Here is a 71,171-nt window from a genome sequence, read left to right as displayed (position 1 = left end):
AGGAGCACTACATGGTGAGTCAGTAGACTTGTGACTCCAACCATGTGACCCAGGCATATTTTGTCTCCCTTGCAGACCAGGGTATCTCCACGTCTGTTGCAGAGATCCAGGCTGACCCACAGTCCTGAGGAGATGACTGTGACAGACAGAAATGCATTTGGCTGCAAGTAACTGGAAAAGCAGTGGACTGTGGCTCAAACAGTCAAGGGTTTACTTTCCCCACATAATAACAAGTTCAGAGGGAGATGGTTGTCGGTCTTGATTTAGTGGCTCAGGAAAATGAGGGCTCTTGCTAGCACCTCTGCAATTTCCATGGCTTCTCCTCCAGGCTGCAGGACAGATGCTTCAGTCCTTCTCCAGGTAGGAAGAAGCCACAAGTGCAACACCAGCCATATCTGCCTGCTGATTCCCACAGTAAAAACTTTCCCAGAACCCTCAGAAGAGCTCCTCTCACATTTCATTGGGCAGAGCTGGTCACATGACCGGTCACATGCCTGCCTCAGCTGCAAGGGAAGCTGGGAAAGGGAGGATGTGGGTACCACCCGGAAAGGAATGAGTGACGAGGTAGTGGCTCTTAGGCTGTTGACCAGGGGGTTTCAGGGTAGCAAACCCTAAATTCTGCCCCCTACTCTCAAGAGTAGCCATCATTGTCCACCTGTGGGCCTGCTGGTTACAGTATAAGACGTGAGAACAAGACCCAAGTTTGAATCCTGACTCCCAACATGGGCTCTCTGTGGGACGGAGGGAGAGTCACTTTGTGTTTCGGAGACTTCCTGTTTCACTTGTACAGAAAGTAAAATCCGACTCTTTACTATAGCTGTAGGACCGACTTCAGGGGTGAGCGGCTTGTGTAGTGAAAAGGCACTGCCCCCCACGCTCCCGGGCCCTGTGCTTGGGTTAATGTTCGACTCTCGCCGTCTTGGAAATCTTAATTTCAGAGCACGGGGCCCTGCGTTTTCATCTCACGCTGGGGCCTGCTAATCCTGCAGCGGGATCTGCGTGGTTTGTCAAGCCTTGCCCCAGCCACGTCTTTGCTCCTCTCTGGCCTCATTTCCTGATATCTCCTCTCTCTTCCTCACTCTGTTCCCATTAGACACCCTTCTCCTCCCAAATGCTTCAAGCTCACTCCCCTCCAAAGGGCAGGACCCGAGGTGAGGTGGCTCTTCGCAGCCGAGGGAGACCGTGAAGCAGCTGGGAGCTGTCTGCAGACCACTGTCTCCATGGCTGAGCCCCAAGTCCTTCCTGGAAAGGGTCTGTGGGTGCTCGTCTCCATGCTTGCTTTATTTTTGCCTTCAGATACCTGTTTACCATCCTTGGTAACACATTTTGGGGCAAAACTTTAGAATGTTGGCAAGAAGAAAATGAGGCAGTGCAGCAGAGAGGTGAAAAGCTTGGGTTTTGTAGTCAGTGCTTCATCATCTTGCTGTGTGGCTTTGAGCAAGTCACTTCACCTCTCTGAGCCTCTGTCTTGTTTTATGTAAAATAAGGACGATAGTGTTTACTTCATGGTGCTGTGTGCAGATGAACAGGCTGGGGAAAGGCTCTGCAGAGGGCCTGATGCCTGGTAATTCATTCAGCAAATGGTCAAATAAAGTTTGTGTGGGAAGAAAACAAAAGGCCATCTTTTCCGTGAAGCCAGTTCTAGTTTTCTCTCCTCTTAACTCCCCAGAGCACTTTACGTGGATTTCTCATGGTCTGTTTTTGCTATAGCTATTTGTTTTCTGGTCTGGAAATAGCTCTTTACCCACCTGTATTGTCTGGATGTTTTGGTTGAAAGTGACAGAAACAAGCCCAACTCAAAGTGGCTTAAGAAAAAAAGTGTGTATATGAGTGCATTGGTTTACATAAATGAAAAGTTTTGAGATGGGTTCAGCTTCAGGAATGGCTGGATCCAGATGTATACCTTTGTTTAGGAATCATGCTCTCCAGATCTCAGCTCTGTTTTCTTTTGTGTCAGTTAGGGTCAGCCTATAGGAGGGCGAAGACAGTCCCCAACAGTCCCTAGGCTTCCAATCTGCCAGGTCAGCCAGCCAAGTGGATAGAAGTATACTTTTCTGTGTAGCCCCAGCACATGTCTAGGGTTTGGCTCTGGTTAGCCTGACTTGGGTCACATGCCCATCCCAGAACCAGTCTCTGAGGCTGGGGAATGGGATATGCTCATTGCCCAGGCCTGGTCCATTTACAGCTCTTGTTGGGAAGATAACCTACTTCCTCTTGAGCCACATGGAGTGATGGCAGGGGAGGAGTGGTTCTCCAAAGGAAAACCAAGGCTCTGCTACCAGAAGCTTGGGGGCTGGGGGGGCGGGGGGATGGACAGTGGTCAGGTACAAACAACATTTGGCTGTTGAATAGCCCCCTCAATTGTCCTATTATCTCTACTCCCAGGCCTCCTTTGGACATCCTTGGTGCTTAGTGTTTGTTAAATGAATGAGTGATTGTACAAGTACACTACTAAAAAAAAAAAAAAGTCCATCTAATTTATCAGGAAGGGCATGCTCCTAGAGATAAGTTCCTAGGAGGAGCAAGCCATCTACTGATTTCCCATGTCCTGCCCATTTTTATTCTAAACGCACAGGCTGGCATCCTTCCAAACCGCAAAGCCTTGACTCGGCCTGCCTGGGCCGAGCGCTGCGGCTTCACAGCCCGTCCCACGGTGGGTCCCCACCCGCCGCAGGCCCGGACAGAGGACGGTGAATCAGGAGCAGCTCACTCTGCCCCAACAAAAAGGGCTCCAGAGGTTCTAGCCCAGGGAGACGAGCAGGGTCTGAGCGAGGCCACTGTCACCGGGTCTCTTTCCTCCTCATTTTCCTCCTCACGCTTCCCCCAGGTTCTCTTCCACACCAAGGACTTCTGAAGAACCCTCTTCATGCCTGAGTCATGCGCGGGGATCAGGCAGGTAGCCCCAGAGGGGGGCAGGCGCAGGGGCCTGGGGGACGGAAGCATGCACGCTCAGTGGAAGGGGAGCCCGGGGGCTCGGTGGCCGCCCATGGTGGCCCCGTGAAAATGTGGGAGCAGGGTAGCCAGACCTTCTGGTTGTTTTAAATAGACTTCATTTTTTAGAGAGTTTTATGTTCATAGAGAATTTGAGTGGAAAGTACAGAGTTCCCACGTACCCCCCCAACTATCAGCAGCCCCCATCAAGGGTACCTTTGTTACAAGAGGGACCCATTGGTATCGCCCAGAGTCCCTCGTTCACGTTGGGGGCTCGCTCTTGCTGTTATCCACTCTGCGGGTTTGGACAAACATACAATGTCTCTATCCATCTAGAACCATAAAGAGCAGTTTCACTGCTCTACAAATCTCCGTGCTCTGCCTGTTCATCCCCCTCTCCCTTTAACCCCCTAGGAACCATTGATCTTTTTATTGTCCCCATAGTTTTACCTTTCCTAGACCTTTGGGTTTTCTAATTGCTTTTCCTTGCAACATCCACGGCTGCTGCGGACTGCCAACACCTGCTCTGCGCGGCTGATGCTCAGGCCAGTCTGGTTAAATATTTTGAAAACTATTCCTGGAAATATCCCTTTCTTTAAATGCTGATGACAAATCCTAATTCTATGAAAACACCACGGAGGCAAATCAGATAGTCTGCAGTTGGCTCATGGGCCTGCAGTTTGAGATAGCGGACGTGGGGCTTAAGAAGGGAGAAGCTAGAGTCTGGTAGATCTAGTCCACCTCTGCCACTTCCTCACTGTGTGACCTTGGACCAGTCCCCTGATCTCCCTAATCCCATCTGCCAGGTGAAGGCCTGCAGCATGTGACTATGGAGCAGGACCCACCCAGTGCCAGTGTCTGGGGTCAGATGTCCTGGCATTTCCACAAGTTCCCCCGGATTACAGGATGCCCGACAAACCAGAACATAGATGTATTGCTCTTGCAAAATCTGAAAACCATAAAAATATCAAAAATACCCAGAACTATACAAACTTTGGGGGGAGAGGGTAAAGAAAGGCGAATGAAGACTTGACACCTGCCTGGCTGGGCAAAGGGAAAACCTGTTTCTGCATCCCAGAAACCCACCATGACAATCACCATCTTGACTAGGGCTCATGTTGTAGATTCAGGATGGGAGCCAGGTTCTGGAATCCCGGCTGTGCTGTGTATCAGCTGTGTGACCTTGAGCAAGGAACTCAACCTCTCCGTGCGCCAGAGCATCGGGGGTGCTGTTTTTATCATGGTCTGTGACTGGTGCCCTCTGAGCTGGGCAGTGCATGGTTATCCCTGGCAACCCTGAGGTCCTTGTCTCTGGAAAATGAGGGTAGTATTTCCAAGGGTTAAGTGAGTTAACACAACATGCTTGAAGTGCTGTCTGGTGCCAGGCAGTGGCTTCCGACGTGTCGGCCAGGAGAAGGGTTAGTTTCTATGCTCTGTGCCACCTGCTTTACCTACGCTGAACGCAACTGTGCTGTGATCACCCCATTTTAAAGAAGGGCAAACCGAGGCTCAGAGAGGGCAGGGTCTTGCCTAGTGTCACCCTGCTAGTAAGTAGCAACGAGGACACTGAAAGCACTCGGAAAGGCGGGGGACATCTAACCCCAACTGAGCGTCCAGGCTGTCACCCTCGCTGGGTCCTCGGCTTCAAGTGTGTTATCTCCAGCCTGCCTCCAACATCCATGCACCGCTCCCCCAGGGCCCCTGCCCTAGGAGAACGTATTTCCTACTGCGCCCCAAATCCACGTAGGAACTGAGAGAGGGTCAGCTCTAGGTGGGCCAAGACAGCGTGAGTCTGGTTCTCAGAGTTGAGTTTGGGTTCCCAGCAGGCGCCCTGGCCCTTGTGACCAGAGTTTCACCCTTCGTCCCTTTTATCCTCAGATTTCAAAGCACTTTAGGCTCACACTCTAATTAGAGAAGACACCTTCCTGCCCTCCCGAGGGGCAGGCATTTGTAATTAACTGCTCTGCAAGGCTGCAGGGCATGGGGCTACAAACGCTACTAATTCTAGGATATACTCACAGGATGTAGCCGGGACAGCCTTGACCGCCACCTACTCAGAGGCCCTCCCAGACTACCTGATTCAAAGGCGTTCCCTCCTCTCCCTCCGTCTCTCTCTCCCTCTCACACCTGCTCTGCTTCTGTGTACTACTTAGCAGGTTTTTAAAAATCATGTATTTATTTAATAGCATATGGACTTCAAATAGCTTAGAATGGCAGCTCATAGAACCGCCCCTCTGGGCTAGTCCTGCACTTTGCTCCCGCCAGCCTCCTGGGGGTACAGAGAGGTTCACTAACCTCACGGAAGGTCACACAGCCAGGGGGGAAGCTCTATCTGATTTCTTATTTGTTCCTTTATTTGTCTGAGTGTTTTACTATTGTCTCCTCCACTCCCACACCCACTCACCCATCCCACCTTCCCTCTATCCATTGAATCGATACACGAATTGAACAAAAGCTATATACCCAGCTGGCTTTTGGGCCCCAAGGACACAGAGCGAGCCTGCTCACCGCTGCATCCCCAGTGCCCAGAACAAGGTCCGCATGTAGTAGGTGCTGGATGAATATTTGTGGGCTGAATGAATTTGAGATCCTGTGCTCAGCCTGTGTGAGAGCCCCATCTTTTTCTGTGCCTGAGGGACAAGGAAAACCACATCCACTCTTCCCTAATTCTCCACCCTCCTTCATATCTCCACACCTTTGCTCAAGCTGTTCCCTCTGGTGGCCTTCCCTTTCCCATCATTTAGACCAGGGGTTGGCATACTACAGCCTGGGGGCCCAATGTGGCCCATCGCCTGTTTCCGTAAATAAAGTTTGCCTGGAACATGGCCACATCTGTTTGTCTAAGGATTATCTATGGCTGCTTTTGACCTATAACAGAATTGAGTAGTGTGAAGCCTGAATATTTACTCTCTGGCCCTATCCGGACAAGTTTGGTTAACTCCTGATTTAGCTGATTTTCCCATATCTTTTAAGAATGAGTTGAGGGGCACTTGGTGGCTCAGTGTGTTAAGTGCCGCCTCTTGATTTCGGCTCAGGTCATGATCGTAGGGTTGTGAGATCGAGCCCCAGGTGGGGTCTGAATGAGATGCCCTCTCCCTCTCACTCTGGCCCTCCTGCTGATGCTTTCTCTCTCTCTCAAATAAATAAATCTTTTTTTTTTTTTTTTTTTAAATGAGTTGAAATGCTTCCTCGTCCAGGAAACCTTCTGGTGATTTCTCAGGCTGGATTAAGAATCCCTACTATGTGCTCCCATAGCCTCATGCTTCTTTCTAAAATAGTGTTTCTCAATCTACCCCCATTCTAGGAGCCCTTTAATATATTTTTTTCCTAATTGCCGACTCCTCTCCACCAATGAAATTTTAATATACAGATAAATGGTGTATCTGTTTATGTACTGTGGCCCTTTGGAAGGCCACAAACCATTGTAATATCCAAAATTTTTTTGGCCCGTTGAGAATACATGCTAACCTAACTCTAATTGCCCTGTGTTCACTGAGTCATACAGACTGCACTGTCCATGTACTACGTGCTGGCTCTGTTCTAGGCCCAGAGGACACGTGGTAAACATACCAGACACAGCCCCCAGGTCTAATCACTTACTCATCGGAATCATCCCTTGCTCTGAGCAACATGGTGGCAGGGACTAAGCTAATTTGACTTTGTATCAGAATCATTTCCCAGGGCCTGGCGCATAGTAGGTCTTTAACTAGTTCAATGACTGATTAATGCAAGGAGTTGTGGAAATGTAAAGGCACATGATTTAGGGGATGATCGGGAAAAGTAAAGTTGCATTGGAATAGAAACATGTACTGTCGGATGGATGGTACCATTTTGGAGATTTTCAACGAGCCCACAGCATAATGTCATCTGGTCAGCCATGGTGGGGTGCCCTTCTTCCCTAGGCTGTGCTACGGATGTCACAAACTGTCAGCTCCAACTGTGGACGCGTATTTTGGTTTGTTCTTCACAGTGTTTAAAGACGAACACACACAGAAACTAGATTGATTGCCCATCTTTAGAAATTGGGAGACTTCATATAAAAATCTGAATTTCTGTCTTGAAAGGGAATGATCTGGCAGCCTGGGACCTGCATTCCTCATTGGCGGGAGTCAGATGCAGATGCCCCCTCAGATGGGACACACACTCACCAGCTTACCCCCGTCCCTACCGTCCCTGCTGTCTGCTCAACCTGGAGCCAAGAGTCAGTTGCCTCCCTTACACCCGGCCCCCTTCACTCTTGCCAGGCTCCTAAAGGCTTTTGAGTTTTCGATCCCCAGGGTCTGCAGGTAGGAAGGTCCCAGTTAGAGACCCAAGTGGCGCATCTATGGCAGGCCCTGCCCTCTGGCTTGCTCAGGGGTCTGGTCTGGGGGAGGTGGTCGTGGAAGGGGGATGGGAAGGAAGCCAGGGTATTTCTCCATCCTCCACCCCATGCCTCAGGCATTAGAAGTGCCCCTAGGTGGCTGCAAACTGTTGCTGGCCTGGCCCTCACTGGCCAGCTGCACTGTGGGGTTCAGTCCCACCTTCTGTCTCTATAGCCCCGGAGCCAGCAGCGTCTCCCCTCTCCGGACTCCCTCAACCCTCCACCACATGTAACCAGACCCTGTATTAAATTCCCTCTGCTGAAGAACCTGAGTGTGTGGAGGCAAGTGAACCCTCCTCTCTGGGAGACAAAAGAACATCAGGCTCAATAGTCTCAGGGGCCTCTGGTCACTCCCGCTGCTGAGCTCCCTGTGGAAGAGATGGCTTGTTTGATCTCCACACCCCTCCCCATCCTCCCAAGCTGGAGAATTCTACATGGGGCCCTGTGAGGCAGCAGGCCAAGACCCTTCTGGAGTTGCTGGTCCTGGACACTTGGAGGAAATGGGGCCACGGAGTGAGGTCAGTACTGTGGTGGCCACAAGGGGAGGGGAGGCTTGGATGTGCCCCTGACCGCCAGGAGGGGCAAGACAGGGGCTTCGAGGTGGGAAGCCGGGAGACAGAAACTGGCACCTTCCCAGCTCTCCTTAGGTGACTGGGCCTGGCCTTGCCAAGCTGGAGGGTGGAGTCAGGGAGAATCTCTCTGCGCATGTCTGCTGTAATATAAAAGGTGTAGCCCTGTTTCCTTTTTTTCTTGAACTTGGGAAATTGCAACCCTGTGCTCGTGGTGATCACATTGGTGGGAGGATGATGAAAAACAGAAAGGAACTATACCAAATGCTCTTTTTGCTTCCTTTTTGATGGGGGAGCTCAGGGAGTTCTTCATTTGGGGTGTGTGTGTGTGTGTGTGTGTTTACGCATGCACACGTATGTGTTATGTGTACTTCTAGACCGCATCTAGCTGGGTCTTTTAGAAAACGGGAGTCTACATGTGATGTCACTCTACAACTTGATCTTTGGGAATAAACATCTTCCTAGGTCTTTGGCTGCTGTCTGTCCTCCCCACCATATTGGTACCCCCAAGGGCAGAGCAACAGGCCTCCTTTGCTCCCCATGTCCTCATAAGTGTGAAAGTATTAAGAAAAGTCTTGGTACACCATACACAAAAATTGACTCCAACAGATCAAAGACTTGAATGTTAAGACCCAAACCATAACACTAGAAAGGAACACAGGCAGGAAGCTTCTTGACATCAGTCTAGGCAATGATGCTTTAGATTTGACAACAAAAGTAAAAATAAGCAAATGGGACTCCATCTAACTGAAAAGCTTCAGCACAGCAAAGGAAGCCATCAGTAAGATGAAAAGGCAGCCTACTGGACGGGAGAAAATATTTGCAAATCATATATTTGAAAAGGAGTTAATATCCCAGATAAGTAAAGAACTTCTGTAACTCAATAACAAAAAAAACCCCCAATCTGATTAAAATTGGGCAGAAGACCTAAATAGATATTTTTCCCAAAAATATGTACAGATGGCCAACAGGTACTTTAAAATATGCTCAACATCACTAACCATCAGCAAATCAAAACCACAATGAGATATCGCCTTGCACCTGTCAGAATGGCGATTATCCCAAAGATTAGAAACAACAAGTGTTGGTGAGGATGTGGAGAAAGAGGAACACTGGTGCACTGTTTGTGGGGAGGGGGGTGTAAATTGGTGCAGCCACTGTGGTGAAGAGTGTGAAGGTTCCTCAAGAAATTAAAAGTAGAACTAAGATATGAACCAGCAATCCCACGTCTGGGTATTTCTCCAAAGAAAATAAAAACACTAATTCAAAAAAGATATCTGTACTCCCATGTGCATTGCAGCATTATTTATAATAGCCGTGACATGGAAGCAACCTGAGAACCTACCAACAGATAAGTGGATAAAGATGTGATGTAATATATATGTAATACATGTTCTGATATATAGATCAGAATAGTACTCAGCCATAGAAAGAAGGAAATCTTGCCATGACCACATGGAGGGACCTTGAGGACATAATGTTAAGTGAAATAAGTCAGATGGAGAGAGGTACATGTGGTATGATCTCACTTACATGCGGAATTTAAAAAAAAAGAGTTATAGATACAGAGAACAGAGTGGTGGTTGCCAGCAGCAGGGGATGGGTGAAGGGGCAAAGGGAGTCAAAGGTATAAATTTCCAGTTATAAAATAAGTCAGACATGGATGGGGCTGTAAGGCGCAGCACAGTAACTATAGGTAATAATACTGTGTTGCATTTCGTACAGTTGCTGAGAGTAGATCTTAAAGGTTCTCATGGCAAGAAAAAAAATCTGTGACTATGCGTGGTGATGGATGTGAAACAAGACTTACATGGTGATCATTTTGCAGGATATACTAATATCGAATCATTATGCTATATAAGTGAAACTAATATGTTATATGCCAATTATACCTTTGTAAAAAAAGAGAAGAAAAGTCTTGGGTTACAGTTGGTTTGGTGCCCTGCTCGGTTCTGATGTCACCTCTGAGATCTGCCTCTGGGCATTTGCACACACTGCTTCCTCTGCCTGGGAGCCTTTCCAGCAGTTTTGGTTAAGTTAATACCACATCCCTGTTCATATCTCCACTCCAGTGTCACCTCCTCAGGAGACCCTTCCCCAGTTTTCCAGACAAGACTCAGTCTCTTTGTCAAATATCCTACACCATCCATTCATTGTTTCTTTCCATCACTTAACCAGTCAACCACATATCCAACAAACAGGACCTACTCTGTTCTAGGAATTGTTTCAGGCACTGGGGCCACAACCTTTGCCCTCATGGAGTTCACACACAGGGATTATTCAATAAACAGGCAAAAGACATGTGCTATGAAGGAAACAAATTTGGGTGATGCTGTGACTGATGGGAGGGGGTGGAGGCCTCCCTAAGGACATGATGTTTGGATCAAGATTAGTCAAGAAGCAGAAGCGGGCCATAGGAAGACCTGGAGAAAGCATACTAGTGAGAGAACAGCGAGTGCAAAGGCCCTGTGGCAGGAACATGCCCACCACATTGAGAAACAGGTAGGAGGTCACTGCCTAGAGAGGAAAGGTGGTAGCAGGTTGTGCAGGGCCTTGAGGCCCTGAGGAGAACTCTGGATTTTGACCTGGGGGAGAGGGCAGCTATCGGACAGTTTTCACAATAAGATCTTATGCTTCTTCACAATTCCAACTTTCATATCATCTGTAATTCTACTTCTGCATGACTATGGGGGTGTTATCTGGCTCTCCTTCTGAGTTTCCAGAGGGGACAGCCATGTCCCTTCTGATTCCCAAATATATCTGTGTGTCTGACTCACCACACATACAGGTCTCAGGCTGGGTGCCCCCCAGAAAGAGACACCGAGACAAGGATTCAAGTTGTTTGGGAAGTGATCCCAGGAAGTAAGGGACAGGGGAGAGGGAAAGGAGAGCAGCCAGTACAGGGTACCTTTTCAGCAGGTTACTGCTGGGAACCTCTATCCTACTGGGGAGCCCTGGGACCAGTGTGAACACGTCTCCATGGTATTCCCACCAAGAGGGGTGGAAACAAGGGTTTATATCCACCACCTCCCATCAGTCATTGGTTGCTGCCAGGGGCATGAACCCTTGGGCACTTCTGGCTCATCCCGCAGGGGCTCGACGGGTTCTGGTGGCCAGAGAGAGCCCTCGGCAAAGAGACGCAGGCACTAGCGACTGGGAACCACTGGGTCGGGAGCAGAGGGGTGCAGTCTATATTTAAGTAAATAAATGACTGCTTACCGGTAGAAGAGCCAAGAGAAAAGGGCCTCTGAGCACATTAGCGTGGGCACCACTTCCTCTTCAGCTTTCAGCGAATCCTCAGAATTCCTTGGGGGTTCGTTTTTGCTCCAGCCTCTTGGTTTTTGTGCGGTTGGGTTGGAAGTTTCTGGAAGCCTGCCCTGCCATCCCAGGAGGCTGGGCTTACCACATCCTGGGAAACTGGGGAGAGGAAATCTGGATTTTTCTCTAGGAAGCAGTTCCCTCAACAGTCCCCAAGACTTTATCAGCATCCGGCCCGTTCTTACTCCGGTGGGCAGTCTTGCTGGTGACGGGCCCTCCATTCCAGGAGCAAAGCCCTCCTCTCCTTCCCCTGCCTGGGAACGCTGGACTGCACTCGGATGGCGCCATGGCCCCCTGCCCACCCCCCAGAAACTGGCCTGGCTGGCAACAGGCAGGTGGGGAGGAAGGCAGGGGTTTGAACATGCCCCTCACCACCTTGGGAGAGGTGGGGGATGGCAGGGGTGGGCTGTGAAACAGGGTGAGGTCACAGTCCCTTGGGATGTTGCCCTGGTCTTGTGGTGCAAGATGCCTGGACCTCACATTCCACATTCCAGCCAGTGGGAAATGGAAAGGGGGAAAGGCACTTCCCTCCCCTTTAAAATACAACCTGGAAGTTATCCCCAGAGAGTAGGATCACATCCCATAGGTTACGTATAACTACAAGGGAAGCTGGGAAATGTAGTCTTTCTGGAGGCAGCCTCAGGATCAGCTCTAAGTTTCCGGCTAGGCAACTGGAGGAGGATGGATACTAAGCGACAACTACAAGTCTTGACCATATCCCATTTCACAGATGAGGAAACCAAGGCAGAGAGTGGTTAGGTGGCTTCTACAAGGTCACACAGAGAATAAGGAAATAAAGTAAGAAAATGTATATAAAGTGAAGGGGCCCAGAGCAAGCCTTATTCCTTAAACCTCTTCCCATACATCCTTTTAGTAATGTCCACTGCAATTTATCTGTTTTGAGGGTCTCCTTCAGAAAAGGATCCTAGAAATTTCCCCACACCTCCCAGACTGATGAGTTTTCTAAAGCCCCTGAAACCCACACCCTTTAGGTCATCCAGGTACGATCTTGAAATAACCCAAAGGTTTTCAGGATCATTTCTCAAGCAGAGCAAAGGACCGATGGCCCTTGTTTTCCTCCACGCCCTAGTAGGAGATATGATGAGGCAAGTTCCCAGCCAGAAAGAGTCCCCTGAACTTCATGGAAACCGAAGCTCAGAAAGGGGAAGTATCTTTCCCAGTGCTGCTCAGCTTGCTCCTGGCAGAGACAGGATTAAGACCCCAGATGAGGAGCCCTGGAGAAATACCGTCCTCCAGCTTCTAAAACCTGGGCCACATCATTCCTCCTTGACCTTCTCATTGCCCATTGTCTATCCTGGTGTGTTTAAGTCCATTTCTGTTTTGTTTTGTTTTTTAAGATTTTATTTATTTATTTACCTGAGAGAGAGAGAGAGAGAGTGAGTGCGAGCAGGGGGAGGAGCCAAGGGAGAGAGAGAGAATCTCAAGCAAACTCCCCACTTGAGCCCTACAAGGAACCCAGAGTCAGCCACTCAATCTCTGGAACCACCCAGGTGCCCCTGTTTACGCTCTTTTCTGTTTTAATCTCCTTACTGCTGTGTTAGCGAGATTTCTGGAAGAAGCGGAGGTTTACATTCAGACTTAATACCTTCCAAAGCAGAACCCTGATTTGTTTAGGGATGGAAGGTGATACCTGGGCTCAGTCCATTAAGCATCTGCCTTCAGCTCAGGTCGTGATCTAAGGGTCCTGGGATCGAGTGCTGGGTTGGGCTCCCTGCCTGGCGGGGAGTCTGCTTCTCCCTCTCCCTCTGCCCCTCCCTCCGGCTCGTGCAAGTGCACTCACTCTCTCTCAAATGAATAGTCTTTTTTTTTTAAAGAAAAATATTGAGCCCAAACAGTCATATTATCTCTGCTATAATATCTCCCTTTTGCTAAAAGGCACTTCCCAGCCCCCTTTGCAGTGTGGAGCAGACACGTGACCAGTTCTGGTCAATTAGATGTGAGGAGAATCCCTCCAAGAAGATTGTGGGAAAGATTTCCTTTCCAGATTGAAAGAGCTCAAGGAGAAATGACATTCCACCCTTCCCCAACACTTTTCTTCCTGTCTTGAACTTTATTAAGAATGTGATGCTTGTGACTGTGACAACTATCTTGTGACCGTGAGACAACAAGACTAAAGACAAAGCCAAAACACAGGATGGCCAAGCAGAAGGGTAGCTAGTGGCCGGATACTGGATGACATAGAGAGATGACTGATATCGATGCTGCCTTGACCCTGAAGCCATCTCCTTCCAGACTTTTTGTTCTCTGAAAAAATTAAATGCCTTTACTACTTAAACCACTGTTAGTGAAATATTCTGAAACTTCCAGCTGAAGGCAGTCTTACTGGTACAAGTATGCTTAGTCCACCCTATTTCAGCCCTGGAGTTTCTACCCAAATCCCGGATGGCAGAACAGTCCCTGATTTCCCTGAGCAGCCACAACCCTGCCCTCTTGCTCCCTTGGAAGCCGGTTGAGAGCAGCCTGATGAACCTACTTGAATCCCTGAGGAACGCGTGAAGAAACCCACATAGTACTCCCTGCGAGAACTTTCGACATTGATTCAACTTAAAAGGGTACAACATTTGCTTATATTTTGAAGCTTGGATTCTCTGAGGAATTATCAGCACAGACTTGCACAGCATTTGGAGAATTTCTGACTTCATAAATGTGTCTGTAGGCACTAGAATGCTTGGGTGCAGATAAGAGAATCACGATGACTAAGTAATAAGTTCAGTATAGCCTGCTGGCTGCTTTAATAAGCACTTCACTCACACTAACTCATTGAATCTTTACAACAACCCCATTAAGTTGATACTTATCTTTCCTCCATTCTTCAGATAGGGAAATCGAGGCACAGAGCTAGTAAGTGACATAATGGGGATGCACTCCCAGGTACCAGGAACCCCGAAGTTCATGCTCTTAGCTGTCACTCTATAGCGCCGATTAGCAGTGGCTTCAGCCAAAGGGAGATCTATCATTGATTTTGAAAGAAGTTTGATGTGGTCAGCTTTGGAGTCCTCCAACATTGCCCTTGGCCATCCTCATCACACCAGCCTTGTGCCATGTCACTGGCACAAGATGGCAGCTGGGGCCAAGCATTCCCTTCTCCTACAGCTGTGTCCAACACAGGAAGGGAGGGGCAGGGGTGGCACGGGCAACCCTGCTTAGGGGAGAACATCTCCCTGGAGCGCCCATGCAGCGGACTCCCCTGGTGTGTCCTGCTGGTCAGAACCACGTCACATGCTCATCTTGGACCAATCACTGGCAGACTGGAATGGGTGTATTGTGATTGGCTGGACCAATCACATTCGTTGCCTGGGGCAGGGCACAGTGTGGTTGGCACAAATCAGGGTTCAGTTAGCCAAGAAGAAGGGGGTATGGCTGTTTTGTAGACACCAGTGATGTCCAAGAGAGACTGACATTTACTGAGCATGTACAGAGAGCCAGGCTCTGTTTTAAGCGCTTTGCATATACTATCTTAAGTCTTCATGGTGTTATTTATGATGAACAATTGGAAGCCTGAAGAATTGGGCGCCTGGGTGGCTCAGTGGGTTGAGCCGCTGCCTTCGGCTCAGGTCATGATCTCAAGGTCCTGGGATCGAGTCCCGCATCGGGCTCTCTGCTCGGCAGGGAGCCTGCTTCCCTTCCTCTCTCTCTGCCTGCCTCTCTGCCTACTTGTGATCTCTGTCTGTCAAATGAATAAATAAAATCTTTAAAAAAAAAAAAAAGAAGCCTGAAGAATTTAAATGATCTGCCCCCATCACCTAAACAGGACAGGAGGAACCTGGATTCAAACGCAAGCCCCCTAGATACCCACTGTCAACCCCAGTAGGTAGGCTTACCAGATAAAGCACAAGATCCTCAGTTAAATTAGAATTTCAGATAAAGAAAGACAACTATTTTAGTATAAGTATGTTCTAAGTGTACATGGGGCATACTTATACTAAGAAAAATTTTTGTTGTTATTGATCTGAAGCTCCAATCTAACTGAGAATTCTATATTTTTATTATTTGCTAAATTTGACAATCCTACTAGAGTAACCATGCCCCAGGGGCGTGGGGGACTTAGCCACATTTTGCTTGTATCGTAAACACCAAGGAATATTCCTCAGTTCCACAAAGAGATATGTGTTTTTCTATTTTTCAAGACACCCGACCCCCTCTTGGATTATTGTTTTCCTCCTTTTGAAAGAAATGTAGGTACAGAGAAAAGATCCCTGCTCTCAGCAAAACAACTGTATATGCATTGTGATAAATGGCAATTGGAATTTGGCCTGAAGACCAGGGAAGAGGTAGGGAGAGGGGGGGAGTGTGGAAAACTGGAACATCCCTTTCAAACACTCCCACCCTCTGTTGAATGTGGGCCCAGCACAGTCAAATCTTCCAGTGTTTTAGGGAGGTAGAAATCGGGGTTTTTATGTAAAAATCCCTTGATTTGTGAACATTGGCTCAAATTTTATTAAAATGCCATGTAGGCCAAAGGAAACATATCTGCAGGCTGTGGACAGCCAGGAAAAAAAATCTCTGCTGTTTAGCCTTGAAAGAGGAGGCTGCAACCCTGTGAGGAGGGGAACAGAGGAGAGGCAGCTCTGGCAACTGGACAGTGCTTGGGACTAGGAACCACAGCCAGACCTAGGTTCGAATCTCTTCCCTTCCAGATAACTGCTGTGGGACAGTAGTTGGGTTGCATAGCCTCTCTGTTTTCTAAACCATTTAGAGGAAGTGATCATATGCATCCTACTTACTGTGTAGCTGTGAGGCGTCCACTGATAGGTAGAGTGCCTGGCAACTAGGGACTGTATGCTAATTCCTTTCCCTTCCCTGGGAAGCGCTCACGCGAAGTTCAATTTAAAGATTACTTGTTCCAGTTCTTTCTCCCTTCTTCCTTCCCTTCCTCCCTCCCTTCCTTCTGTTCCTCCTTCCCTTCTACTTCTACCCCTTTTTCTCCTCCACCTTTTTCTTCTTTTTAAACTAAACAGTGTGAAGGTTTAAGGTGACGTTTCAGGAGACCTGGGACCAGGCTGTGGCTCTAATCCAACCTCGGAGTGAGACGTTAGGGCCTCTTGCTTTGGGGGCCTCAGTTTCTCCCTCTGTGAAATGGGCAGGTTTGACTGGAGATGCAGAGGCTTTTCTGGGTGCCAGGGTCATGCTGGTCTGTGGAGCCTTAGCAGGGAGGTGTGAGGGGTGGGACGGTGGCCTCGGTGGTCATGGGAGGGGTTGCAGTGGCAGGAGGCTGAGTCAGAAGCCCTCTCCGTGCTGGGAGCAAGTGAAAAGACCAGCATATAGTGCTCGGTGACTCGCAAGGCACAGAAAGGCAGCAGCATGTGTCATCAGGGAGCCCATAAACACCCTCCAAGGAGATCAAGGTCCCTGCTTGTCTTGGATCCGACCACAGGCCCTTCCCAGGGATTTAGGGTCAGAGCTCTTAATAAATCATCCTGCCCAGAACATGGAAACCCGGAGCCATCCTCCCAGCTTTCTGAGATCTGACCTCCTCTGACCTCTCCCGCCCACCTCCCTCTGCCAGGCCCCAGACTGGTGAGTTTCTCGAACACACAATTCTCTTCCTGCCCCTTCAGGACTTTGCACCCACTGTTCCTTCTACCTGGAATGTTCCATCCCCTTCTCCAGGCTTCACCAAGATAACGCTTCCTCATGGTTCTAATTTCAGCTCAAAGATCACCTCCTTCTCTGTTCTGCCAGCAAACGCAGGCCCTCCTGTGGTCTCGTTCATCTTCTCCTCAAAGCACTCACCCGCATCTGAGAACTGTGTTGAAGTGCTTGTCTGTTTGATGTCTGCCCTTCTTCTCAGGGTGGGGACTTGGAGGGCGGTTTCCGCTACTCCAGCCCATTCACCCAATGAATGAGTGAACGAACGAATGAATGAAGGTCTCTGGAGGGTGCCAGGTAAATTTCACAGGCCTGGGGAGCTCAGCATCCTTTCAAAGGGATATCATATCAGGTCTGTTTCCTCAGCCTCAACCCTCCAGTATCTCTCCATTGTACTTAGAAAAAAATACCAGCCTCCATCCTGGGCCTCACAGCTGCCCCCCAGGAGCCAGCCCGGATCAGCTCTCTGACCTCCACCCTCCGTCAGCTCCAGGCTGTACTGTATCCCCATTCCAGCTCCGGCCACATTGGCCTCCTTTTGTTTCCTGCCTCAGGGCACGCACTTTCTGTTCCTCCACCTGTAATGCTCGCCCCCGGGCCCTCCTGTCCCTCAGGTCTGAGACCACCTCACCTCAGGGAGACCTTCTCCCGCTTCTGTTCTCCCTCCCTTGCCCTGCTGTGTTCCTTCATGGCATGTATCACCCTGTGAAATTATCTCATTTATTTACAAATGTTTGATCAACCTTTAGTTGAGTTCATGGACATGCAGAATAAAAATGGCTTTCCCCAGCTTACCTAGAAGCTAGATGCAGCCATGTAACTGAGTTCTAGCCAATGGCTCATGATAGGGAGTGTGTTTGTCAGTTTCCGGAATATTTTCTAGAGGTTTAGCTGCGACCTACCCTTTCCCCATCCTCTATCCTTCCTGCCACCTGGAAGGCAGATGAGAAGGCTGGCACTGTGGCTTCCACCTTGGATCATGAGAAGGAGGGCCACACCCTAGGGATGGCAGAGTCATGAACAGGAAGGAGCCTGGGACACTGAGAGCTTTGTGGAGTCTCCAAACCAGCCCTGAACTGCCCACATCTGGACTTCATTCACACGAGAGAAAAAGAAACTCTTTTGTTTGTTGTTGATTTTTTTTTTCAAATTAAGTTTATTATATTTTCTTGTGACTACATTTGTATATCCTAGCGTTACACTCTAATGCAAAATGTCAGCTAGAACACATGCTGTGTCTTTTTATTTTAAAATGTGCTTAATATGTTTTTATCTACTTTGTCAAGAATTTTAGCTGGAGTTACAGGAGGAACTCTAGGCCAGAGAGGGGAAGCCACTTTCCTGAGGTCACACAGCAGAGGAAGGACAGAGCTGGAGTTTGATGACAGGGCCCCAGATCCTAACCCGCAGCCCTCATTTCTCAGAAGCTCCCAGCTTGAGGTGTTGCCGGGCTTCCTCTGGGCTTGGTTGGGACCATGGGCGGTGTGGGCTATGCCTACTCTGCCTTATTTCCCAGGGGTCCAGAGCATACTGGGAATGTGAGAGGAGACCCCAGTTGAGGGATTGGTGGGGGCTGCAACCCAGCTCTGCCAATGGCAAGCTGTGTATCTCAGGGAAGACCTCAGCCCCTTTGAGCCTCAGTTTTCCTATCTAGTAACTGCCCTGGGCCAGGTCGGGGCCCTGTAGGTTCTCTGAGGAGTTATACCGATAACATTTGCTTCCTCAGTGAGGATAGAGCACTAGACCCCACAAGTGGAAATACCTGGATCGCAGGCAGTGTCACTGGTATTAGGAGGTAGGCTACTCGGTGCAAACTTTGCAGTCAGTTCTGGGTTCAAATCGTGACCCCGCACCTAGCAGCTGTGTGACCCTGAGAGTCGCTTCCCTTGTGCTAGCTTTCTTTAGTGTCCTCATTGGAGAATGGGGGTTTGTTCATTCATTCATCCCACATATGAGGGAAGACCCCGCAAGTCTTCCCTGGCCTTGCCCAGCTGAGTCCTTCCCTAGAATGGGAGCCACGCATCGGTCAGCTCTGTGTCCCAGTGGGAGCCCAGGGACGATGGAATGAAGCCAGGGACCCTCGGTCTCTCCTGCCTGCCCCATAAGCCTCCAGTCCATCAGCAAGGCTACACGTTCCCACTGAATCTGTCACTTCCTCGGGTCCCTGCTCATTTCCCGCCTGGACTGTGGCAGGAGCCCCCCCCCCCATCCCCCTGCTTCCACCTGCCCCACCCCACCCCAGCCTGTCCCACCCACAGCATCTGCATTAGTTTCCTGTGGCTCCTGTAACAAGTCATGACAGATGTCGTGGGTGAAAACTACACAGATGTATCCGCTTACCCTGTGTTGCTCAGGGGTCCACAGTCTTGGGATAAAGTCAAGGTGCTGGGAGGCTGGTTCCGGGGGATCCTGCTCCGTTGTCTTGTCTGCCTCCAGGGGTCACCCGCACTTCTTGGCTGGTGGTCCCTTCCCTTCCACTGCTAAGCGTGGCCTCTCAGGCCTCTGCTTCTCTCTGTCTCTTCTCACTGCCTTCTCCTTCTGTAATCAACCACCCTCCCGCGGCTTCCCACCTATAAGTATCCTGTGATTCTACTGAGTGCGCTCCGGTAATCTAGGATCACCTCCCTTCTCCAGCTCCTGAAATAAGTCATAGCTGCAAAGTTCCTTTTGCCATAGAAAGTAACATTCATAGGTTTGGGGGATTCCTAGGCAGACATCTCTGCGAAGCGCTATTCAGCCGACCATAGCATTAGAACCCAAGTCAGATCCTGCGCCCCTTGGGCTCAAAGCCCTCCCCTGGCTCCCGCCCCCTCAGAGTCCCAGTAAAGCCCTTACATCTCCCATCTCTGCTTCTCCTCTCCTCCTGTCTCTTCTGGCTCCAGCCACAGGGCCGCCCTGCTGGGCCTCACAGCCCACAAGATCTCCTGCCTCAGGGCCTTTTCATACACTGTTCCCTCTGCCTAGAACCTTTCACCTGGCCTCTTCCCAAGGCTTGTCATCTTTCAGGCCTTGCCTCCTCAAAAAGGCCCTCTCGGACACCACCCGCTCTAGAACAGTCCTTCCCTCTCCTCACAGTCACAACACAGTCTGAAATGACCCTGATTGTCTTCTTAGGTACTGTCCCTTCCCTCACTAGAGTGTTCTCGCCTAAAGGCCCAAGAGGGGCTGGATGTGTCTGGTTCTCGGCTGTGTCTCTGCTGTACCAAGGACAGGGCCTGGCACATGGTAGGTGCTCAAAAAATACTTGCTCCAGGAATCCCTGTGTGGCCAATTTCAAACGTTTCTCAGTGCTGCTGCGAATAAAATACACATTCATTTAAAGGCATTCTGACCTTCCCAGGGACTTTTGGCTTCATTTATTTTCTTCGCTGACGATTAAAACACTGCCTTCAGATGTAAAAAGTCGGTGAGGCATCATTTATGCTAGGCAAGTGGGACTCAGACAGGCCCGGCCTGGAGCCAGGGGTCTTCTGAGGACAGGAGTCACAGGAGAGGCAGAGGGGGCTCTTCCGGTGAAGAGAAAGAGTGTGGCGCATGACCACCTGGGCAAGCGGCAATTTCTTTCTGTGCCTCAGTTTCTGCATCTGTAAAATGGGGAGCATAACGGGGCTTACCTTGTAGTAGGGGACCTCACTGCTATCAACCTCTGGGACTGGGTAATTCTGTGTTGTTGAAATCGAGCAACATCCCTAGTCTCTACCCAGCAGATGTCAGTAGCAGTTGCCCCGTTGTATGATGCCAGATGTCCCCAGATAGAGCCCCATGCCTCGCAGGGTGGGGAAGGGGGGCAGGACTGCCCTTGGCCGCCTCATAGGGCCATCCTGGGGGCTGAGAGGTGATGTGAGCACAGCTTCTGGCACTGAACCTGGCGCCCAGCTGCTGCTTGGGGAACGGGGTGCTGCTGTCTGGTTAAGCGGGCGGCTGGGCTGGAATCCTGGCTCTGCCACTCGCTAGCAGGTGGCCTTGGGCAAGGGACTGTAACCCTCTGAACTCAGTTTCTTCATCTGAAAAATGGGATAATGATGTGCTTCCTGTCTTGGGGCCATCAGGAGGATTGGAGACCATGCCCCACACACAGTACATGCTCAATAAATGGGGGCCCTAATGAAGAGGGTGAGGGATGAGGAAAATGAAAGATCCCAGAAACGCAGGAGCAAGAGAAAGGACACTTTGCAAGCTCTCCCTGGGGTCTCTAGAGTGTGTGCCCCTGCATTAGTGGGGGACACAGAGGCACAACTGCCCACACCTAGGAGACTAGTGGTTCAGCCCCTCAGCCCTACTGGGCCAATTAATAATTAAGCTGGAAAAGGGGTGATGCGGCTGGAAGGTCCGCAGTGACCAGGGCCTGGCCTTGTTTGGCTTTGGTGACGTGATGGCCCTGGGATCATGGCCTTCTTGAGCCCATAAACAGGGGGTTGGGCCCCGAGACAGGCAAGGCCAGGCCAAGGTCTGTGCTGGTGGCCTCCTGCCCGAGTCATGGAGGGGGTGGGAAGGGAGGCGTCAGGCATCGGCCCCGGGGAGGGGGTCGCTGTGGAACTGGGGCTGTTGCTCACAGGGTCACTCCCCCTCCCTCCACCATTTCTCTCTCCTCCCCGGCCCAACCACTACTGTCACTCCAACTTATTGTGCACCTACTATATGCAGGGCCCTGCCAAAGTAATATCTACAGATCGACTCCCCTCCACCTCCACTGAGGACGAAGGGGTGCTCTGGCCCCACTGCAAGGGAGTGAGGCTCCCGCGGCCCAGGTAAGCAATCAGAGGCTCCCAGTGCTGGAGTCACCACATCCCAGCCTGGGGCCGGAGTCTCCCAACTAACCCCACAGCCCCTGTTGTTCCCTCTTGCCTCCTTCTCTCTGTGTCTCTGGCCGTGTGTGTGTGTGTGTGTGTGTGTGTGTGTGTGTGTGTTTCCTTCTGTTTCTGTATTTCTCCTCTTCACTTCTCTGTCTCGGTCTCTCTCTCTCACTGTGTTGCTCTCTCTCCTCTTCTCTCCCCGCCTAGCCTGTCTCTCTCTGACCGCCCCGCCTCGCGGCCCTGTCTCCCTGCAGCCAGCCCTTGTCCCGACGCCAGCACATTATGTCCCTGGTCAGACCCTGACGTCAGGCAGGGCCTGGCGGGCAGCCACGGGCTGCTGCCGGGCAGGCGGAGGGAATGTACGCCTTCCCGGTCCCCACTGTAGTGGCCGCCTGCCCAGCTCACAGCCCCGGGCTCTGGCCCTCCCGGCCTGGCCTCGGCTGGCCCGAGAGCAGATGGCCCTTGGTGGCCGCCTGGCCTGTGAGTCTGGGGCTGCCGGCCTCTCATGTCTCCCTTGCTTCACCCAGCCCCCATGGCCACACGGGACGGTTCTTGGCCCTGCTCAGTCCCAAGAAGCATTCCTCTATGGAGGGGCCGGGGGAGGTTCGGCGAGGTGTGAGGGGGCAGTTCTGGGTGACAGATGCTGGGGTGGCCCAGCTGGGATTTAGGGGCAAGGACTTGCCACGGGGGTACGGCCAGGCATGATGAAGGAGCGCCCCACCTGAGTACAAACACTGCCCCTTGCCGAGCTGGTCTTGGGCCCCATCAGAGCTTAAGTTAAGTGGTTAAAAAAATGTAATCTTTCTTGTTTGGTTTGTTTGGTTTTCCCCCTCGGATTTTCAAAGCAATGCAATTTCCTTGAAGGACATTTTGAAGGGCACCTGCGCATCCTGGTTTAAAAACAGACTTTGGGGTTGGACAGACCTAGCTCAGATCCAGCTGGGGGATGCCGGATCCACGGCTTCACCCTGAGACTCAGTGTCCTCATCTGTCAAATGGGGATAAGAAACGTACACGCCTTGGACGGCTGTGGTAGGGATGAAGCAAAAATCACGTTTCCAGAGCACAGTCATCTTTTCTCTTGTTTCTTTTATTCTTCTCATGTTAAATCGAGGAATGCAGGAAAAAAAACAAGGTTGCCCTGAGAGAACCACTTGAAGATTTTCATGGCGATTCAGCTCAGTTACCGTTTTTATATTGAGATCCTACTGTTGCCGGCTTTGACACTTTTCACAAAACTGAAACCTGACTTGAAGTTTCATTTCAAAAGATCTTGGCTTATTTTATGGTCGTTTTGTGAGTACACGCACATTCGAAATGTTCAAAGCAGGTCTAGCGAGAAACGAGGCTCTTCCCCACCCCGGCCCCTGGCTTCCCTTCCCGGAAGCAAACACAGCTGGCGATGTCTTATGTGTCCTTCCTTCCTTTCCTGGTGTTAAATCATTTTCAGACACATGATTTCTAACCCCTCTATTCATTTGGGCTTTGGTTGTGTTTTTTAATTTACTCCAGTGTAAAAGCATGACATTACAAAAAAAAAAAAAAAATGAGAACATACAGACACTCAAAAGGAAGGGGAACATAAGGAAAGCGAGTCACCTGAAATCTTCTGACCTCTTCAACATTCTGGAGCATACCCCCATGGGCTTTTTCCATCCCTTGATGTCAGGGCACATTCTTATAGCTCTGGTGTGTTTTCTTTTTAGCACTGACCCGAGTTTGTGATGATGTATTTGTGTACTGATCTGATCGTTATCTGCCCTTCCCCCTCCCCCGGGGAGAGGAACAGTCATGACTCTGTTGTCCCCCCGGCCACGCCCCTCATAGCTGGACGCTGGCATACCGTAGGCCTGTAATGGATATTTTCCAAATGAGTGAAGGAGGGAGTGAATTTACGAAAAGGATTGTACGATATATTATGCTACCCTGTGATATATTTATGTATATATATATAAATTTATATTTCTATATATATTTTTTTCAGCTTAACATAACGGGTACATCTTTCCACATCTCCAGCTAGACAGCAAATCTTCATTTTTCATGTCTACACGGAGGTACCACAATAAACATCTTTTTGATGCTGGCCAGAAGCTTCTGCCTCTAACTGGGAAGTTCTTTTTCAAACACAGATTTGTTAACAAATTCCATATGATCTATCTGTGCCCCAGCCCTTTGGCGTTTACTTTCAGCCTGACACTTTACTGGTTTTTGTGGGCCCATTGTTTTCTGGGACAAGTCAAGATTTACTGTCTGTCCCTGACATCATGTTTTTCCAGAGAAGCTTAAGAGTAAAGAACTCATCCCACCCCCACCCCACTGTTTCCGACAGTTAAGGGTTCTGTGGATTTGCTAAAGTTGGGAAACCCTGTGTAACCCTTGCCTCTCTGGCTGCCTCGTTGCAAAGAGCACACACCAAGCTCAGCCCTACCTCAGGGCCTTTGCACTGCCTATTCCCCCTGCTTCTCACGGATATTTACTCGGCCAACCTATGTCAGGTCTCTCATGAAAGGTCACCTTCTCAGAGAGCAGAAGTCTGCAACCATTTTTTTTCTAAATTAGCATCTCTCAGTCACTTACCCAGTTTTGCACTTCTTCATAAAACATGATATGTTATATCATATTATCATATGTCATATCATATATCATATTATAGTATATCAATATTTTGGGGTTTTCTTATTTACTGTCCATCTCCCCCACTGTGAGGGCAGGAAGTTAGTCTGTCTTCTTTCCTACAGTATCCCCAGCACCTAAAACAGGGCCTGGAGCATGGTAAGTGCTAAGGAAATATTGGCTGCATCGATAAATGCTCATTTCAGGATTCTAAGCTTCCTTCCAGGGCTAAGAACTGACTGTTATCATTCATTCATTTGTTCATTCATCCAAGATTTATGCATTGAGCACCTAGCATGCACTAGGGCCCAACTGGGTGCTGGGAGTACTATAGTGGGTAAGGCGGACATGTCCTCCTCTCAAAGGATGCGGCCCGGGAGACACACCTGCATCAGATAATGACATCCAGGCTGACTTTCACCAGGGAGACATGCCTCCCAGAGACATGTGATTAGAAGAGAAGGACAGGATGCATGGGAGGCATCCTCAGCGACAAAACAGGTTCCCTGGGACAGCTTATACACAAAACCCGAGCCTCCTGGAGGTGTAGCCTCTTACTCTGACTCTGTGGCCCCCCTGGGATGATGGCTATTAAAAGGCATGAAGATGGTTCATGTTCTTTGACCAGCCCCCACCAAATCCCTATTCTGGAATTGCATACTGAAGAAATAACCACAAATAGTGAAAGTGCACAGAGATGTCCACGACAGAATTATTCAGAGGAGTGGGGAGTCTGAAACTACCTAATCATCCAATCACCAGGGAACAGTTGAGCTAATTAGGTGGTAATTCCTAAAAGAATGTTAGAGACAATTCCTCCGGCAAAATATTAGTGCAATACTCAGGATTAGGTTCATCTTTGAGTGGCTAACAGCCCCAAATGCCAGGGGCTTAAATGAAACAGAAATTCGTTTCTCTCTTATCTAAAAGAAGTGTGCAGCTGGCTCTCCAGGGTGTTTTTATAAATTCATCCAGACTCAGGTATCTTTTCTCTTACTGCTCCACTGTGCCCCAAAATTGCCACTCTGATTCTGGCCATCACGCCTGCATTCCAGCCAGCAAGGAGGATAGGAAGAAGAGCAGGCACCCTTTCTCTGAGGACACTTGGAAATTACTTATGTCTCATTGGCCAGAACTTAGTCACATGGACACATCTGGGAAATGTAGTTTTTTTTCTGGGTGCCCACGTGCCCAACTAAAACGAGATTTCTATCATGAAAGAAGAGGGAGAAGTCAGAGAATGGAGGAGAAACTGGGGTCTTGGCCACAATAGGCAACAATTACAAATAGTGTCCAAGAGGATTTTGTAATAAGATGAAAAAAAAATGGTTTTGTAGTTTGGGGAATTTGTAGATATAGCGTGATTGCAACTGGGTAACAAAATTTCAAAGCAGAGAGAGTTTCTCAGAGGACAAGGCTGCTGGAAAGTGGGTTTTTGTGGGAAGTCCAATTTTTTTTAAATTTTTTCTTTTTATTCTGTATTTTCCAAATTGTCAATAATTGAGCAAATTTAACTTCCTGAAAGAAAGAATCCTGTGCAGATTACGGAATCTTCTTGAGCTATAATTCATACCCTACAAGTCTGTTCTCAAACACGCCAAGGCAGCCAGATGGGAAAAGCAGAAATGAGATTACATCTAGTCACAGACAACATGATTGTGACTGCGGAAAGGTCCAAGGGACCCACAAAAACCAACTGAGACTTATCACAGGTTCAAACCACAGCGTGGCTGAAATGTCAGCTCCACGACCTCGGGCAAGTGGCTAACCAGGCCATCTCTGCGTCTATCACCAGGTGTAAGGGGCTCCAGGAGGAGGTGGCTTCTGTAGAGTGTGTGCACCTGTGCCTTGCACAGAGCAAGCTCTAGACTACCAGTTCTCTGCCGGGGGACAAAGGCCATGTCTGAAAACATTCTTAGTTGTTCCAAGCGGGATGGAGGGAAGGCTGCGGACACCAGGGAAGCTGCTAGTTCTCTACCTGGCACAGGTCAGCCTCCCACTACAAAGACTGATCCAGCCCCAAATGTCCATAATTCCCAGTATAGAAAGCCTGCCCTACACACACACTTTGGCCAGTTTCCTGGCTCCTTCTTCTGGAACTGAGCACATGGTAGTGGTTGGCTGGGCACACACGTGTGTGTGGGAGGATGGGCACAGGATGGGGTTCCGGGCAGGAGAGACGACAGCACTGCTGCTCTGCATTCACACGCTGAAGACTCCTGGCTGCCCCTGCGGGGTCTTCTGTCGCATGTCTCCAGCTCCCTGCCAGGAAGCCGGGAACATGTTTGTACCTGGGGAGCCGGGAGAAGGAGCAGGGGGGCCACTGGTCCCCAGTCCCGGGACTAGCAAAGCGGCTGCTGCTGGGCCCAGCAGGATCTGCAGGTCATGTCCCCAGTGTATACCATCCAGCGGGCACTCTGCTCAGCTCCTTCCGGCCTCCAGAGACCCCAGGGGGTGGGCAGGCACTGCCTCCCGCTCTGTGTCAGAGAAGAGGAGGCAGGCTGCCCAACGGTGCAGGAGTCAGCTGACCCCAAAGCCAGCCCCCTTCCCAGAACCCGGCCCTACTCAGGGGTTTGCCACCTGGCTGCTTATCAGAATCACCTGTGGAGTGCTAGGACCCCAAACTCCCGGGGATCCCCACGGACCCAGTGAGCGAGCTTGGCTCTGGAATCAAACAGATCTTGACTTGAATCTCGGTTCCTCTACCTCATAGCTGTGTCACCTGGCGTCAGTGACTAGCTCTCTGAGCCTCAGGTTTCTCCTCTTAAAAAAAGAAAAGATTAGTGGGACACCTCAGGGGCTCAGTCGGGTAAGCGTCTGCCTTCAGCTCAGGTCATGATCTCGGGGTCCAGGGACTCCCTGCTCAGTGGGGAGTCTGCTTCTCCCTCTCCCTCTGCCACTCCCCCCGGCTTGTGCTCTCTCTCAAATAAATTTTAAAAATCTTTTTAAAAAAAAATTAGTATTAGTTACTAGCTCAGAGGGTGGCCATGAGTTCAACGAAATGTCCTACCTCATAGGCTGCACATGGGGCCTGGTATACAGTAAATACTCATTAAGTGTTGGCTTTTATTTTTATTTTTAGAGCAGGGCTTGGGCGTGTGTGTGAGTGTGTGTGTGTGTGTGTGTGTGTGTGTGCTGTCTAAGCTCTTAAATTATTTCTGATATGCCCAGCTAGTCATTTATCCAACCCTCCAACCACCCATCCATCCACCCAATCATCCATCCATCATTCACCTATGCTTCCACCATCCATCCATCTCACCATCTATCCATTCATTCATCCATCACCATTCATTCATCCATTCATTCATCATCCATTCATCCATCCATCATCCACCCATCCAGTCCTCCAACCATCCATCATCCATCCATCCATCCATCCATCTATCCATCCGTCCATCCATCCATCCATCCATCCACCTAATCATCCATCCATCATTCACCTATGCATCCACCATCCAACCATCCATCCATCCACCTAATCATCCATCCATCATTCACCTATGCATCCACCATCCAACCATCCATCCATCCATCATCCATCCATCCACTCATCATCTACCCAACCAACTATCCACTGAATCATCCATCTATCCACCCATCTACCCAATCCTCTATCCATCATTCACCTATGCATCCACCATCCATCCATCCCATCATCTATCCATCCCTTCATCATCTACCCATCCACCCATCCATCTGTCCATCCAATCATCTATCCATTTATTTATCCAACCATTTATTTAACACAAACTATGTGCCTGGATGGGCTTTAGGCCCTGAGGACATAGAAATGATCAAGATAAAGACTCGCCCCTCATGATGTGGACAATATCAGTGTTGGGAGAATAGATTAGAAAGTAAGGGAACAAATAAGTTAGTAAAGTCATGTGGTATAAACTGCTGGACATATAAACAGGTGGGATACTGGAATAGCAAGGGTTGAGCTTCTTTTCCAGATGGGGTGAGAAGCAGATACCCTCTATTTGCTCTTCCAGACACCCCTTCTGTGTCTCAGAGCAAAGCTGGGTAGAAGGAAACCAAACTTAGGAGCCCATGCCTCCCCAAGGTAGATGCCAGAAAACTTACTTTCTTAGCCTCTCTTGCAGCCTGGGTGTAGGCATGACAGCTGTGTCTGAGAAACAGCAAGGGGTCCTGGGAGGTAGACGTGGGAACTGAGGTTCAGACAGGCCATGGGGTTGGTATGGAACCAGGCAGCTGAGGAGGGGAGGAGACCGGCTTTGAACCCAGGTGTACTAGATCTCTCAATCTGAGCCCCTCACAGGTTCATGGCCCTCACTGTGGGTGGTTGCAATGAGTTGACAGAAAGAGAAGGAAGAGTTGAGAAGGTCAGCTGGCGTCATGCCCTGAGGCCCCACTTCTCATTTACCAGCCACCTGCTGTAACTCAGACCTGGCTCCGCCCTTCATCAGCATGGGCTCACAACAACCCTACAAGCAAGATGAGCGAATCAGAATCCAGAGAAGTCAAGCAGATTGCTTGAAGTCACACAGGAAAGGAGTCTGTATACCACGCTTCCAACAAGAAGATCAACGGAAGATGTGTGAGCCTATGTCTGACTCTCTGACCACATCCTGAGCAACCTGGGGTCAGTGAGGTCCACATCTGAAATTTGTTTCCATTTCCAGACTGAACCCAGGGCACTCCAGAGGATAGGCCCACAATAAATAACACAAACGATGCAAGAAAGCATGACCAATATACAGGGTTTTGCTTGAAAATTTTAGAGGCTCAGAGGTTCTTCCTTTTTATACATTTTTTTCTCCTAAATATCTTCCACTTGAAAACTCAACCCAAGTTGAGTCATTCTTTGGATTTACTTTAGTTCTAAAATGGTGGTTTTGTGTGTGGGGGTGGGGCAGGGTATAGAAAGCAATATTTCCCACATTCTCATCCCAGACTGTAGTATGGACCTACTCAGGCTTCCATTTCTCCATTTATCTACCTGCCCTTCAACCTACCCACACCATTCCATGCACCCATTCTATTCACTCACTCCATGGAACTTTCCATTCATTCTTCCATTGATTGATAAATTCAATTATCATCTATCTGTCCATCCCTTTATCCACCAATCCATCCATCCATCCATCCTTCCATCCCCCAACTATCCAACCATCTCTCCCTCCCTCCATCCACAAACACCTACTTCATTCACCAGTCCATCTATCCATCCTTCTGTCCCCCATCTATCCAACCATCTCTCCTTCCCTCCATCCACAAACACCTACCAAGCATCTCCTTTGTGCCAAGCCCTATGCTGGACTCAGAGGCACTAGAAACAAATAAGACTCGGTCCTCGACCTCACAGAGCTCCCAGTACAGTGGGAGAGACAGCTATGATGGATGGTAGGAAGGGCTGGTTCATTCATTTACCGGGAATATGGTCCATGCTGCCTCCTATGGGTCAAGCAGTGTTAGACCCTGAGGACCAAAGACAAAGGAGACGAGGTCCTTGGGCTCCCATCGTAGTGAGAGCGACAGTAAATATGAACCCAGGCAGGAATTGAGAATTCAATAATAATTTCATCCATCCGGACACGTTTGCTGATGCCCTCCACATGCCAGACCTGGGCTTTGGGGACATGGAGATATGAAAGATTTACTCTTATCCACTAGGAGCACAGTCCGGGAGAGAGTTTCCACAGAATGTGGTGTAAGCTGCCATTGGGGTGTGAGCAGCAGCTCACAGAAGCAGGGAAGGTGGTCTGGGGAGCTTCCTGGAGGAGGTGAGGTCTGGTCTGAGCCTCAAGGACCCGCTGGGGTCTGCTCGTTAGCCCTGCTCTCTGGGCCCCCCACAGACTCCTTTCCTCCCTTCTGCAGAAGGCAAAGGTCAGACTCTGGGTGCCCCGGACACCCCCTCCTTCCCACCCAAGCAACACTTTTGAGGCTAGGACTCAAATCCCATCTTAGGGCAAGGCCCTGGAAAGCTAGCTGGCCGAACCTTGGAGACTGTCCCACAGGGACCAAGGTCCATTGGTGACATTGAGATTGTGCAAATGTGCTCCATTTTCCTATGTGGTCTTGTTTACAGAAAATGCCAACTCTGCTGACATGACTTACGATGGGGTGTGAAGGGGGTGGCTGAGAGTGTCTACCATGCACGGTGCCCTGGGGAACAGAGACATTGGTGCCAGGGGGAAGGGAAGGGCAGACTGGAGGGGACAACAGGAGCCTGATCTTGCAGAACCTCATAGGCCTTAGGAAGGGCTCAGGGTTTGCTGCGAATGGTAATGGACAGATTTGAGTTGGACTCCACTGGGTTAAAACATAAAATTCAAAACCTCCAGATGGCTCATGATTAGCTTATCTGCTCATTCACTCTTTCAAGCAATATTTGAGTACCTACTCAGTTCCAAGCACTGTTCCAGGCACTGGGGAAACAAGGGTGAACATAACAGCCATAGACCTTGCCTTCTTGGGACCAGCGGGGACACAGACCCTAAATCAAATAATCACACAGTGAAACACAGACAGCAACCGGTGCTATCAGGGAAGGCTTCTCCCGGGGGACACATAAGCAGCTGGTTTAATCTTCATTCAGCCTGTGTGTCAGACACTGTGCTGAGTAAGCAAGGCCAGGACACAGGTGAGCAGGGCCGGGATGCAGGTGAGCAGGGCCGGGATGCAGGTGAGCAGGGCCGGGATGCAGGTGAGCTGGGCAGACCCAGTTCCTGCCCACAGGAGCTGCTGATCCGGTGGGGAAGACACACCCATCAACAAACAGCAGCCCAGTGAGGTCAATGCAGTTGCGGTCCTAGAAAGGGGCTGTGGAAACAGGGAGGGCTTCCTGGAGAAAGGGGGTTGAACAGGAGTTAGCTAGGTGAGGGACTGTGTTTGGAGGTGAGGGAGGGGCAGGTGGGGAGTCTCTCCTGTGACCCACTGGACTTGGGGGCAGGGGGAGGCAGGAGAAGATGTCATAGCTTTGGGGGAAGGTCGAGACTGGTGGAACGAGGGCCAAGGCCATGGACACAGGAGGGCAGAGGGAATCTGTGGGCCGCTCTCTGCCTCTGTGTCCTCTTTCTGTTTCTCTCATTATCTCTATCTCGGATTCTCTCTGTGTCTCTTGGCCCCTGTTTCTCTTTCTCTTTTTTTTCTACACTCTGGTCGTCTTCGCGAGATGTCAGTAAGAGACAAGGATACTGGGAAAAACCTGGGGCGAGTGGGCAGGAAGCGAGGTCAGGGGCACAAGGACAGCTGAGCACAGGGACAGGCGGTGACTGAATGTTCTGTTTTGGAAAGACAGCCCTGGTCAGGGGCGAAGGTGGCTGACCACGAAATCCGATAACCTGGCCTAACTCTGCTCCAGCCAGCCTGCTGGGCAGCAGCCCCGTGACCTGTGGATGCTGCACAGAATTTTCCCAGAGGGAGGGGACGAAGGGGGAAAATGGCCCACGGGCAGCTTTTCCTCTGCAAGTGGGACCAACAGGAAGGGATGGAAATAAGGGAAGAGCGAATGCCCCGGTGAGACCTTGGCGTGGCCTGCTTGTCTCTACATGCTTTTCAAAGGTTTAACAACTTCGGAAGTGCTTACGTGCGCGCCAGCTACCACGTCCTCGCTAACCCTCCCATGCAGGGCATTTGGGTTTGAGACTGTGGACTTGGGAGCCAGACCACCTGAGACTGAATGCTGGTCTTGCAAATGCCCCCACTCTGTGACCCTGCACAAGTTACGGAGCCTCTTTCTTCACGTGTGAAACGGAGAAGAGAATAGCACCCGTCCCCTACACGTGAGGTCAAGTTTAATACTAGAAATACATGTAACAAAGTAAGTGCTCAACAAAATTCAAGTATTTTTATGTCAGCCTTGTGACTGAGGAACTACTGCTAAGGAGGTTCCGTCACTTCCTAGCTCTGTGACCTTGGTTAAGGCTCATAACCTCTCTGGCTGTCTCTTCTCTTACCGGTTACAGGCTTTGCCTCGGTGGTGGTTAAGAGGTTCCATGCACATGTCCAGTAGGTAGAAAGCAGTCACTTCACAGGTGACGGTAAGTCCCAAAGAAGTTCATTCTTTTCTTCTATATGTCCTGTGGGCTCCTGGGTCTCAGAGCACCTACGATGTACTGGGTCCTAGGCTCTTCCTGTCTGGGAAGACAGCAGTGGGCAGCTGGAGAGGGAATGCGAGCCCCCTGCGTGCCCAAATGAGACCCAACAACAGCCTTCCCACGCAGGCATTATCAACCCATTTCACAGAGGTGAAAACTGAGGTCTGGAGAGGTAAGCAGGCCGCCAAGGCCAAAGGGTTGTGAGCACCGACTCCTCAGAGCTGTTCTTGACCTGAACTTCTGTGACAACCTTACCCACCACTTCCTCTGTCTTCAGGGGCAGCTAGGCCCTCGACCTCTCTCATCCTTCGCAGACACCCCCTCCATGACTGTTCCCCTTCCCTCCTCGCCCCTGACAGTCCAATGCTCCACACATAGCCAGAGCGACTCTTTCAGAACCTAGAACCTAGACCATGCCCTCCTCAGTGCGGGACCCTCCACAGTTCCTGTCTGCCCTAGAGAGAGCCCGAGTCCCTCCAGTGGCCTGCAAGGCCCCTCAGCCCTCAGCCCTTCCTGCTTCCCACGGAAGCCCTCACTGGGGCCAGCCACACTGGCCTCATCCTCACACGTGCCAGACACAACTTCAGGGCCTCTGCACCTTGTCCTTCTTCTGTAGGAAATGATCTCCCTCCAGATAGCCCCCGGCTCCATCCCTCTCCTGTTCAAGAGTCTGGAAGGACGGAGCTGCCGCTGAGTGGGAGGGAAAACTGGTGGGAGGAGTAGGTTTTGACTAGGGCACATGTCAGCCAAGAGCAGACTCCTAGGGCTTTGCTGAGGCCTGGCCACTGTTCCAGGGGCTGGGGACCCGGCAGAGTGCAACACTGAGCCCCTGACTTCTTGGCACTTTCTCGTGAACTTGAATGCCGGAGCTGCCACAAACTCACCAGGAAGCCTTGAACCAGCGCGTGCCATCTCTCCCCGGCCTCGGTTTTCCCATCTGTCAATGGGATGGCAACCCCTCCCTCCCAAGGCTCTGGTGAGACTTTGTGATCTAACGTCTCTGAAGCAGTTGGCATCCAGTGGGCACTTGAGAGAGCTCGTTTGTCCCCCATCCAGCACCCATACTGGCTGTCCCCCAGGGGCCTGTGCTGTGAGCATTATTTTTAACTGTGGCTCCAGCAAGCTGGGCAGTGGCTCTGAAGGCCGCAGGAAGACCACAGGGTAAGCAACATCCCGGCTCCCTCGATGCCAGGAGGCCGTGGCGTGGAAACATCGGGGGAGGCCACCCCGGGGCCCAGGCTCTGCCTGGTAACCCTTTATGCAGAATTATGTCACATCACCTGGTGTTGTTTATCAACGGCCCTGACCTTGCCCAAGCAGGGTGCTGGGGGAAGGGGCTGCAGCCTGGGCTCCCGCCCCCCCCCCCCCCCCCCCCGCCCGCCGGAGCTGGGAGGGAGGCCCCTCCCGCCGGCCCCCATTCACAGAGCAGACTTGGGGCCGCTGGCCTCGGGCCAGACTTTGTTTGTTTCAACACCTCTGAGCACTTTACAGCTGACCAGCCCTGAGGTATTTTTAAACATTGGCCTCAGCCAACCTCTTGTCACATTCCAGTCAGGGCTTGGATTTAGTGCATGTCCCAGTTTAGGGTTGTCCGGGGGTGGGGGGGGTGGGAGTCATTGACAACAAACTTCAACAAAATTCCAGGACCTGTGGTCCTACTGGGTGCTGGGCCCCAGGAATAGGGGAATGGGGGCCCCAGGAGACCTCACTCTCAGAGCCTGTTAGGGGTGGTCCTGGTCTGGCGAGGACACTGTGACCGGCGCCAAAAGGGAGGCTGAGACAGCAACAACTCTGATGTCTACAGGGCCCAGCGGGTTACATACATGAGTGAAGGGGGCCCAGCGTGAGGTGACAGGGAAGGGTGGGAGCTGTCGGGTCCCATCGCAAGGGGGAGGCTCCTCCCCAGCCTCCTGTCAGCCTGAGAGGATCAGGACCAGCATGCCCGGACCTCCTCACTTTCCAAAAGAAGCTGCAAATCTAGGTTTCCGCGGAATTTCCTGCAAACGTTTCTTGACTTTTAAATGGTGGCAGCGCTTTTTTTTTTTTTTTTTTTTTTTTTTTTAATCTTAAAAACATTCTGAGAGCCAAATGAAACCGGTTCGTGGGCTGGACTCAGCCTACAAAGTCAAGTGGATGGATGCAAACAGTTTCTGCTTTCTGATGCAAACAGATGCATCAGAGAGAACTCAGCCAACCAGGCTGAGCACCTGCTCCGGGCTCCTCCTACTATTCCAGGCCCCAGGGACGCAGCAGGGAACGGGAGGAACAACAGCCCCATCCTGGTCCTTGCTGCTTTCTTTCTGGGCTGTTTGGGGAGCCGGCTTGTACTGGCTTGTGAATCCTGTAAGCTGATTATTAGACACGGCCATCATTAGAAATTAAATTCTATGAACTTACAAGTAAATAAATTCCAATCCAAAACAAAGGTAACAACGATGCAAACTTTCCACTCTCTAATTGTTTCACTATTGTCTCCATTCCCAAGTTTATTCACGTCCATGGCATCGTATTATATTAGACGACAGCACGCTGTTATATGATGGAAACAGTACAGAACGGCAGGCCCCTGCGCATCTCTTCTCAACCCCATGTTTAGTGAATTCACGCTGAAATTGGTCACAGTGGGAGTATTGACACCACAAAAATTGGCAAAGGTAAAATCAAAGCCCCCCCTTGCCGAGATCCAACTGTTAAACATTTAGCCGCAGACCAGATTAAGACACATTGATCGTATGTAATATGTCAGAGAGTAATGCCGACAATGGAGGAACATAAAGTAGGTAGAGGGTTCAGAGGTGATGGAGGGGAGTATTTTAGATGGGCAGGCCAGGAGCAGATGATACTTGAGCAGAGACCTGAATAAAGTGAGAGAATGAGTCAGACAGATATCTGGCAGAAGGAGGTTCAGGCAAAAGGAACAGCAAGTTTCTGTCTGGGGACAGGTACAAGCTTGCTAGTTTGGGACAGGGAGGAGGCAAGTGTGGCAGGAGAAGAGTAAGGGAGGGAGGGTAGGGATGAAACTGGGGAGGTAGGCAAAGGTCAGATCATACAAGGTCTTAGAGGCCACAGTGAGGAGGAGGATTTTTTCTTTAAGGGAGATGGGAGTCCTACAGGGTTTTGAGCAGGTGAATGACAGGACTTAATGTATCTTTCAGACAGTTTCCTCTGACTGTGGTGGGTGGAGAGTGGAATAGAGCTGGAAGCTGGAGAGTAGGGAGGAGGCCACTATCACATTCCAGGCGGGTGAGGATGGTGGCTAGAAAGGTGACAACAAGACTATGGATTCAGAATGTGTTTGGCAGTCAGGTCAATAGGACTTCTGATGACTGGATGTGTGGGACAAGGGAACAGGGAATCCAATATGCTCCCTAGCTTTTGGCCTGAGCCCCTGTGAGGGGGAGGGCACCATGTCCTGAGATGAGACATGAAGGCGGGACCAGGACTTAGGAGCAGAATCAGGGGGACTCTGTTTTGTGATGTTTGAGGGGGTGGTACCTATGTGGAGGTGTCAGCTGGCCAGTTGGGCACTAGAGTCTGAAGTACAAGGTAGTTCCAGAAGCAGTGTCTTTCTCTTGCTACGGCAACCCCTAGTCAGGGGCAATGCTGCTGGGGGTTGAGGAGGGTTCTGAGAAGGCCTTACACTGAAGAAGAAGTTGTAAAGTGTAAGGAGAGGCATCTGGCAAGTAGAGAATGGAGGAACAGCATTCTGCGGGAGGGAACAGCAGAGGCAAAGGCCTGGAAGCGGGAAAAAGTATAGCCTTTTTGTAGAATGGTGTGGAAGGGGTGGCCAGTGTGGGAGAGGGGGCTACAGAGGCAGAAGAGCAGATCTGGGAAAGACTGTTTCTTTTACTGAAGGAGGCTGGAGGGCACCCTCAGGGTGTGGGGGTGAATTGTGAGCAGGTACAGGCCACAGAGAGCATCCTAGGAAGGAAACATTGCATCTCCTTCGGCACTTATGCTGCATGGAGTCCAGAGTCCCCTGCATCCTGCTCCTAGCATACGCAACAAAACCTCCAAGTCAGACGGAGCCTTGGCAAACCCAGCCAGTTTCTTGGAGAATTTATGCCGCCAAACCAGGAAAAAAAAACAACCCTGAAGGGAGGGGGGAGGGTTAAAAAAATATTCTGGAGCCTTTGGTTTCTGGATTCCCATCACGAGGAAGGACTAGGAGGTCACTTCCCAGGATTGAGGGATGACCGAGGTGACCAAGGCACGGCAGGGAGCTCGAGTGTCTATAGGACCTTTGTGACCATCCTCTGGGAAGAGGCAGGGGGACCCAGGGTCTGGCTCTGGGACTTGGGGCCCGCCCTATCCCCAATTTGGGTCTGAGTTCAAGGCAGGCTTCTCTGCCACATACTTGCTATGTGATCTTGGGCAAGTCATAGGTCTTTCTGAGCCTCAGTTTCCTTATCCGTACAAAGGGCTAATAATGGCATCCCTAACCATGTCACTCACCTGCCCCCAGCAATTACTAGGGATGAAGTTGAGATAACACAGGTCTATAAACGAGCCCGGTGCCTAGCTCATGCTCCTCTCCCAATAAACGGCAGCTTCCAGTCACTATTTGCAATGCTGTTATTAATTATCGAGCACCTACTTATGCCAGGCTCTGAGCTGCACACATTACCTCATTTAAGCCTCATTCCTCCCCTGGGAGTGAGGATTATTATCAATTTCACTTTACACACAGGGAAACAGAGCCTCAGAGAGTGGACCAGCTTGCCCAAGTTAAAACTGCTAGTGGGGGACACAACCGGGATTTGAACTTACATCAGAGCCCAAAAGTTGTGTTCATTCTGGGTTCTGTCTTCTGTGAATCAAATCAGGCTCCAGAATTTGGGGAAAGAGTATTCCGTGCGACCCTCAGCATCCACCCACACCAGTGGGCCCTCCTGACTTTCCCAGACCCAGCCAGCTCAGACTACACGCTTGTCCTAGGGTATAGACAGGACACGGAAGATGGCTGTCCCGGGGCAGCAAAGGACCTGGAGAAGCAGAGCCCTAGGCCAGCCTGAGGTCTTCCTCTTGAATCAGGAGTCCAGCCGGGCACCGGCGTCCCATCAATAAACGTCCCCAAAAATAGCTCGCTGGGCCTGGCCAGGACAAGAGAGGACCAGGACGTCCTGTTCCCACTGGCTCTGGCCAGAGAGTGACCGTGTACTTGGCCTTCCCCATTGGAGGCTGTTGGAAGGGAGGGCAGGGCTCATCCTGCCTGAGGACTCATGGGAATAAAGCTGGGCACCACACCTCCAGACCTCGGCACTGTGGGGCTTCTGGAAGGCGCCACTGGTGAGGGAGACCCCGCGGGGGGGAATGGGGCCTCTTCTCTTAGAAGGTGGCTTCCCCGGGACGTTCACGGAACACCAGCCTCTGTGAGCTGTCAGGGTGTGCTCTGTGCTTCACCCGCATCACTGACTTAGTGCTCACACATGCCTCAGAGGGGGCTTTCTTGTATCCCTTTTCAGACAGGGAAACCCCGGCTCGTTCACCCACTCAGGCGCACACAGCCAGGGACACGGCCGCACCAGGATTCAAACCCGGTTATGGGTCCCACTGCAACTAAGCACACTATGTAGAAGTCGGTGGCTTAAAACAACATAAATGATCCGAAGTCCCAAATGGGTCTCACGTGGCTAAAATCCAGGTGTCAGCAGGGCTGTGTTCCTCCTGGGGGCTCTGCTCCTGCCTTCTCCAGCTTCCAGAGGCCATGGTCCTTGGCTCTGACCTCTGTTCTGCTGACACATCAGCTTCTCTGACTGGGACCATGCTGCCTCCCTCTTATAAGGACCCTGGGCCGATGTTGGCCCTATAGGATCACCCAGGTTAATCTCCCCATCCTGAGACCCGTAACTTTATCACATCTGCGAAGTCGCCTTTGCCGTGTATGATCACATGTTCTCGGGCCCTGGGGATCTGGACACGCACATCTTTGTGGGGCCCTCATTCCACCTCCCATGAACCTCGAACCCAGGCTTCTGGGCTTTGCCGGAGAGCACTCCAGTCTGCAGGACCAGGAATGGGCAGAGGAGATTAGGAGATTAGGGCAGAAGAGTGGGTGGCTGAGAGAGGGCAGGCCCAGAGATGAAGAAGTGGGCCAACCTGGAACGGGGGACTTGGGGGGTGGGCACCCAGAGCACTACTCCCGCTGACGGGTGCCAAAGGAGAAGTAGGCCCAGGTGGCCAGAGCTGCTGACTTTCCAAAAGAATCTGGAAATCCTGGGTTTTAGGTGACATCTCCAATTTTTAAGTGTCAGCAAATGATACAAAATTACAGAGGAAAAGCCCCCAACTCACATGTACATACACACACTGGGCGTGAGGCCAGATGAGGCCCACAGGCCGTGATTCCCGACCCAGACCTGCCAGGGGAGGGGAGTAAAGGCCAGACATCTGTGGAGGGGGCAGAAGGAGCTCCCTGGTGGGGGAAGCTTCCGCCAGGTGGGGGAAGCCCGGACGGAGGGGAGTCAAGAAAGGGACCGCGGCCTTCAGCAAAGAGCAGGGGCAGACTGAAGCCACAGGACTTGAGCTGCACTTCTGGCTGTCACTCCAGGCAGTCAGGCGGGCTGTGTGGCCTGGGACAGGTCACCTGGCCTCTCGGTACACTCCCCAGGGCGTCCAGATTCACACATTGTGGCCTATGCCAGGTGCCATTCTGGCCCGGGGGACTCAGCACCATACAAAGCAGGCCGAGCACCTGATTTCCGTGGCCGTGGATGGGCCGTGGATGTGGAGTGGACCCTGGGGCTTACTGAGGAGGAACTCAAAACCATCCAGTTCCTCTGCTGACCCCTGCTTTCCCGGCCTTACCCTTCGTGTGAGGCTAACGAAAGACTTTCACGCATTCATTGAACACCAACTGAATGTCATATATTCTATCCTCAAACCCTCTGAGGCTGGTGTTCCTGGGCCCCCACGTCACAGGTGGAGACACGGTGGCCAGGACACGTAGCTCACACTTGCTAGGGAGGGGCAGACTTGGGAAGGAGCCTCTGCCCCAGAAACTCTTCTCTTGGCCCCTGTGCCTTAGCCTTTCTCAGTGGTTTATCCGTGCTGGGGCAGCTCTTAGGGTCACCAGCCAGGGTAACACCAAGTGTCCTGTGTCCGCTAAACTTTGTTCCGAATTTGCCTCTTTCCAACTTCAAACAGGTGCCAACTCCCAACCTTGTTGACCAAAGGCTTGTGCTGCCTTTAGAGATTTCAAACAACTATGCTCTTTCGGCCTTCTGGACTTGAGACCTGGGCAGTTTTCAGCCTCTCCATCTGAGGCTGTGCTGGGACTCCCTAAGCCATTCTTTTTATTATTATTATTATTTAAGATTTTATTTATTCATTTGAGAGTGAGAGAGAACAGGCAGAGGGGCAGAGGGAGAGGGAGAAGCAGGCTCCCCGCTGAGCAGAGAGCCCGATGTGGGGCTCGATCCCAGGACCCTGGGATCATGACCTGAGCCGAAGGCAGATGCTTAACCCACTGAGCCACCCCGGTGCCCCTCCCATTTTAAGATCATAGCGCTCGCTGACTGGACCCATTATGCGCCAGGCACCTGACAGACGCGGGCTCATCTAACCCTTAACAATCCTGGGGGTGGGGGCTGGAACAGGTGAGGGAACTGAGAGGCAGGAAGGGATGAAGTCACTTGCCCAAAGTCACCTAAGCATAGATAGGACAGGTTCAAAGCCCCATTGGGAACCCTTGTGCCTTGTGGCTCCTCTTTGCCAGCCACTGGGTGGGGAGAGGTTTCTGCTCTTCACCGAGAACTTCACCCTCCTTCTGCCCACTCGACCACCAGCCTGAACGCCTGAGAGGTGCAGTTTTCATTAGTCCCCAGTTTGAGGGCAGCTTCCTGGGACTGGGGCCCGGGTTGCTAATGTGTTCAGGGGGTCCCTTTCCAAGCCCCTTCTCTCATCTTGTACATGGGGTTCCGTGGTGGGCAAATCTTGTTCATTCCTTCTCTCATGGAGTCACCCTTATGGGGGGAAGGCAAGAAGGGGAAGCCTACAGCAGGCTTCGGGGTCCCCGATTCCAAATGCCCAGAGAAAGGCGGGCAGGAGGGTAGGTGAGGAGTTGCCCAATTCAAATTTGGCCGGTTCTTATCAGCTCCAGAGTTCTTTTAGCAGGCGGTGGAATCAAAGGAGCCCAGGGCTGTTTGTTTATTTTTCCCCTCATTTTTGGCACAAGGAGATCAAGGCAAATCCTCTGCTCTGCCCACCTCCTCCCTGCTTTTCCTCCTCTTTTCCTTCTCTCTCTTACACAGCTGAGAACCAAGAACCCCAAAGTTGACACGGTTTCCCCGGCGTGGCTTTGCACTGAGCCCTGGGCTGAGCATTTCAAGGGAACAATGGCACAGATCCTGCAAACAGTGAGGGACAGCTCTCACAGTCCCCACTGGCAGAGGACAAAACAGAGGCACTGAAGCCACCCTTCACACGTAGCTCAAGCCTCTCTGACTCCCAGCTCCACACCCTTAACCGCTCCTCAAGCCACATTCCTCCTCCAGATCTGTATTTCCGCCTTGAAAAGTGAGTGCCAAGGTAGCTAACAGCAGAAATCCAGTTTCAAATGTTCCCTGAACCTCTCTGTTGTGCCCAGACCCAAGTTCAGGGGCTATAAACTCCAGTAACCTCAGTGGTCAGGCAAGACACACAGATGATTGAAGGCAGCCAGGTGGGAGACAGTAGGGAGTGATGGGGACTCGGGTGACTCAGAAAGCCCCTAGAGTTTCAACTCAGCATCAGCCCATGGCTGTCTTGGGAAAACCAGGGCCCGATGTTGCCAAGGTTTTTAGGCAAGTCAGAACTCCAAATGCTTCATGTGAAATCTCTGGATTTTTAAAATATGGTGTAAGATAGGATTCTATTTTATTTTAGTAATAAATAAAATAAATTGATACTGTACTATGCTGGCAACCTGGATTAAATATTCGATTTTTTCCAGCAAGTTGAAATACTACCTTTGCCACAGTCCTTCCCACCATTCTTCTATTTCATACTTCTCTTTGGAAGCTCCAACATTAGTTTATCCGATAAAAAGACTCTGTGGCCCGCTACTTGAAATTACATTAGGTTTATATGGGTTGGTACATTAGTCGTTGTTACAGATGTGGAGTCTTCCCATCTTACTTATTCTCATCTTATTTTGTGCCCCTTGGGAAGATGCTTTAACTTTTCTTCCAAAGTTGATTTTCAAATGATGGCAAAATTCCAAACTGTTGGAACTGCACCGGCCAGGCCAAGGAACGCCTCCTGTGGGCTGCGTTTGGCCCGGGAGGGCTCCCTGTTGCCCCCCTGAGATTCAGGGCGGCCTCACCCCATGCGGGAGACTCAGCAGGCTGTCATTCAGAGATAACCCTGTCCCAGGCGGAGAGATCTCCAGGGCCCGGCAACTCTGGGCAGTCTGGGCTGAGAAAGTCTGGGATGTTTGCTGCTTGACCCACTCTGTGGAAAAGCAAGGTACCTACTTCCTCCACTCACAGCCGGATAAACCTGTAGGCTCCCGCTGGCTCATTTTTGACCAACACTTAAAATAATAAATTGAACCTATCCCAGATGGTTTGCTTTTTAAAAGCAAATTTATTTATTTTTAAAAAGATTTTATTTATTTTTTGAGAGAGAGGGCATGAGTGAGGGGAAGGGCAGAGGGAGAAGCAGACACCCTGCTGAGCAGGGAGCCCTACGTGGGGCTCAATCCCAGAACCTGAGCCAAAGGCAGATGCTTAACTGACTGAGCCACCCAGGTACCCCTAAAAAGTAAATTTTAAAAAATATTGGAAAATACAGTCAATTGATCGGGGAATCTCTCTTGAGGCCCTCTGGGGCCAGGCACTGCCCAAGGAGCTGTGGACGGGACACGTGGGACCATCTCCTGCTTCGTGGGTCTTACAGTCTAGCAGGGAACACAAATGAGAAATCCAGAACCACGGAAAGCTAAGGCACATTGCAGTAATGAATGATGCATAAAGAAAGGTTACAGGATCAAGAGAGACCACAGGACCACCATAGACACGGCTTGCAGACCCCTCTCAGCAGAGGTGACATTTCGCTAAGACTTGAGAAATGAAAAGGAGGCAGCTGTGACACCCAGGAAAACCACTGTGACGTTTGGGCATCTATCCTGCCAAGTTTTTCACCTAACCATATTTTTAGATCTCTATGATTTTTTAAAATGTAATTAATTTCTATTTCACATGTTTACATTTTCTAGAAAAAACAAAAGTGGCCAGGTTGTGCTCTATAACCACCGTTTTTTCCCACTTGGAACCTCAGTTTCCCTGTCTGGAAACCAGAGAAGGTCTTCCTGCCTTTCGTGAGGGTGAAGATTACCCCAAGAAACTGGCCTCCACAGCACACGTGACTGATCCCAAGATTAGCCATTATCGGTGTTTTTTTAAAAATCACTTTTTAGTGGCAGCTCTGAGAGGTGGAGGTTATCGCTTCTGTTTTGCAGGGGAGAGTTTAAGGCTCGGAGGCCACAAACGTGGAAGGCTGAGATGTGACCCCAGCACGTCATTCCCCAGCACCACCCCGTACAACCACCTCAGAGCAAAACCTCAACAGACATTGCCCCTTCCTCCCCAAAAAGGAAGTTGAGACTGAAACCAGGGGCTTCTTTTTGGTGGTTGGTTTTTTGTTTTTTTCCTCTCCATGATGTTGTTCATTTTTATGAACATCACACTTATCTGATGTCGCAGGTTTTGGGAACCCAAACCGCAGACACAAATACGCCGTGTTATTCTTTGAAGGATTGTGCAGCAAGATAAGGGAGCTCAGGGCTGGGGAATACCACGCAGGCTTGTTTCTGCAGAATCAGGAGTGGCAGGGTTTGCTCTCTGGTTCAAAGTCGTCAGCATCTTTGTGGGGAGCTCAGTCACTGGTCACCTGGGGCCACACTGCGTGTGCTGAGCACACACACCTTGCCCAGTGCTGGCCAGAACAGCCAGGCAGCGGGCACAGGGGAAGCCCAGTGGGAACACCAACACCCAGCATCAGCATCTCCTGGGGATGCTGCAGAGAAGGCTAGTGGCCCGGGGTGCCTGGGGCTCGAGCATGCTGCTGGTGTTCATCTTCTGGTAGATTCTAAGTTAACCCAAAAATCCTGTTTGGTTTTCCTGTGCTTTTTGAGAATGACACTCAGGCACATGAATCCCCTCTTCGACCTAAGTGTCACCAGGCCTGAAAAACCCTGCTTTCTGCTTCTACCTCAGCTCCCCCGGCAGACTGTTATCCGCATGCAGCCAGAGGGATCCTGTGAAAATCTAAGTCAGGTCATGTCCCTCCTTGGCTCAAAACCCTCCTGTGGTTCCCTTTTCACTCAGGTAAAAGCCAAGTCCTTCCTGTGGCCTACCAGGCCTCTGTCTGCCTGGTATTCCCTCCCTTTCTCTGCCTTCTCCTCCTTCCTCTCTCCCACACAATGCCCTGGCCTCCACCAAGCCCCTTTGCCTCAGGGCCTTTGCACTTGCTGCCTTCCTGCTTCCTTCACTGCAATACCTCTTATCAGAGAGGCCATCCCTAACCCTTACCACGAGTGTCTTTCCCCAAATAACTGTTTTCTTATCCTGCCTAATTTTTCTTCAGAGCTCTTTGTTACTGCCCAACATCTTAGATACTTATTTTTGTTTGTTTGTTTGTTTATTGTCATTGGACCTAAATTCCCGAGGACTTTTGTGTTTCTCTTGTGCCTGGAAACTGCCTGGCACATTGAGTAAGCTCCATAATTTCTCTTTCTGTGTGAATAAATGCAAGAATCTTGGAGCCAGCTGCTTCACACCAAAGGGGTTTGCTCAGATCACCAGGACAATGAGAATCATAAAGGAATTTTAAACCGAGGACTTACATGATCACTTGGTATGGGAACGATCACTACAGCTTCTGAGAAAGACCACATGCCCTGTGTGAGGCATGCCCTGTGGGTGGGCCACCAGATAGGTCGTGTGGAATACAGACAACTTAATATCAGTGCCTCCCTGGTGGGGGTGTTTCAGGGATTAAAACAGATGCTTTGTGTGTGAGGCTTAGCTCCACGCTTGGCATGTGCTAAGTACGAGCAAATGGTCACTAGAAGTACCAGCTGTAGAGTGCCCGGGATCATGGAGACAAGAGGATTAGCTGACATCCAGGTTCCTGGACTGCGCAATGGCCAGGAGGGGACGGCATGAGACTGGAAACAAAGGAGGAGGAAGTCTGGGGGTGGGCTTGAGGTCACAGGTACCAGGGTCAGAGCAGGAGAAAGGGTTGGGGGTTCTGTGAGGGGTCTAAGGGAAGACATCCAGTTAGCAGGGGGACTCTGGCAGAGAGGTCTGGTGTGGAGGTACCGATTTAGAGATTCTTGATGCAAAGGTGGGGACTGAAGGCTAGAGAATGGCCCTGTACCAGAGACTGCCAGCAGAGAAGGAGCAGAGATGTGGTGGGAACTCTGAGGGACCCCCAAGTCCCTCCTTCGCTCCGGGCTTCCATCCTGAGCCTGCACTGATCTCTTCAGGCTGGAGAGGGAGGCCCCCTCCTCCAGCACACGGGCTGGCCGGCCCTCAAATAAAAGAGGGCCCTCCCAGCCAGGAGAAGAGCTGAGAGGGCTTGAGGACTGAGCAACAGCGGCCACACCCGTTAACCAGGACCCTTCTGGCCGGTCCTCTTCACTCAGCTCCCGGCGAGCTCATCTGCATCTCACTACACATACCCGTCACCCACAGCTACAACCATGCTGCGTAACAAACCACTCCCATCCATTTATTCTCTTGACTATGGACTCGCTGCGGGTCCACTGACCCAGTCTGGGCTTGACCGGGCGGCTCTGGGGTCTCGGCTGGACCCGCTCACAGAGCCGCTGTGGAGGTCAGCGGACCCGGGCTGCCCCGGCTGGTGCGGCTCTGCGCCGCTTCACACGTCTCTCATCTCCTTCTGGGACCCGTGGCCCATCCGGGTTTGTCAGGTGACAGTGGTGGCAGAGGCACAGGAGCCCGGGGTGAGCAGAGAATTTCTCATAAGACCTAGCCGCCCGCGAACCCATGGTCACTTTCGTCTCATTCGATTGGCGAAAGCAAGTCACGTGGCTGAACTCAAGTCTCGGGGCGGGGGGGGGGGGGGATATGCTCCGCCCCCCTGTGGGAGGGGCCACAGGTCTCACATCATATAGGGAAGGGCCAGGAAAGGGTTTCTCCTTTCTCTCATTTCTCTCCCTTCTCTCCCTCGGTATTCAAGAGAACCGTCATCTTCAATGTCCCCTCCCCAGCCCGATGAGATACATCATGCCTCAGGAAAGAAGCCCCCACACCGCCGATGGTGTGTAGAAAAGAGAAAAAGGAGCACCTGGGTGGCTCAGTGGGTTAAGCCTCTGCCTTCGCCTCAGGTCATGATCTCAAGGTCCTGGGATCGAGCCCCACAGTGGGCTCTCTGCTCTGCAGGGAGCCTGCTTCCCTCTCTCTCTATCTGCCTCTCTGCCTACTTGTGATCGCTCTCTGTCAAATAAATAAATAAAATCTTTAAAAACCAAAAAAAAAAAAAAAAGAAAGAAAGAAAGAAAAGGAAAAGAGAAAAAAAAAATCACGTCTCTGATAATGTCTGAGTCTGTGCTAACGTGCCTGGGGCGCCTTGCGGCAGGCGCTGTTCAGTGCCTGCTCAAAACCCACTTTTCCTTTGTGTCTTTGTTTACGGAACCCTGGTTGTATTTGGGGTGGCAACGGGTCAGATGACAGCACCTACTCTTCTAGACTTCCTCGCAGCTCTGAGTGGCCATGTGATCCTGGTATGACCAATGAAAATTAAGCCAAATTTCCCAAGAGGGGTTCCTGGGAAAGCTTTGAAAAGAGAGACCGACATGGCGGGCACGCTGCTCGCCCCTTGCCCCTTCTTCCGGCCTGTAATGCATATCAGCTGGTGGTGGAGTGGCCATCTTGCAGCTATGACCAACTATGAGGACAAAAGTCACATGTTCAAGAGGGCCAGGCAGAAAGTAGGGAAGAACTTGGGCCCCCAGTGCCATAACTGAGTCATCGTCTCAGACCCGGGTGCCTACTCCTGGATTTCTAGTAACAGGAGACTGATGGTCAGGTTTTGTGTTGCTTGCAGCTGAATGCACAGCTGATGGGCCCACCCTGCTGTCTCTGGTTTCTGACCATACTCAAAGATGCATTTTCCTAATGATTAAACCGGTTTGCTTTGGGTTTTCCTGTATTGCATTTGAATGCATTTTAATGAATACCTGAGTTTTGCTGTGAGATGACTTCTGATAAACTGAGATATGCTTGATCTTGGACTTGGGTGAAATAGGAGTCACTCTTGTTTTCTCTGGAAAGTCAGATGGCAAGAGAGAGGCAGTGTGATTTCCTGGGATCTTTCTTTCTCCTTCCTTCCTTCCTTCCTTCCTTCCTTCCTTCCTTCCTTCCTTTCTTTGTTTCTTTCTTTCCCCCTCCCTCCCTTTCTCTCTCCTCTTTCTTTCTTTCTCCCTCCCTTCCTCCCTCCCTTTCTCTCTTCTTTCTTTCTTTCTTTCCTTCAGCTTTTATTTATTTGAGAGAGAAAGAGAGAGAGCACAAGCAGGGGAGCAGCAGGCAGAGGGAGAAGCAGGCTTCCTGCTGAGCAGGGAGCCTGATGTGGGGACTTGACCCCAGGACCCTGGGATCATGACCTGAGCCAAAGGCAAAACTTCAATCGGCTGAGCCATCTGGGCGTCCCAGTTTCCTAGGTCTTTCTGCCAGGACCACAAAGACTAAGGACACAGGGTCTATTTCCACATTAGATCGTAGGACTCCATGAAGAGTTCTCACTAATGAAGGTAGTTGGATTTTTGGTTTTGAAGAGGGAGGCTAAAGTACCACGAGACCAATTTACCACCCAAGGCTCTGCGCCAGAGCTGGGTCTGCCTGACTGTGGGACTGTCTTCTTTTTTTTTCCTTCCCCTTCCTGGGCTCCTGTCTTCTCATCAGTGGAATGGGATTACTCAAGATCAAAGCTCTGCAAATATTTCATTTCAAAGTAGGTAAAACCCTTTTACAGCCGAACCTTGACTTGTTGTCCTACCCATAAAAAAAGATAAAAGAGAGACTGCTCAGAGTGAGGCGGGTCAGGAAGCCTGCAGCAGCCTCCTTGGGGCCTCAGGGCCCACAGGCACCTCATTGCAATCCTGGGCTCACCCTGAGGCTTTTAGGAAGCACCAGCCAAGGTTATCCCAAGGCCTTTGGAAAACCCTGAATCAAAGAGGGGAGTCTCTGATCTTGCAAACATCGCTCAACCATCTTGCAGAAGACAGGCACACTTTCGGCAAGAGAACACTAAAAGCTTTTGCAAAAGGACAAGGAGCGGAAAGTCATCTCCTTCCCATCTCTGATTCGCCGGTCCTCCCCACACAGCCGCGGCTACGAGGGCCTCATGCCCGCCCCACCAGAGATGGTCTGTGCTCTCGCAGCAAATATGGACGCAAGTCAACCCCTTGCACCTTAAAACGCAGTGTTAAGGTTCTATACTGGCCAAAGATCCTGCAGTGAAGCTCCCTAGGGCCGCATACGTGCATCTTGGTGCATCTGGGCCATTTTAGATGCTTGGTTTCTCTCTTGCTTGCTACTTTTTGCCCCTCTTTCTTTCTTTCTCTCTCTCTCTCTCTCTTTTTTTTTTTTTTTTTGCTTATTAGCATTTGCAAATTTTTATTCCATGAACATGTCCCATTTGTATAATAATTAAAAAGATATGTTTACAGGCCCAGGCCTCCAACTTCCGCCAAGTTAGATAAACAGCCCCACGCAGAAGCACAACTCAGAAAGAACAAAAATGGGCCTCTGCCACCAAGGCCTGTTTGGCTGGGAGATTGCATTTCTAGAGAGTCATGTGCCAAGGCCCAGCCCTGCCTGCCATGGCACGTCCTACGGACCAGGGTCTGGGTTCAAGATCGACTGTGCCATCAGCTTGCCAGGTGACTCCAGGCAAATCACTAAGCCTGTCCAGGCGATCGGAAGGGCGTTTATGCATGCCAGGCTCCGAGCTAGGGTTGATATGGTGTCTGGGACATTGGTGTTATTATCCCTACTGCTCAGATGAAGAAAAAAAGACTCAGGGGAGATGAAGCACTTGCCAGTTTCCTCTAGGTCAGTCAGGGACTCACCATCCATCCAGCCCAGGGGTTGGTCCTGATTCCTCCCCACCTCCCCTGAAAATATCAAGTCACCCTCAAGTGCCATTGGTTCTATCCTCAAAATATACCTCTGTCTCTCACCAAATCCTCACCATGGCCTTCAAGGCCCTCTGTGATCTGCCCTCACCAGCTTTACAATGCCATTCTCATCCCCTACGCTTCTCCTGGCTCTCTCTGCCCCATCACATGGGCCGCATTCCCAACCACAGGGCCTTTGCACTTGCTGTTTTCCCCTCCTTGGAGTCTTCTCCTTAGGGGCAGGTCCAGGCCAAGGCTGAGACAAGTGAGATGCCCAGGGTGAAGAGCATCCTCTCTTAAGTGCCAACCTGCCTTTGGACAAGACGGAGCAATGTCCCCTTCCATTCTGCTGACTGGATTGCTCCCTGGCCTCACCCTTATCCAGCACTGCTTCCCAGACATGGGTCTTCTTATCCATGGGGTCTTAGCTTAAGTGGCCTCCCTCCTCAGAGAGACCTCCCTCTCAGAGAGACCATCTCAGTGAATGCTCTTCCTATCACCATCGGGCCTACGGCATTGTCTTGTTTCCTTCATGGCTCATATTACAAAAGTGACTGTTTTATGCCCATCTCTCTCCACAGGGTTAGAAGCTCTATGAGGGCAGAGACTGTGTCTGCCTTGTTCTCGGATATCTGCCTGGCACTGTGCCAGCATTCAGGAGATACTCAATATATGCGCGGGATGAATGAATGAATGAATGAGCTGGCTAGTAGCAGAATAAGGATTCGAACCCAAGTTGGCCTGACTCTAAAGTCAATCGTCCCGTCCATGACTGAGAAACAAGGAGTTTAGATCCAGTCAGCCAGGGGACACTTGACTGTGGCCTGTGTCACAGCCTGTTCTGTGTGTCCCAAGGACAGACTGCCTGTCCTGTCCTGTCCTGTCAGGGAGGAGCTTGGCCACAGTTGAGGGGGCTGCTCTCAGCCTCAGGCTTTCCTTCATGGGGCCAGCTGTGTCCCCCCGCCCTCCCCCAAGCCCTGCCCTGCCCCGTTCTAGTTTTTATTTTTAGCGGCAAGCTTTTGGGCATGATGAACTCTCCTTAGGAAAAATCCAACAAAAGGCCAAGGGAGGTGGTTTTGAAATCCGGTGGGAAAGTAGGTCAGGCCGGGTTCCTGGCCAGGGTCCAGACGATAAGGCCTCGGTGGAAGTTTAATAATGTGAGTGGCCGTATCCATGACATAATTCATAACTGAGAGGAAATGACAATTAAGGAGCAATTGTGCAACGCGGGACAAGCCTCCTTCACAGCTCATAAAAGCAGGGGGAGGAAACGGCAACGCTGTCCTTCTGGGGCCACTGGGGGCCAGGCCAGCGGTCTGCAGGGACTGGGGGCTCAGCCTCTGCATCAGGGGGTTCGCACCCATCTACCCTCTCCCCTTTAGGCCTCAGGGAACTGGGAAGACATGGAAGGCAGAAGCTCCCTTGAGCAAGCACCTACTGTGTGTGCAGATGGGTCAGGGCTGGGGTGAGAGGCACAGAGCTGGGATTTTGCTGTGGCTGAGGGAGTTGGACACAGCTGCACCATTTTGTTGTTACCTTGTCAAAACGGAAAATCGCTTTGATTATTGAATAAACTGTACAACAGACACCCCTGATTCTTACTGCATCTCCCTCCTCCCCACTCATTACTATGGATTTTCATTTCTCCTTTATACATTCTCTATTTTTTAATCTTTCCATGAGCACTCTTTGCTTTTATAACCAGTTACACACACACACACACACACACACACACACACACACACACACGAAATCCACCTGGGCATCTTGAACAAATCAGGTATGTGCCCACTCCAGGGCCTTTGCACTTGCTATGCCCTCTGCTTAGAATGCTCTTCCCCCAAAACATCCACCTGGCTCACCTCTCCACTCCTTCAAGTCTTTGCCCAAATGTTGTCTTCCCGTTGACGTCTTAGTTGACCAACCTTTTAAAAACAGCAAGCCCATCTGGTGTTCTCTACCTCTCCTGTTTTATTTTTATCTATAGCACATACTACCAATCAACCCTCTCCATCTGCTATTCACTTATTTTACGGTCTGTTTGGTCTCCAGTATATTAGCACCATGAGCAAAGGGATTTTTGTCTGTCTTGTTCTCTGCTGCATCCCCAGTGCCAGGAACCGTGCCTGGAACACTATAGGTGCTCAGGAAATACCAGTGAATGAATGAATGAATGAATGTTTGCTGTGATTACTGGCTGGTAAAAAGGCTGACCATGTGCTGGCCTGGTTTGGAGGCTACCCTAAAGTGGCCCCCAGGTCAAGCCTTCTTGGACGCTGCTGGGGGCATGAGAAGTTGAAGCAGTCAGGGCTGGTTCTGCTGGCTGGGGGACGGGCGGCTGACATTTGTTCTGAGCGGTCAGAGCTCCATGTGAAGATTTTATCTCCTCCCTTCTCCGCGGAGCTCTTTGGTCGCTTCAGACAAGATTCTGAATACATGATCCGCGGACCCCGCCCATCCACCAGCAGTCTCAGGTGATGGAGCGAAGCTGTGTATGCGGAAGCGTGTCACTAGAGTGCACACGTACACACACTCACTCAGTGCTCTCCCACACGCTCAGACACACCGACCTGGAAGTCCAGACCCTGGGACACATGCTCACATGTGCAATTACACACACTCATTTTGTTACCCACACACGCAAACACACGCTCACATGCTCAAACGTGTTTGTACGCACAGCACTCAGATACCTACTCATACCCACGTGAACACACATGCACATGCTCACTCGCCCTCTTAAAGCTGTACATTCACACTCGTACACGTGCTTAGACACATAGCCATAGCCACCCCCATCCGTATGCACAATCTGGGACCCCCCCCGACATCCCCAGCCGTGTCCCCTGCGATACACACAGCACCAGCCCTTCCTGAGGGCAGAGCCCCGGGAAGCCAACCATCAGCTGTATTTTGAGAAGTGGGAACAGACTACCCTCCCTGACCCCAGTCCACCCTGGGTCTCCCCACTGTGACCCCAGCACTGCCAGGAAGCTGCCCTGCGTCGGCATACCGGGTCGGGGCCAACTCCATAAGAAGCGGGTGTGTGATGCCCACATCAGCCCTGACTGTGCCGCTCCAGGGCATGTCTGCCCAGCTCATCTGTGCCCAGGGCACCCGCCCACATCCTCTCCATCAGAGGGCAGGCCGGCCCTGCTGACATCAGGTGGTTTCTGGGCCTGCCTGGCACCCAGAACAGAGGAAGGAAGCACTCTTTCCCAGCCGCGGGGGCCAAGTGGAGGAGCCTGGGCACAGGGGCACAGCACTCTGAACCCGGCTGTGGCCGAGCTACACGCCCCTGCCGCTGCGGGGGCCACAGTCCGGAGGACTGGGCTTTGTGAATTAGCCCCCGAAGGTTGCAGGCTGCGAGCCCCTTCCCTGCCGTCCCTGAGAACAGCGACAGTGACTGATACTTGTGGAGCACCGTGTGCCGATCCCCGCTCCGACTCGCAGTGCCTCACCTCCGTAAATCCCCACCACAGCCCTACTGCGAGCCGGGTGCTGGCAGCATCCTAGCTTACAGTAAAGACATGAGGCACAGAGAGGAGAGGGGACTGGCCCCGGAGCAGTATCTGATTCCCAGGGTTCTGGCTTCAGACCCCCCACTCTCGATCACCCCATCCCCCGCCTCGGCTTGCGTGTGTTCTTTCTTCAGTTTGCTTGTCTGTTTCCACGACCTCACATAGCCATGGCCTCGCCCAGCACATCTGTCTGAACCTTGGCAATGATCTCACCAGCCCAGGCACCAGTATTGGCGCCATTTAACAGAAGAGGAAACTGAGGCTTAAGTGACCTTCCTGGGGCGGACAGCCAGGAAGGGGTAGAACCAGGTTTGTCCATGGGTCTGAGGGTTCTCTGTAATGTCAGGTCGCCCCTCTGCCAGGACGGGGAAGGGATACGGGGACTAACGGGGGCCTTGGTGGCCACAGAACGTCAGAAAAATAATAATACATTTATGATGACACCTTTTAAAATAATGGGAAATAATGAACCTGCCCTAAAATTCATGGAGATTTACAGATTCTACAAATCTACCCCCTAAAATGAAATACAAACACTTCCTTGACAGGGCTTGCCCAGGCTCCTTCCCAGGCGACCTTTGTCACCCACTCTCCCAGGTCACCACCAATTTCTGTGCCGCCAGCCCCGGGGGGCTTCTGTCTCATCCAGAGTTTCAAACAGAGTGACCCACGCAGTGTGTCCTCTTTGTATCCATCATCTTCCACACAATGTGATGCCTGCAAGGCTCCCCCCTGCTGCTGAAAGGATCCACAACTGGTTCCATTTACGGCTGAGTGGTGTTCCACCAGAAGAGCCTTCCCTGGCTGCCTTCTCCAGCCTGCAGGGGAGGGCGTCTGCATTTCTGACTGTTGCGAACGTCCGTGCACGCTGAGCACCCACTTTGGGCAAGCCGCAGTACCGACCCACTGTCCTTTGCAGGCACCGTGTCTGTTAATCTCCACGCCAGGCAGATGCCACTGTCCCACCTGGGGGCAGGAGGAAACGCGGGCTCAGGGCAAGAAACCCAAAGACACGGACCTCACCGCAGCCAGGGCAGAAAAGGAACACCAGGCAAGGGGTAGAAGGTGACAGTCTGGCACACCCTGGGGACACACATTTAGTGGAAAGTGGGCAGGAGCAACTACAAGGATATCAACAGACTGCATATACTAAGCACTCACTATGTTCCTGGGCATGGGTCCACCCATTCAGTCCTCCCAACAGCCTCTGTTATCCTGTGTCACCACTGGAGAAACTAAGGCACGAGGAGGATGAGTCATAGCTCCAGAGTCGCATCACTAGTAGGAGCAGAGCTGAATCGCGTAGGTGATCAAGTCCTTTAACCAGAAGGCTCTGAGGCCACAGTAGCCCTCCTGTTCGGTGAGTGCCCCTAGAGGGGCTGGCTCAGGTCCTGGGCAACTCAGGATCCAAGGGCCCGGTGCTGGGAGTGCAAGCACGAGGGTTAAAGATCAAGAGCCGGACTCTAAAGTTAATTAATTAATTAATCTCTACGCCTAACGTGGGGCTTGAACCTATGACCCAGGAATCAAGATTCACATGTTCCATGGACTGAGCCAGCCAGGCACCCCAAGAGCAAGACTCTAAGTATAGCCTCTGAAACGGGCTCTGCCGTTTGCTGGCTGTGTGACCTTTGATCGGTCACTTAACCTCTCTGAGCTTCCATTTCCTTATCTGTAAAATCAAAGATGATGGTGATGATAATGACCTCAGGAGAATGCAGTGAGTGGGGGCGCCTGGGTGGCTCAGTAGGTTAAAGCCTCTGCCTTCGGCTCGGGTCAGGATCTCGGGGTCCTGAGATCGAGCCCCGCGTCGGGCTCTCTGCTTGGCGGGGAGCCTGCTTCCTCCTCTCTCTCTCTGCCTGCCTCTCTGCCTACTTGTGATCTGTCTCTCTCTCTCTGTCAAGTAAATAAATAAAATCTTAAAAAAAAAAAAAAAGAATGCAGTGAGTGGAGTATGGAGTTATTAGAGCTGACATTTGCCTGCATTTTCCTCCCTGCGAGGGGCTTGTCAATGCTTAACAAGCCTTGCAGTAGCCTTGCAAAGCACATGCAGTTTAATCCCATTTTACAGAGGAAGACACCGAGTCTCTAAATATCGTCTCCATGCCAAAAATCTCCGCACATACATCTTCTGCCGGGGTGTGTCACCTGAACTCAGGCTTGAATATCCAGCTGCCACTCAACGTGTCTAGTCAACAACTCAGACCTCCAGGTAAGAAACAGAACTTCTTACACTCTTGCATGACCCTGCCCTTCCTGCAGCCTTCCTGGCTCTGGAAAATGCCACCTCTATCTTTCCGGGGACTCAGGCCAGCCACTTGAGTGTCCTCACTGACTCCTCTGTGTCTCTAACCCCCAACCCCCCTTCATCCCATCCATCAGCCTTCAGAAGGGAGCCCCACCCGGGCGTGAGTCACCCAGTGCTTACGTGGATTATGGCAGTGCCTTCCAAACTATCTCCCCCATTCTGCCATTTCTCCCTAACTAAAGGAAGTCAGATCATGTCTCTGCTCAACACCCTCCTGGGGCTCCTGTGTTACCCAGAGTAAGAGAGAAGGTCCTGACAGTGGTCCATAGGTCCTGCATGGTGGGCCCCTACCTTGACTCTCTGACCACTCCCCTCTAGCCACACTGGCCTGCTCCCTGCCCCTGGAACTTACCAGGCAGGCTACAGTCCTAGGGCCTTTGTACTTGCTGTTCCTTTTGCCTGGGACTCTCTTCCCAGAGATAACGACATGGCTTCTCTCGCATCTCCTTCAGGTCTTTGCTCAGATGTGAATGTATCCAGGGGCTTCCCTGACAGCCCTGTTTCAATGAATAAGCCCCCTTCACCAGCACTCCTTGCCCGCCTTCTCTCCAGGGAATCCATCACCAAGTGACCTGTGCAATTTTAAGTTTTGTTAATATCATTATCATGACCAGTTTTGAGGGTCTCCACCCGCTGTGCTGCACAAGGGATTGTCTCCGGAATGTCCACTAGCGCCCTCAGCACCTCTATGGTTCAGAACACCTGCTTAATAAGTACTTGCCGAATGCATGAAGGCAGATCTTAACAGACTTCCCAGGCCATCAGGTTAGGTCATGTCAGAGCCAAGATTGAACCCAGGGGTCCATGTCCCACGCTGTGTCTTTAATCTTCCAAGGTCTGGTTCCAACTCAGCACCCCAGAGATGGTGCCGTGTCGTGGTTTTTAGGGTGATTTTTAGGGTGATTTTTTAGGATTTTTAGGGTGACGTGCCCATGCTCCCCACCACACACACACACAAGGGAAAACTAGGGTACAAAAGGGAACGGTCAGGCTGATGGGGCCTCCAGCCAGTAGGAGGTGACTCATCAACCCCATGATGACAGGTGACATTCGGTCCTCTTCCCCAGGGGACTTTGGCCCTAGATAAAGGGAGCCCTGCTTCTGGGAAGAGGAAGACAAACAGGTGGGAGAGGCAGCCAGGCCACTGCCTGGGGGGTTTCACATCTATGCCGGAGGGTCACACGGTCCACTTTTGAAGTGGGGACAGTTTTGAAGTGGGTTGGCCAGTTGGAGTCCCAAGCCTCCCTTCCAAGGTCAGAGATGTGGAGTCCTCTTACCAGGGAAATGGAGCAAGATTTTCCCCTGTGAAGTCAGCACCCTAGCCTCTACATCAGGCAGCCATGGGGAAAGCCTCTGGATGCCCTTCCATTTACTCCCTAGCATTTTTGCCTGTCTCAGAAGGACTTGAACCAGTCGGCAAACACTTTCTAAAAAGGAATTTCAAGGGGCCCTAGGCTCTAGCCAGATAGGCTATATTTGATATATATTTTAGCTTTTTAAAAATCCTGACCATACAAATAATACTTGAATACATTTCTGTTGCAAACAAAAACAAAAACAAAAACAAAAAACGCAAGCAACACACTTCCTACTGTAGGTTTCCTTTCTCTCTAGGATTGCCTTCGGCCTCAAGGAACGAGTAACAGTGGCTTTGCCAGCAAAAGATTTCATGCTTCTTGTCTGGAAGGAATTCCAGAGATGGACACCATCAATGAGCAGTTTCTCAGTCTCCCACTTAGATACATGACTTTCAAGCCCATAGCTCAAGTGGACTGCTTCCCTGTCTGGCATTGTCCGCTCAGCACAGGCAAGAGGGCAGGGAAGGGGCAAGGGCTGTGCCACCTGAGTCCCCACTTTGATCAAGATATGATAGCTTTCCAAAGTTTCACATGCTAAATTTCTAGTCACTTCTCATTGACCAGAATCGGGTCACGTGGCCACCCCGTCATACTTGCATGCCTGCAAGAGGGGTTGGGGAGGTGATCATCTTCTTGAACCCATTGCCATCCCCTTCAAAATCAGGGTCCTATTTGTGAGAAAATGGGGTGATGGATGGTGGGCAAGCGCCATTGGCTCTGCCTCAGATTTGTTCAGTGTTCTCCACATGGGAACAGACTATAAATGAGGTCTCGTACCTTGCCTTTTTTTTTTCACCTAACAATAGGCATTTAGAGTTTTACCTTATCATAACTTTGATCTGCCGTGTAGTGTTCCATGGGGTGGATGTACTACAATTGATCTATCTAATCCCATGTTCGTGGAAATTTAGCTTTTCTCCCAAAATGTTCACCATTCTAAGCAGTGCCTCCGTGAATGTCTTCGCACAGCACTCTGGATGCCCAGATGCGTTGCTACAAAACTAGAAGGCTCAGGAGACAAGTGTGTCCATTTAAAATCCTGGAAGTGTTCCCAAATCAACACTAGGGTTTTGCCAGTTTATACTCCCTTTGACCGTGTACAGAGAGGCCCTACTTCCTGCACACTCACCAGCTACGATACTGTCACTAAAATTCTTTTTCTTCCCATTGGGGGAAAAATTCATTCTTGTCATAATTTGCATTTTTCCATAATTAGTGTGGAGGTACTATCTGATTATAATATTATGTATTTATCATACTATCATTTATGTATTGGCTATCTGTATTTTCTGATGTATTAATTTGTCTTTTTTTTTTTTTTTTTTTAAGAGAGAGAGAGAGAGAGAAAGCAGGGGGAGGACCAAAGGGGGAGCGAGAGAGGAGAATCCTAAGCAGACTTCACACTGAGTGCAGAGTCCTACATGGGGCTCGATCCCATGACCCTGAGATCATGACCTGAGCTGAAATCAAGAGTCAGACGCTCACCTGACTGAGCCACCCAGATGCCCTTTCTGATAATTTGCCTTTTTAAATCATCTGGTCATTGTTTTCTACTGAGCTGTCGTTTTCCTTCCTGAGAAAGGCATGAGAAACTTTTTATTCTAGGTATAAATCCTTTTTTAAAAAAACTGACTTTATTCAGGTGTAGTTTATGTACAGTAAACTGCATCCTTTTAAGGCAGGGTTTCTCAGTCTTGGTACAATGGACATTTTGGGTTCGAATCTCCTTGGGGAACCTGCCGTTTCCACAGCATCACGGGATGCTGTCAGCATCCTTGGCTTCTACCCCAAGATGCCATTAGCACCTCCTTGCCTGTCATGACAACCACAAACATTTCAGGACATCAGCGAATCTCTCCTGGGGGTCAAAGTCGTCCCTGGCTGGAACCTCTCATTTCCAGCGCACAGCTGTTGAGCTCTGAGAGATGTGTGCCCCCAGGAACCCATTGCTACCTTCAGGATCTTTGTATTTAGGTTGCAAATATATCCCCCCGACCACGGCTTGGCTTCCAATCCAAGACCTGCCCCTTCCTATTGGAGTGACCCCGATATAGCTGCTTCCTGATTCTGAAACCTCAGTTTCTCCAGCTGTGAAACGGGGATGATAATTCCGACCAGGCTGTGACTCATGATAGCCAAAGGACACAATGATGTGGCTGACATGTAGGAGCAGCTCAAAAATGCTAGTTCCCCTGTCCTTCGCATTAAATACGTATTCATTGAGTCAGTACACACTTCCTGAGCACCTGCTCTGTGCCAGGCCCTCTGTGGCTGGATACAGTGGAGGCCAAGATAGCCAGGGTCCCCGTGCTCAGCTGGAGGAGAGAGACAGCAAAGGAGCACACGAAGGATGCGTGAGGTCAAGGTTTGTAAAATGGTGTTAGGATGCTGCTGACTGGGGCTGAGCCATCAGTCGGATGCTGCTGTTGGGGGGCTGCCTGGGCGACTTGTGGCTTTCTGGGGAGAATGAGAAGGTGACATCTAGGTCCAGAGCCGAAGGAGGAGCTGGAGCAGCAAGGAAGAGAGATCTAGGCAGAGGGAACAGCAGCATGAAGGCAGGAAAGCTGGAGCCGCTAGACACATGTGAGAAGGGCAAGGAGCCAGGGCGGCTGGGATGGAGTGAGCAGAGGGAGGAACAGACGGGACACTTGAGGTCAGAGAGGCAAATAGGTAGAGGCAGAATATGCAGGGCCTTGGCCCCCGTGGCAGGAGTTCTAGTCTATTCCCACACGTGGTCAGAAGCCCCTGCACAGCTGTTAGCTGGGGGAGGGGGAGAGACTCGATTCCCTCATTCACCAAATGTTGAGCTCTCACTCTGCCCCTTACCCTGGACAAGACACACGGGCTCATGGTGTGACAGTTCTTAGCCTGGATCGCCTCGATAGTACCCTATTAAGGACCCAAATAACCAGCTTTTCTCTAAAGGACCCGACGCCCCAAAACCCCGTTTCCCAGCCGTGTCTTACACCAACCCTGAGAAGCCCCTTAGGGCTGTGGGGGCCCATTTGACGGATAAGAAAGCTGAGGTGAAGTCGTGCAGAGGGGAAGCACCAAGATGGGTCTTGAACCCAAGGCTCTCGCAGCTAAACCTGCTTCTCCTTAATCCCAGGTCGCAGCCCTTAGGAGGGAGGGTGAGGGAAGCATGTTCTCCCCCTTCCATAGATACCCCATGGATCAGGGACTGGAGTCCGCAGTGCCCATATCAGGCGAGTTTTCCGGGTTGCCCTCGGGGAGCAGAGCCCTACCCAGCCCCTCAGGAAAAGAGGGAAGGGCGAGTACTCCGGGCTGGTCCCAAAGCCAGATAAAGCTGGGGCAGGGCAGGAAGTTCGGGGGCCCAAAGCCAGGTGGGATTAGGATTTGGGACCTGCCCCACCTGTGGGGCACCCACGGGGCTTCCTCCTTCTGGCTGTGGGCTCTGCTCTCTTTCTGAGCCAGAGCCTGGGATTCCTTGGCCCCCCCAGCAGGTGGAGTCCTGCAGACCCAGACCCAGCATCTGCTGGGATTGTGCTGGGCCACGCTAGCCTCACTGACCCCCTGCCACCTGGACCAGGCTGTGAGTCCCAGGATCTTAGGTGCAACAGGTGCCCAGAATGCATGTGTGGAACTGAACTGGGGCGTGACTCAGTTTCTCTAGTTTGCACTTCCGGCCTCTGCCGTTTCTTCTCATTTGCTGTGTGTCGGGGATGCTGCTTGTGGCTGGGGGTGGAAAAGTGACCACCGCACACGGTCCCTGCCCTCAGGGTGCTGGCCGCCTCGCGCCAAGCACGTGACACCGCACTCTGTGCTGAGGGTGAGTGTGGCAGGGCCCGCCAGCACCCACTCTCCTCCGTCATCTTCCTCCTCATACCCAGAGGATTCTGGAGGGTTAGCAGGGCGCACGCCGCCCGGGGAACGATTATGCTTCTCAGCCTCCTGTGCAGTTCACTGCAGACCTATGACTAAGTTCTGGCCGATGGAATGTAAGGAGAAGTGATGTGAAGCCACTTCTGCGTCCTGCCCTTACAAGGAATGACCCTTTCTGTCTTCCTGCTGAGCGGAATGTGGCATGTGTTGGAGGACCTTCAGAGCCGTTCTGGACCTCACCTGAGGAGGGCAGAGACCTAGATTGAAGGAACCAGGTTTTTCCAGAATGAACTTGCAGAACTAAAGCAACTCACCAACCTTGCACTTCCACCTCCCCTCTGGAAATAATGTCCTGCCCCATCGAGCCACTGTGGGGCTCTGTTATAGCGGCTCAGAGAGTAGCCTGCGGGATGCGGAGGAGTGAACACATGCTGCCCGGAGGGCCTCAGAGGTGTTTAACCTGGCCTTGTGGGGATAGGTGTGGAGGGCTTCCCAGAGGAGGCAAATTTTAAATGGTGTCTTGACAACGAGGAGGATTTTTCTAGACAATATTTCCAGGCAGAAATATAGCATCTGGGCACATCCGGAGGGGTGAGGGAGAACATGGGGTTTTCGAAATACCTAAAGAAGCTGGTGGTGGCTGGAGTGTAGAGAGGAAGCACCAGGGTAGAAGAAGAGGGGACGGGGGTGGGGGCAGGGCAGGATCCCCCCCGCAAGGGCCTGGAAAAACCCCGTTAAAGCCTTTGGATTTTGCCTTGAGGGTACAGGGGAGCCATTGGAAGGCCCGAGACAGGCGGTGGTTTGAAAGATCTCTCTGGCGATGGGGTGAGGAATAGATTTTTTTTTTTCATTTATTTGAAAAAGCTGAAGCGCTGTGATGTGCCAGGCACTGCAGATTATCAGGGAATGTAACAGACCGGGTTCCTACCGCGTGGAGTTTGCAGCCTGGCGGGGTGAGGTGTGAGTCACACAGTCGCACACGTAAATACGAAGTGTACTATGGGCAAGGCAGGAAGGTGTTCGAGGCTCTAAGGGAACACAAAGTGGGGGGCGGGGAACCTAGGGGAGTCAGAGGAGCTTCCCTGAGAAAGGTGATGGGGACCAGCAGGGGGAAGAATTCCAGGCAGAGGGAACTGTGTGGAGGGCAGCCCAGAGAACAGGAGGGGCAGGTGGAAAAACGATGGCAGAGGCGGAGACAGTCAAGGGTAGATGATGAGAGACAGCAGGGAGTCTCAAGGGCCAGCCAGTTTCCGGCTTGAGCAACAGAGGCCAGACAACAGAGGCTGAAGACAGGGAGGTGATTTGGAGAGAAGACCCCAAGTTCAAATATGGTGTATTGGACTTGACGTTCTTATGGTCCATCCAAAGTGGAGATGGTGAGCGAGTAGTTGGATACAGGAGTCTGGCCCGTCCAGGGGCTCCCCGGCCAGTTGTGCGGATCTCTCAGGTGTGAACTCCCAGGCCAGAGCTTGCCAAATGCTAGCCTTTGGGGCACGTGATATATGCCAGGAACTTTTCTCCTGGTAGACACAGCGATGGCCCACTCACATCCTCTTTGCTGGCAGTGTCCAGTTTTGCTAGATGCACATCTAGCCAGGGGCTCGGGGTAGCCAGGAGCTTGGGGTCAGTGGCCATTCCCTTCCCCAGCCTCAGAGTGAGTTAGAATGGATCTGAGCCAATTCTCTGGAATTTTCACTTCCCTCACTTTCAGTGATTGGTTTGGAATTGGGCACGGGATGCAATCTTGGCTAATGGGAAATCTGCAAGGGGACATCTGGGAACGATTTTCTCCCTCATAAAAGTAGACCCATGGCAGGAGGAGGAGATGCCCCTCCTCTCCTTTACTTGATGTTATTAGGTCTATATGCGATGCCCGGAGCTGCAGCAGCCACCTTGAAACCATAAGGACACACATTCGTAAATTGCTAGGTAGGAAATGGAAAGAATATGAGTTTTTGTTTACACCTTCCAATTAAACAACCTTATTGGATAAGATTATGAATCTCTCTTCCCTTTTATTTTCTTTTTACTTGTCTGAAGGTGACCGACAGCAATGGCTGACTTAGTTATGCTGCTAATTTACCTCCAAAGGTCTGTTTAGCACCTCAGAAGTATCTTTTCTCTTAACGTTTCTTCTTTGCCACTTTTAGTCAAGTGTTCTATTCCTTGTGGCTGAACCCATTCTGATAGATAAAGTGCTTTGTTATGCATTCTCTCGTGTAACCCTCTCAACGACCCTCTGAGATGGATACTATTATCATAGCCTATTTTACGAATGGAAGAAACAGAAGCTCAGGGCAGGTGAGTGAGGTTCCCGAGATCACCAGTTACCGACCTGGCATTTGAGTCCGGTCGGGTCTCATTGGAGAGCGCAACTGGGCTAATGCTACAATCTCCTTTTGTCTTTCCCTTAACACGTTTTGGTAGGAAACCATAGCCCTGTTCTTATTTTTCCCTGGAAAATGGTGATTATGGTTGGTGGGAAATTTAGAGTGGGCTGCATTTCTCTGTACATAGTTAATGGCTCTGATTATATGTTTCTGGCTTCTTCATTCTGAGAAAGGCCGCCATTGGTTGTACAATATAATCAAATCATTTCTTATGTAAACAGCCGTCTGGCACAGAGTCAGCAGCTATTCCATCCGCGGGAAGGTGAAAATGAAACTGTGCTCCCAGCTCTGGAAAGCAATCTGCTATTCAGCAGGAAAAGATCAAGGGTTAATGACACAGAGTTGGGCAAAGGCTGCCGCTGTGGCTCTGAGCATTATCAGGAGGCGGGAACAAAGAATGGTTGTTAAATGGGTTTGTTACAAAAGTTATTTCCTAATGTAATTCATGAAAAGCTTGCCAGAACATTAGGCACATCCTTCGAAAGCACAAGGGAACAAAAAAAAAAAAAAAAAAAAAAAAAAGAAAGAAAGAAAGAAAGGAAAGGAGGCTTCTAATGTCAACAATTATGAAACTCTTAGAAAGGGTTAATATCTTTAATATACAAAGAGTTCTTGCAAAACAATAAGAAAAGGTACGCACCTTATTATAAAATGGACTGTTCACAAATAAAGAAATACAGAAGGCAGGCAATCCTATGAAGACAAGATCCACCCTCTCAGTAATCAAGGAAAAGGAAATAAAAGTTGTAGTGATGGGCACCTGGGTGGCTCAGTGGGTTAAACCTCTGCCTTTGGCTTGGGTCATGATCTCAGGGTCCTGGGATCGAGCCCTGCATCGAGCTCTCTGCTCAGCAGGGAGCCTGCTTCCCCCTCTCTCTCTGCCAGCCTCTCTGCCTACTTGTGATCTCTGTCTGTCAAATAAATAAATAAAATTTTTTTAAAAAGGTTGCAATGATAGGTCATTTTCCACTTATCAAATTGGCATAGAATGGCAGTGTGCACCGTGACATCAATGGGCAGAAATTTTGAAGCAACCCAGAAATTTAGCTTTGGGGCATTTACCCTAAGGATATGATAGACCATACAGTCTCCATGGGTAAGGGTGTTCCTGACGGCAATGTTGATAATAATGAAAAACTGGGGGAAGAAACCCAAAATGCTAAAAACTACAGAGGACTCACTAAGAAAACAATGGTAAACTTAATTAAATACTATATTTAAAATTAAATTGCATTAAATAAATACAAAAATTGTATTACATTGTCATAAAGTACTAATAAAAATGGCAATCTAGAAAAATGCCACAACATGTTGTAGAGAAAAAATGTTCACATGCGCGTTCCAATTTGTGCTAAGTTGTGCGTGCTTCGAGAGTGTTCTAAAGGAGGTTTACTGAAATGTCAGCAGCGTTTATTTCTGGGTGGTAGGATTTTCAGTAATTTGTCCTTTAAGTCAGAGTTTCTCAAACTTGGCACTATTGACATTTGGAGCCAGATAATTTTTTGTTTCAAGGGACTGTCCGGGGCATTGTAGGAAGTTTAGCGGCATCTCGGGTCTCTCCCCACCAGATGCCAGAAGCAACCCCCCCTCCCCAAAACAACCCAAATGGCATCCAGACATTGTCATGGGTCTCCTGGGAACAAAACCACTGTCCGTTGAAAACCACTGTTTTAAATACTTTTCTACGTTATTTAAATATTTTAGCAGCAAGCACATATTGTTATCATAATCAGAAAAACAAACATATTTAAAAAAATATTCGGTCAAGTCATTTGTGGCTTTGTGAATTGGCTGTGGGTTCGGCCGACGGAATTCCATCAGAGAGCAGAAAAATCTGTTACCGTCTTGCCTTTGATACAAGGTTCTGGTGAAAGAGCTAGACGTTCGGCAAAGTTTTCCCTGGATTGGTCTTCGCTCAAAGAACAAATTCTCCAGATTTTAATATAACTAAGCCCCTGAAGCGAGTGTTTTGATTCTCTTGCCCCCTTCTCTTGGTGACTACTCTGATTTGAGAGACTGGCCACAGCTCTCATGAAGTGTGAAAGGTGGGAGCTGACCCTCTCTGGCACCAAATGTAAGGTAATTTCCTAAATCTCACCCACCAACTGTGGCTACTGGCTCAGGATGGACATGGAACCAGTTTGGTCCATTGAGTCTAGAGGACACTCAGTGTTGGGGGCTTCTGGAAAAGATGCCTTCCAAGCACTCTTAAAAGCCACTCAAAGGAATCGTCTTCATCTTAACAGAATGAGGCCTGGAATTGTTGTACCCATTTTAATACCATGAAGAAAACCAGCTAGAGAAAAAAAAAATCCACACATGGAATCACAGAGCTGGGTGAAACGCAGAGGGAAAAGAATGAGAGTCCTGACTGAACCAAGCCTGAAGCTCATTTTTTGCTAGGCTTTTGTTTATGGGAGCCAGTACATTTCCTTTACAGTTCAATTGGTCTGAGCTGAGTTTCTATTACTTGCAGCCCCAAACAATCTGTTACAACCCCCTCTGCTGCCCCCACAAACTTCTACTTTCATGTCATTTCAGCAAATGCTTTGGACATGTACAGGAGGCCAGGCCCAATGCCCTGATCCTGGAGGAGCAAAGACGACACTGTCCCCTCCCTGCCAAACACGCTGTCTAGCTCTGGGGCAGGGATGGAGAGAAGAGAACAAATAGACAAGGCAGCTTGTGCTGTGATGACAGGGGCACAGGGACACGGTCCAGGCATGGGGTAGAGAGAGGAAATCCTGGCTGAGCCCATCTTAAAGGGGAAGTGGGGAGAGGGAGCAGGATGTTTGGACAGAAGGAGCAGCGGGTTTGCCAGCGTGGACATTTGAGAGACTGTTGGGGCTCAGGGTAGGGAACCCCTTGAAGAAAGAAAAGAGCTTCTGGGGGAGGGGATGTAACCTCCAAAGACTGTAGGGGACCTGGTACAAAGAGGGCCCAGGTAGAAGAACCCTACAGCTCTGGAGCATGGACCCCTGCCTCCCCTATCCCTGGTGCAAACCAGCTCTTAGTGGAGAAGGTGGGAGCTTGGGGAGGCAGCACCTCATGAAACTCAGCCTTCCCATATTCCAAGGATGGAAAGACCAAGGGATCACTAAAGATGACACTCCACACCTAACATTCTTTCAACAGCATTCAGTCCACACAAGCACTACTAAGGTGGAAGGCAAAAATTAATCTGGACTCATGGCCTGGTAAGAGACAGATAATCACCTAATGACTCTAAAAAAAATGTAAACGTCAATCATGCTCTGGGGTGCCTGATAGGGGTGTTTGACATTCCAGGAAGGTCAGGGAAGGCTTTCTGGAAGAGGAAGCACTTGAGCTGAGAGCTGAAGGATGAGAAGGGGTTCTCTTGGCAAAGCCAGGGAACATGGGGTTTTAGGCAGAAGGAATGGCTAGTGCAAAGGCCCGGTGGCAGGATGGAGTATGTGAGGATGAAGGACTGATATTTGAATAAGCCCTTTGCATTTACCCTGTGCTTTTCATGTGTCCTGGCAGCAAGCATGTATGTTATCATGCTGTCTGGTAGGCCTTGCTATTCCCATTTAACAGATGAGAAAACTGAGGTATAGAGAAGCAAAGCGACCCACCCAAGGACACACAGCTAGGAGGTAGTGGAAGTGGGAACTGAACACAGATTCTCTCTCGTGGGAGTCAACCAACAGCTTTCTGTCTGTTTTTCTTCTTGGGGAACTCAGTTGTTTTCAAAGTGTGGTCAAGGATCCCTGGGGGTTCCCAAGACCCTTTCAGAGAGTTCACATGATGATTTGCCTTTTTCACTCTCATCTCACGTGAGGGTGAAGAGTTTGAAAAGTTCACTGATAGGCATTTAGATCCCATATTGAAGTGAACTTTCAGAAACTTGCCATTGGTGAGCTTTGGTGTAGCATCGAAGAATATCACGGTACGACAGCTTTCCCCCTTTCCAGCTGTGTGCCTCCGTGAGGCCGAGTTTCCTTCAGAAACTTCAAATAAAACAAAATATCACAACAGGCTGAATGTAGAAGCAGCTATGACGACCCAGGTGTCTCCGATTACGGCAACCATTCGAGAAAGTTGCAAAATGTGAATGGGACCACTAAGGCCACTTTCCTTGCTGCCTTTTTTTTTTTTAATTTTGAAATATATAGCTATTTACTACAAAAATCTGTTAATTATATTAACATGGACTGGATTTATTATTTTTTGAAATGAATAAAATATTGTATAAATTGCTTACTTTTAATTTCCAATGCAGAGATCGATTGATGTAATCCACTCAAACAAAAGGTCCTTGAGGCTTCCCTTGTTTGTTTACTATGTAAAGGGATCCTGAGACCAAAATGTTAGGGAATGCTGCATTAACTGATATTTCCTCCTTCTCCTCTGCGCTCCCTGCCCCGCCCCCCCGCCCGGGCCCCTCCCCCACAGAAGGTAGCTGAGCCAGTTCGGGCTCAGTGCCTCCTGGGAAGGGGTGGACACTAAGAGCAGGAATCCCAGGAGGCTTCCTGGCTTTGGAGTTTCAAAAGCCAAGGGGAGCACGGAGAACTCATATTTGGGAAAAAAGCATCTTGCAGAGAGCAAGGCTCCCCCTTCCAGAACCAGAGGCAGATTCTGGGGCTGGGGCAGGGAGGAGAGAGGCGGGTGTGGCCAAGGCCTGAGACTGAGCTCCAGGAGGCCAGAACCTCAGTAGCAATGGCTTCTCTGGGATTCTGGAAAGGCAGCCTCCAGCCAGCCCTGAGGCACGGCCAGGAAACCGCCAAAGGACCCCGAGGACACAAGCTATGGGAATGGACAGCCACAGTACCACATGGGGCCTCAGAGGTGAGAACTAGCCCATCCCAGACCCATGTCCCTACTCCTGTCCCCAACACCTCCACCTCACAAAAGGAGGAACCCAGGAGAAGTAGGGAAGAGGTGGCGGAAAGAGGAAAAGGAAAGAATTAACCCCCCAACCCAGTGAAGTTTCTACCACCCTGAAAGAATGATGGCGCAAAATGGAAATTAAGTTCAATTTGCAAAAAACAACAAAATTCACACAGTTTCTTTGTGAACCAAGACTCATAACACCTCATGGGAAAAAGCCCCACTTGTGTGAAGTGTGACATCTTGGCCAGCCCTCTTTCTCTCTGGGCATCAGAGAGGTTGTGTCCCTTGCTCTAGCTGCACAGCAGGAAGGGGCTGAGCTGGGATATGCACCCAGGTCTGTCTCTCGCCCCCATGCCCTTGACCACCAAGCTCTGCTGCTGAGGGAGGCGGTTCATCCCCCAGGACTGGGCAGCCTCTGCCAGAGTGTGGGGCTCAGAGTCCAAGGCCAGGCCTGGGGTTGTGACCCCTGGGATGGCAGGTTTGGACCCCACGGGACCCTCAGGTGGGGAAGACCTTGTCCTGGGGTGCCCCCTCTGGCTCCTGAGCACCGGGAGGGGTGGGTGAGGCCAGCAGGACAGGTTCTTCAAGGTTCTCTGCCTGAGCTGGTAGTTTCCTGCTCCTTCATGTTCTTCCTGGAGAGGAAGACACGAAGATGCCCCAGAAATGGGCCCCGAGAATTGACCAGGGGTCGCACAGAATGTTGTGGGAGAGCCAAGGCCACGCCTGAGGAGGCTGGAGGGGAAGCAGAGGGCCCTGGGAGGGGGGCAGAGCTCGGTCCCCAGGGGGATGCAGGGGCCAGATTCCAGGGGGGTTTCTGACCTAGGCTACTTGGCCCTTGTCCTCTATGCTCCACCTCTCGCCACCCATATGCAAACCGTCATCACTGTCAGTTTTGGCCCCTAAATATCTCTCAGACTGGACCATGTCTCCTCACCTCCAGGCCCCCTCCCCCCACCTCACCCCCAGGCCAGGCTACCGTCCTCTCCCACAGGGACTGTGGCCGTCGCCTCCTCTCTGCTCTCCCTGCTCCAATCCTCGCCCAAGGAGAGTCCCTTCGCCTCATGCAGCCAAGTCATATCCAGTGCTTCCTCTCCCTACAACCTTCCATGGCTCTCAACTCAACAGGAAAAATATGAACTCTTCCTGGCGGCCACAGGCCCCTGCCCAGCCTCCTGTCTCAGAGCCACGGCCCACCACTACCACCAGCAGCAGCCCCCTCTGGCCTGTGGCTGCGGCCACACGAAACAACCAGCAATTCTCCGCGGCGTCTCTCTGTCCGGCCTCAAACTGGAACCCTGTTTGCACTGTTTTTTTATTCTCTTTTTTTAAATCGAAGTGAAATTCACATCACATAAAATGAAGCATTTTGAAGGGACGGGGACAGTACCTTCATAATACTGTGCAATCAGTACTCTGACACTTCATCTTTTTAAGTTTTCTAGATATTACCTTCCAGAATGTTCCCTCCCCCAGGAAGCCCATCCAGACTCCACCTTCTCATATTTTGGCTTCAGGGCCTCCTTGTGTTTCCCCACTGCAGCTTTGACCTGAAAGGGATGTGCGTGTCTCCGCCCTCCGAGTGCGAGCCAGCTGGACCCCGGAACCATGACTGATTCTCTTCCATGTCTCTGACCCCTGTGTGTCGCGTGGCCTTGGACTCACCAGCTGCCAGGATGAAAGGGGACAGAGAAGGGGTGAGGGAGTGTAAAATGTGGACTGAGCCCTATGCCAGGCCCTGTGGGGCTGCGGACACTGTGATGAACAGAACAGACACTGTGCCCGTCCTTGTGGAGTTGTGGAGCTGACGTCCCCCGCCTCGCCCCGGGAACACAAGTAGAGACCTGACAGCTTCAAGATAGCATCACCAGGTGTCTGATGGCAGATCAGGGAGCACCTACAGGCCTCCTGACCTGGCCTGGGGCTGGAACGCTCACGGTGGGTGGCGTCTAAAGGGACCTGAGGTACAGAGAGGAGTGAACAGGATGACGGGGGGAGGGTCGGGAGGGAATATTCCTGAAAGAGGCAACAACAGGGACAGAAGCCAAGCCCAGTTCCCAACCAGGCTGATTTTGCTTCCCCTGGGGAGTTCAGCAAAGTCTGGAGATATTACAGGTTATCACGCTGGAGATGGGGGTGCAGGCCAGGGGTGCTGCTCAACACAGGGCAGACCCCCACCACAGAGAACAAGCCCACCCACGGTCGAGCGACCCTGGCCTACCTGCTGCCCCCCGGGAGCTAGCTGAGTCTGGAAGGAGTGAGGCTACGACGTCAGAAAGAGGGAGGAAGGAGGGTCCAGCAGCAGCGGCCTCATCCAGGGCTTTGCACAGGGGGCTGGAGGCTTGGGAGGGGTGTGGGGGGAGGTGTCGGGGTGTAGGGATTCCAGACAGAGGGGATTTAGGTGGGGGAGGACCTTGCTGAGAGGGTTCAGAAAGCTCCCCCTGGCCACTGCGTGGACTGGACTTCAGGGGTACCAAGGTTGAATGAGGGAAAAACAGGTTTTCTTTAGTGCTGGGGAGTCAGGGAGGGCCTCCCTGAGAGGGTGACGTTTGAGCCAAGAATGAGGTAGTTGTGCAGTCTAGGGGCTGAGAAACCTAGGTCACATGCACAGCAAGTGCAAAGGCCCTGAGGTGGGGACCAGCGGGGTGCGTTCTGGAAACAGGGTGGCTGAAGTGGAGAGATTAATGGGAAATACTATGTGGAGCCATGGGGACCATGACAAGGACTTGCAGGTTATTCTAAGAGCTAAGGGGAACGCATGGCAGCTTTCTCACCAGAGGTGGGACATACTCTGCCTTGGGTTCCAACAGGATCCCTCTGACTTCAGGGAGAACGGATCACGGGGTGATGGCGGAAGCAGGGACACCAAGGGGGATCACTGACGTGGTCCAGGTGAGCAGTGATGGGGCTGTGCCCAGTGGAGGCAGGGAGACAGAAAGAGTTATTTAGGAGGTGTGGCCTCAGGTCTGATGGCGGATGAGAAGCAGAGTAGTGGGAGCGGCTCAGAAGCTTCTAGCTTGTTAAAGAGCCTGGATATGGATCCCCATGGGTGTTTCTGGATCCCTTGAAGGCCACACCTCCCACCCCTTCCTGGACTGTTCCACCCTTTCCATGGTTGCCCATAACTCAGGCACCTGCCAGGAGCCAGCCCAGGGCACTGGCCTTTGGGATTTTCTCAAAGCTCCCAGCCTAGGATGCACTGCCTCTAATAGAAGAATCTGGCCCCTCATATGGGCTTCTTAAATAAAAGTCAGAAGAGGACATCAGAAGAGTAACAGTCCCATGTTCCAAAGCCAACCCGCAGAAGCACGGGTTTCTGCTGTCTGACAGGCCCGGGTTCGAATCCTGCCTCTACCATCAGCCAGCCGTGTGGCCTTGGGCAGCTCCTTCATGGCTCCGAGCCCCGGGCTTCTCCTCTGTCAAGAGGGCACAACAGATCCTGCCTCAGAAGGTTGGTGTGAATTCCAAAATAAGATAATGTGTGGAAAGTCCCTGGCACATAGCTATAGTGTTCGATATTATTATCCGGGCACAGAAAATCATTCACTTTAAAAGCCCCCCTCTCCAGCTGGAAAGGCTGGTTTGAGCTTCCAATCACCAGAGACATTAAGAGCTGCTGCGGACCCACAAGTAGAACCCAGTAAAAAGCTCCCAGGAGTACAAGCCAGGGGGACGTTATGGTCACATCAACAGCTGGCGAAAAACTGTGGTTTGCAAGGTGCTGGTGTGAAAAGGGGAGGGCTTTGGAGCCGCAGCAGCCCAGCACCGCACCCCTCCCTCACGCAGATGCTGTGGGACCTTGGGCACGTTTCCGAGCTCCTGAGAGCCTCAGTCTCCCCATCTGCCAAGTGGGAACTCTAAACCCCCTGCCAAGGTTGCTGGGCCGTGGAATTGTGCCCTCTCTGCTCTGCTCTCCAGACACAGGCAGTGACAAGCCTGCCTGTGGGGACAGCACTCCAGCCCCTCTGAGAACTGAGAGCTACTCGGGGTCAGGCACTTGCCACTATTGTCTCACCGATGCTCTCACTGCCCCTTCATTCTTCTCGCTGCAGATGAGGACGTGCAGCCCCGGCCCCGAGGCCATACCAAGCGTGGCACCTTCCCCTTCGATGCACCCCTCTCAGCCCTCAAAGGCAGTCACCAGGACCTGTCATCCTACCCAGGAAGTGGGGCCAGATGGTGACAGATTCATGGGCGTCTGTTGCATAATTAAGTGAGGGTGAAAAACGTTTGTCATTAAACAAGGGATCCAGGACATCATCAGCCCTCGCAACAGCTGGGATGGCTCAGGAAGGGGAGGCTGCCCCTCTAGCAGCCTAGAAGATTCTGCCCAGGGTGTGTCTACAGAGGTCACAGTCCCTGTGTGCCTTCCCCACAAGCTTCTGGCACCACCTCTGCCAGCTGTGTGGCTTTGGGTCTGACCCTTCTTCTCTTTGTGCCTTGGCTTCCCAGCCAGCGATAAGAGCAGTGTTTGCCCCAGTTCTGTCTCCCCAGTTCCCACCACAGGCCCT

General features: G+C 51.0%; 1 long non-coding RNA gene across 3 annotated transcripts; it reads right to left on the bottom strand.

The window, feature by feature from the left end:
* Positions 1 to 27,860: 27,860 nt before the first annotated feature.
* Positions 27,861 to 33,496, bottom strand: LOC125109641 (uncharacterized). Of its 3 annotated transcripts, none has more exons than XR_007130318.1 (3): positions 33,148 to 33,496; positions 32,123 to 32,303; positions 27,861 to 31,008 (listed from the first exon to the last, which is right to left on the bottom strand). It is a non-coding gene; the product is annotated as an uncharacterized LOC125109641 (long non-coding RNA). The 3 variants fall into 3 exon arrangements; XR_007130317.1 differs by lacking the exon at positions 33,148 to 33,496 and adding an exon at positions 32,862 to 33,125; XR_007130319.1 differs by lacking the exon at positions 33,148 to 33,496 and adding an exon at positions 32,862 to 33,124 and having other exon boundaries at positions 27,861 to 30,986.
* Positions 33,497 to 71,171: the final 37,675 nt, after the last annotated feature.

The sequence above is a fragment of the Lutra lutra genome, chromosome 9 (assembly GCF_902655055.1).
Source record: "Lutra lutra chromosome 9, mLutLut1.2, whole genome shotgun sequence".
Classification (NCBI taxonomy): domain Eukaryota; kingdom Metazoa; phylum Chordata; class Mammalia; order Carnivora; family Mustelidae; genus Lutra; species Lutra lutra.
This window is presented reverse-complemented; position numbering and strand designations above follow the sequence as displayed.